This window comes from Quercus suber, unplaced genomic scaffold, assembly GCF_002906115.3.
Source record: "Quercus suber isolate HL8 unplaced genomic scaffold, Cork oak 2.0 scaffold_25, whole genome shotgun sequence".
Lineage (NCBI taxonomy): Eukaryota > Viridiplantae > Streptophyta > Magnoliopsida > Fagales > Fagaceae > Quercus > Quercus suber.
Window position 1 is genome coordinate 1,227,317 of NW_027069490.1, and position 72,089 is coordinate 1,299,405.

At 34.9% G+C, this 72,089-nt stretch overlaps 3 protein-coding genes and 2 non-coding genes across 7 annotated transcripts in view; 1 reads left to right on the plus strand and 4 right to left on the minus strand.

The window, feature by feature from the left end:
• Window positions 1–33,097: 33,097 nt before the first annotated feature.
• LOC112026060 (protein WHAT'S THIS FACTOR 1 homolog, chloroplastic) lies at window positions 33,098–34,706 on the minus strand. Its single transcript, XM_024058738.2, has one exon. It carries the CDS (start codon window positions 34,610–34,612, stop codon window positions 33,392–33,394), a length of 1,221 nt encoding a protein of 406 aa, XP_023914506.1. The 5' UTR covers window positions 34,613–34,706; the 3' UTR covers window positions 33,098–33,391.
• A 32-nt stretch (window positions 34,707–34,738) lies between these two features.
• TRNAY-GUA (transfer RNA tyrosine (anticodon GUA)) lies at window positions 34,739–34,832 on the minus strand. The gene is made up of 2 exons: window positions 34,796–34,832; window positions 34,739–34,774 (listed from the first exon to the last, which is right to left on the minus strand). It is a non-coding gene; the product is annotated as a tRNA-Tyr (tRNA).
• Window positions 34,833–36,626: 1,794 nt separating this feature from the next.
• Window positions 36,627–43,733, minus strand: LOC112026061 (probable pectin methyltransferase QUA2). Of its 3 annotated transcripts, none has more exons than XM_024058739.2 (9): window positions 43,473–43,733; window positions 42,063–42,777; window positions 41,837–41,969; window positions 40,847–41,087; window positions 39,877–40,105; window positions 39,542–39,717; window positions 39,106–39,409; window positions 38,154–38,292; window positions 36,627–37,174 (listed from the first exon to the last, which is right to left on the minus strand). In XM_024058739.2, the coding sequence occupies exons 2-9, from the start codon at window positions 42,767–42,769 to the stop codon at window positions 37,016–37,018; spliced, it is 2,088 nt and encodes a 695-aa protein (XP_023914507.1). In that variant the 5' UTR covers window positions 42,770–42,777; window positions 43,473–43,733; the 3' UTR covers window positions 36,627–37,015. The 3 variants fall into 3 exon arrangements, with proteins under 3 accessions (XP_023914507.1, XP_023914508.1, XP_065623187.1); XM_024058740.2 differs by having other exon boundaries at window positions 42,063–42,817; XM_065767115.1 differs by lacking the exon at window positions 43,473–43,733 and adding an exon at window positions 43,170–43,450.
• Window positions 43,734–64,427: 20,694 nt separating this feature from the next.
• TRNAM-CAU (transfer RNA methionine (anticodon CAU)) lies at window positions 64,428–64,511 on the minus strand. The gene is given in 2 exon segments: window positions 64,428–64,463; window positions 64,474–64,511. It is a non-coding gene; the product is annotated as a tRNA-Met (tRNA).
• Window positions 64,512–71,299: 6,788 nt separating this feature from the next.
• Window positions 71,300–72,089, plus strand: part of LOC112026094 (probable RNA-binding protein ARP1) — a 5,932-nt gene continuing 5,142 nt past the window's right edge. Inside the window, exons 1-2 of the mRNA XM_065767502.1 lie at window positions 71,300–71,946; window positions 72,044–72,089. The exon at window positions 72,044–72,089 is cut by the window's right edge and continues 78 nt beyond it. Of these exons, the coding sequence (XP_065623574.1) occupies window positions 71,710–71,946; window positions 72,044–72,089 (283 nt within the window). The 5' untranslated portion in view covers window positions 71,300–71,709. The remainder of the gene's footprint in view (window positions 71,947–72,043) is intronic.

Here is a 72,089-nt window from a genome sequence, read left to right on the forward strand (position 1 = left end):
GAAAATAAAACTGTTTGTAACTCCAAGCAATTACACTCTAAAGATATAATATACTGATTTTAAGGGAAATAAGGTGTGGCTTCATTTTATGAAATCATAATTGCCTGTGTTTTTATAAACTTTATCATCCTTACTTTTATTTTTATTATTTGTCCTCATTTTTTATTTTTGGTAGGACTATTGTTGAATACATGTTAGGGTAAGACTAAAAAAAACATATTCTTATTTTTGTCACTCCTAATGTTAGATGCTAAACTAAAAGTGTAAAAATATTCTTTAACATGCAGAAAAAATTAGTAATTTTTAATTCTGATAGTGAATATTAATAAAACACCATTAATTAAAGTCTTATATATATATATACACACACATTAATAATATTAGCTTCAAGTCACTTTTATCAATATTACAACATTCAACAACTTTCTATGGGATTTTTATTTTTTTAACAAATCCACCATTAAATTATATAATCATCTTATACTTTAGATGCATACAAAATATTAATAAATGTGTTATTATAATTATAAAATGTTTNTTTTTTTTTTTTAAAAAAAAAAAAAAAAAAAAAAAAAAAAAAAAAAAAAAAAGAGCTTTATGTTAAAGTTTTACAACTAAAGTTAAATTTTTTTTCTGTTGCAATATCTAATAGACATATTAATGCTTTTTCTTTTTCTTTTTTTAATTCGATAAATACAATATAGGAGAGGGGAAACCTAATTGAACATTGAATGTCTTTGTTGGAAACATTAGGAAAGGTCAATAGAATTATAAAGCTTTTTAACACTTTTATTGGTTGTCAAGAACATGTGATGTGGCCCTTTTTTCCCTTTGTATTTTTTCCTTTTCTTGATTAAATTGTTTGATCAGAAACTAAATGAAAGAGTAGGTTTTAGTAATTAGTTCAATTGGAAAATTCTTTTGTTGTTGAATAGAAGATCTAAATCTTGTTCGAACTATTTTTACATTAAGAACTAATTAGTGTTTTTGCTCTAATGATAAAGAGCAATCAGCAGATCATCATGGAAAGGACCCTATAGGTTGAAATTTTATTTTGAGTGTGTGTTGGTGCTTGATAAAGCTTACAAGGATACACCTCAAATCCACTTCAAAAGTAATTGACCAAGGAAAAGCTGAATACAATGTGGAAAATATGAACAAGTACGTAGAAGTAAAAACATTCCCGGATCTAGAATATAAACTTTATTCAGATTCCACAAAGATAATGTAAACCAGTTGAATGTGTCAGAAAAGGAGGATGTACATGAATATATCCCGTTTGAAGAAATTGCGCAGCACTTGCTATAGAGGAGGAAACAGCAGCAATAACAAATGAAAAAGTGGCACGAATGAAGTGGAGCACCATAAAATTATTTTATAAGATTATGTTACTGATTTATTTATTTATTTTATAGATATGATCAAATTTTAACATATAACGTTCATTCCTGATAATTGTTTTTTATCATTAGACTAAGATTTAAATTCTAAATCTCTTATTCAACAAAAAAAAAAAAAAAAAAAATAGTTGAGCTAACGGAAACTCAATAGATCAGTGAAAAAATATTACATACAGATTTCACTTTTCACTCACATTGTCAACATCAATATGGAAGTAGTTGTTTATTATTCATTTCCATTTCCACTATCTCTTTGAAAATTCATCCCATCACCGTGGCCATATCATGTGATGCCACCAGCCCACTACCGAGACACACTATCAGCACTAGCAGCGTGGCCACTCGTTGCCAACAATCGTGCCATCAATATTTCCATCTCTCCCCCCACCACTGCAATCTCAATCCAACACTTCAAATTTGCTTTCTTGTCATTGATAACTATGATATAAAATTTCTAATAGTAGAATAATAATTATCTTATGTAATGGATATACATGTCTTTTCTCTATCACCATACGAATATATCAAATATTATTAGTCTCTTTATATACACTTCACACGTTTTAAAAAAAGTCTTTTATAGAACAACATTGAAAGGATAGAAATTGTCAACCTCTTCAAATTTTCTTTCTTCACATTTGAAAAATATGATCCCTCTAATAATAATTTATATTATGTATTGGATGCATGTCTTTTCTCTCTCACCATGCAGTTCTATCAAATATTATTCGTCTTCTCATGTACACTTCACATACTTTTGAAAGGTCTTTTTGAGAACAACATTGAAAGGATGACAATCGTCCACATATTCAGATTTGCTGTCTTCTCATTTGAAAAATACGACCCCTTTAATAGAATGATAATTATCTTATATATTAAATACATGTAATCTGGACAAAATTGGGAAATGCCCCGTTTGGGTAAAAATAGCAGCATAATACCCTTTTCTCCAAACTATATAGGGAAATGCCCATTTTTTGTAACTTGATTTTCTCAAAATCGAGTTAGGCCCTATAGCGGCGTTTTTTAGGAGCCTATAGTGACGTTTTTAGGACCTATAGTGGTGTTTTTTAACTCGATTTATAAGAAATCAAGTTATAGGTAAAAAAAGTTAAAAAAATTGCCTACAACTCAATTTTATGGAAATCGAGTTACAAAACGTCACTATAGATCCTGAAAATGTCACTATAGGTCCTTAAAAACGCCGCTATAGGGCTCCAGAATTTTTTTTTTTTTAATAACTCGATTTTGAGAAAATCGAGTTACAAAAGAGGGACATTTCCCTATATAGTTTGGAGAAAAGGGCATTATGCTGCTATTTTTACCCAAATGGGGCATTTCCCAATTTTGTCCCATGTAATCTTCCTCTGACCACACAATATTATCACACGTATAATTAATCTCTTCAAATATGCTTCATACGTTTTCAAAAAGTCTTTTCTAGAACATTAAAAGGAAGGCAATATAAATTTTTTATGGAATATAATGCAATAATTTGATTAACATAGTCAAAAGATACGAGTGAAAACCAATTGATTTCAGCTTTTGTAGCTTCTTTTGAAACAATATATCCTTATGGAGCCCATCATGAAAGGATTGAAATAACATCATCATAAAATTCTTTAAATCTTTTTTTATTTAAATTATTCGATAGTTACAATGAGGTTGGAGATTTGAACCCTACATGTCTCCATTGACTCTCAGCAAAATCCTTAAAATCTTAATGATCTTATTATTAAATTAAAATTTTATATTTTAGGCTAAAATATATCGTTGGTTCCTGAAGTTTGGCTCATGAGTAATTTTAGTTCCTAACTTTTAAAGTAATTGATTTTAATTTAGTCCCTAACAAGCTTAAAGTGGCTGTTTTTAATTAATCCAATAATAATAATAATAATAATAAATGTCCCTATGAAACTTAAGAGAAATGATACACCCACAATAATTTCACAATTAATATTAGGAGGTAAGTTATTAATATTTGTTATTGATGGGCAAAAAAATAATTTCAATAATAGACTTAAGTTAGAACCTATAGTAACAACTTATTACTAAAGATTTGTTGTAAAAATGTTGTTGACATAACATTACATTAAACTTAAAGTGATTTTTTCTAGTTTTTATGAAGTGATGACATGTCACTTTTAAAATTGGTCACTTCATGTCTTCATCTAAAGAACTAAAAGCAATCACTTTAAACATTAAGGCCCCTCTTGGTTAGGGTGGTTTTGGGAGGGATGGAAAAGGAGGAGAGAAATGTGGAAAGAAAATCATATTTTGAAGTGTTTGGTTTGAGGAGAAAATGTGAGAGAAAATTGGTGGTGAAAGGGAGAAAATACACGCTAGGATGCCTTTTGTGGTTGAACGGGCCGTATATTGTCCACAGACGTCAGGATGGGCGAGCCCGTCATTTGCACGGGCCTACAGTGGACGGATCTCGTGTAGACGGACCGGATACAGACGAAGAGAAGGAAGGTGGGCTGGTTAGCCATGGGCCTGTTGGACCCCTTAGTGGGGATATCTTGGCCCACTCTCATAAGGCCCTAAACAGAGTCCTTATGCTAGTTGGACTTCGGAAATCTTATGTATTTGGTAAAGATCTTCCCTATAAGGAGGAGATCTGTCCATAACGTTTAGGATTCTACAAGAAGAGTCCTATAAGGAAAAGACTTCCGCACCAAGAAAGAGATGTCAACCCTCTACTACTATAAAAGCCCCAATACCCTCACAAACCAAGGTACGCATTATTTTACCCTCTCTAGCACTCTAGAGTTGTGAGAATACTTTCTGACTTGACCTTCGGAGGGTATTTGGCCGGCACCACACCGGCGCCCTTTGATAGGTTTTCTCCTTTGCTTTGTGCAGGTTAACATATAAATGAAAAGGGCATTGTGCGACTCATTGGTGAACTTCTCAGCTTCATCAGTTGGCGCCGTCTGTGGGGAAACTCGTAAGAAGAAAGCAGTCAGACGTTGCTTCATCCCTGAGACAGAAGAGTTGCATGGTGCTCACTCGTTCGATGGCAACAACTAACGACATCCAAGGAGAGGGACTACCCACGACCGCACTCGAAAGACAGATTCAGACCCTCACTACGGCCGTGGAGCTCCTCACCAAACAAAATCATGACCTAGAAGAACAGTTGCGTCAAAGAAACACAGCACCCCACAACCAGAGGGAGGATCAGGAAGGTACTAGCGCCATGCAAAGAGAGCGAGAAGGGCCTGAAGGGAGTAACGCCCCAAGCAGGCTAGAACGACAAAACATGAGCCTCCCATCCCTCACGGATGCGACGACCCCGCCTATGTTTGTAGAGATGCAGGTGATGAAAGAACAGATGAAAGTCATGATGAACGCCCTAAAGGGACGAGTGTCCAGCGATCTGGACGACCTAGTGAACCGGACTGACTCTCCATTCACCGGACCCGTCAATTCCTTCCCCCTACCACACAAGTTCCGGATGCCACAAATAGAGAGCTATGATGGGGTCAAGGATCCCCTAGACCACTTGGAGACATTCAAGACCTTGATGCATTTACAAGGGGTACCGGACGAAATCATGTGTAGGGCCTTCCCAACCACACTGAAGGGTCTCGCGAGGATTTGGTTCAGTCGGCTGACATCGAACTCCATCAGCACTTTCAAAGAATTAAGCGCTCAGTTCACCTCACACTTCATAAGGGACACAGGTACAAGAAGTCCACAGCGTGCTTAATGAGCATCAGGCAGAGAGAAGACGAGATGCTAAGATCCTACATAACCCGTTTCAATAAGGAAGCACTCTCAATTGATAAAGCCGACGACAAGATACTGGTGGCAGCTTTCACGAACGGATTGCGGAAGGGCAAGTTTTTGTTCTCACTATACAAAAATGACCCCAAAACCATGTCAGAAGTACTCTACAGGGCCACCAAGTACATGAACGCGGAAGACGCACTACTTGCACGGGAGGAAAGGCCCAGGAAAAGGGAACGCCAGGTGGACGTGCGTCAGGATCAAGGGCAGAAAAGACCAAGGACAGGAGACAGAAGGGACGAAAGGTGCCCTAAGCCCCTGGGCGGGAGGTTCACAAGTTTCACCCCCCTGAACGCCCCGATTGACCAAGTTTTGATGCAAATCAAAGACGAGGAGACATTAACATTCCCAGGAAAACTAAAGAGCGACCCAAGCAAACGGCCGCGAGACAAATATTGTCGTTTCCACCGAGATCATGGCCACGATACAGTCGATTGTTACGACCTAAAGTAGCAGATTGAAGCCCTCATTAGATAAGGAAAGTTGCAAAAGTTCGTCAACAAAGAGAAAGCGGATCATAATCGCCAGGAGCCGGCCCCCCGACGGGATAACGAGCGTCCTAGACCCCCCATCGCAGACATAAGGATGATAGTGGGAGGGACCGCGTCTACTAGTTCTTCCAAAAAAGCTCGAAAAACGTACCTCAGATTGATCCTGAACATCCATCTAACAGGCTCGAGGCCTAATACCACACGGGTGGAGAGCCCTATCATTGGGTTCACCGAAGAAGACGCAAGGAGACTCCATCATCCGCATGACGATGCGCTGGTCGTCAGCATACATGTGGGGGACTACAAGGTCCATCGAGTACTAATTGACAACGGCAGCTCAGCAGACATTCTATACTATCCAGCATTCCAGCAAATGGGGATAGACAGAGCACGATTAACGCCGGCGAGTGCCCCACTCGTCGGCTTCGGAGGGACCAGGGTATTCCCAATAGGCTCTATCACACTCCCTGTAACGGTGGGCAATTACCCGCAAGAACTCACTAGGAATGTAATGTTCCTCGTGGTGGATTGCTTCTCCGCTTACAATGGTATTCTCAGACGACCCACACTTAACTCATGGAAAGCAACAACATCGACATACCACCTAATGATCAAGTTCCCAACGGACTATGGGATTGGGGAATTACGAGGAAATTAGGCAACCGCCCGAGAATGCTACATTGCCATGCTGGAAATGGAAGATCATTATCAGGCAATGTGCATAGAAGAGCAGCGGACGGTCGCAGAACCTATCGAAGAGCTAGAGGAGATAACGCTCAACGAATCCAAACCAGAACGGATGACCAGAATAGGAACATTGGCCTGCCAACCTGTACGCCAGGCCTTCATAACATTCCTTAGGAGGAACCAAGATGTTTTCGCATGAAACCATGAAGACATGCCCGGGATCGATCCCTCTGTCATAGTACACAAGCTGAACGTGAACTCTTCAACCCCACCAGTCCGGCAGAAAAAGCGAGTGTTCGCTCCCGAACGGGACAGAGCAATAGCGCAAGAGGTCGAAAAACTACTCGAGGCGGGCTTCATTAGGGAAGTATATTACCCAGAGTGGTTGGCGAACGTGGTCATGGTCAAGAAGGCTAGTGGAAAGTGGCGAATGTGCGTCGACTTCACGGACCTTAACAAAGCATGTCTAAAGGATAGCTACCCCCTCCTGCGGATAGATGCACTGGTCGACTCCACGGCCAGACATCAGCTCCTAAGTTTTATGGATGCCTTCTCGGGCTATAACCAGATCAAGATGAAGGAATCTGATCAGGAGAAAACGTCTTTCGTCACCAGCCAAGGCCTCTTTTGCTATAAGGTGATGCCATTCGGACTCAAGAACGCTGGGGCGACGTACCAAAGGCTAATGGACAAAAGGTTCGCGCACCAGATAGGGAGGAACGTACAGGTCTACGTTGATGACATGGTAGTCAAGAGCCCATTTGAAAAAGATCACCTGAACGGCCTCTAGGAGACGTTCATACAACATGAAACTGAATCCGGGCAAGTGCGTATTCGGGGTAACAGTAGGAAAATTCTTGGGTTTTATGGTGTCCCAAAGAGGAATAGAGGTCAATCCAGATAAAATACAGGCCATCATGGAGCTTGCACCGCCGAGGATAGCAAAGGACGTACAGAGCCTGAATGGCAAAGTTGTCGCTTTAAACAGGTTCGTCTCAAAAGCAACGGACATGTGTCTACCGTTCTTCCGCGTCCTAAAGAAATCATTCGAATGGACGGAGGAGTGCCAGAAGGCATTTGAAGATCTGAAGAAATACCTTGCCTCGCCACCCTTGCTCAGCCCCTCCAAACTAGGAGAAGACCTCTACTTATACCTAGCAGCTTCGCAAGTGGCAGTAAGCGCGGCCCTAGTAAGAGAAGAAGAAGGGACCCAGCGACCCGTCTATTTCATAAGCAGGGGGTTCCGGGGAGCTAAAGAAAGGTACCCCCACATGGAAAAGCTCGCCTTCGCACTGATAACCGCAGCCCGAAAACTGAAACCATACTTCCAAGCCCACAGCATCATCGTCCTGACAAATCAGCCCCTAAAAAGGGCAATGAGCAGCTCCGAAGCAGCTGGACGAATGGCCCTGTGGGCGATAGAGCTTAGCGAGTTTGACATCCACTACTGACCACGAACTGCAATAAAGGGCCAAGCAGTGGCTGACTTCATCGCCGAATACACGCAAACGGAGCAGCAAGAGCCCCAAGCCCTCAGACAATGGAACATCCACACGGATGGATCATCAAACAGGCAAGTCGGAGGCGTTAGGGTAGTAATTCAAACCCCTGACGGGGATAAAATTAAGTGTATGATCCGATTGGACTTCCCGAAGACCAATAATGAGGCCGAATATGAGGCATTGTTGGCAGGATTAGACCTGGCGAAGGCAGCAAGCGCCGAAGCCATGGTTGTACATTGCGATTCGCAGGTAATAGTCAGTCAGATTAGTGGCGCCTACGAGTGTAGGGGGAAAAAATGAAGAAATACTTGGAAGAAGTCAAGAGAAGGATCGACCCCCTCCAGGTCACATTCATCCAAATCCCAAGGGAGGAGAACGAATGTGCTGACCGGCTCGCGAAAGCCACCTCCGCAGAGGTCATGATGGCCCCCGACAAGGTGCTATCGTTCATACAGGATTCCTCAATCATTGACAGTAGGGCAGAAGTGCATGAAGTAAACCTAGAATACGACTGGACTACGCCACTAACAACCTACCTGAAGGAGGGCATGCTCCCAGACAACAAAGACGCAGCCAGAAAACTGAAAGTCCGGGCTTCGCAGTTCATAATAATCAATGATGTCTTATACAAAAGGGGATTCTCACGACCATACCTAAGGTGTTTGGATCACGAGGAAGCGAACTATGTAATGAGGGAGGTCCATGAAGGTATCTGCGGAAACCATTCGGGGGCGTGGTCTTTAGTACACAAACTGATCCAGGCAGGATACTATTGGCCTACAATACAGAAGGACGCACAAGCCTACGTCAAGACTTGCGACAAATGTCAAAGGTTTGGTAACCTAATTAGGCAACCAACCGAAGAACTGAAACCCATGACGGCCCCCTGGCCGTTCGCCCAATGGGGGCTAGACATCATATACCCTCTCCCGACGGTCGCGCGATAGCTGAAATTCTTGGTGGTAGGGATTGACTACTTCACTAAGTGGGTCGAGGCAGAAGCTCTGGCAACTATCACGGAGAAAAACATCAGAAGTTTCGTATGGAGAAATATCATATGCAGATTCGGGATACCATGGGTCCTCATCTCTGATAATGGGAAACAGTTTGACAACAAGGCATTCCAAGATTTCTGCTCGGAGTTAGGCATCAGAAATCACTATTCATCACCTGCACATCCGCAGGCGAATGGGCAAGTTGAAGTCACGAACCGGTCCCTGCTCAAAATCATCAAGACCCGGCTCGAGGGGGCAAAAGGCATCTGGCCCGATGAGTTACCAAGTATCTTGTGGGCATATCGCACAACGGCAAGAACACCCACGGGAGAGACACCATTCAGGCTGGCATACGGGAGCGAGGCTATCATTCCAGCAGAGATAGGTCTTACAACTTATCGAGTAGAGAGCTACAATGAAGACAAGAATGACGGGGCTTTGCGGCTACAGCTAGACCTAGTCGACGAAGTCTGGGCTACAGCTGAACAAAGGATGGCCCGATACCAAAACCTCATGGCAAAATACTACAACTCCAAAGTCAGACGCAGAGACTTCCAGATCGGGGACCTTGTGCTACGGAAGGTAATGAGAGCAGCTAAAGATCCTTCACAAGGAAAACTTGGCCCAAACTGGGAAGGACCTTACAAGATCTCATCTTGGCAGAGAAAAGGGACCTACCACCTCGAAACCATGGACGGGCGGAAACTGCAACACCCTTGGAACACAGAGCACCTACGGAGATACTACCAATAAAGACGACATGAAGGGGCATCAACCCCCCCCCCCAAGCATTCCAGCTTATTTCTAAAGTTTTCAGTAGTTTTTGTTTTGAACAACTATTTCTATTTGTTTTTCTATGCTTTTACTTTGAACAAATCTCTCTACCAGTGCGTTTTTAAGCCTAAGGGGGCAGACATCCTTTTCCTATAAAGACTTCTTTCAGACTCTACTAAATTTTTTCTTGCTTAATCTAGTTAATTCAATATCATACGGTTAAAAAGACCGTCCACAAGATGGACGGATCATCCCGAGAGGATGAAAACCTAAGTCCAGATAATGGACGAACTTGTAATGTTGTCCACAAGATGGACGAATCATCCCAAGAGGATGAAAACCTAAATCCAGATGATGGACGGACCAATAAGGCTGTCCACAAGATGGACGGATCATCCCAAAAGGATGAAAACCTAAGTCCAGATAATGGACGGACCGATAAGGCTGTCCACAAGATGGATGGATCATCCCAAGAGGATGAAAACCAAGTCCAGATAATGGACGGACCTGTAATGTTGTCCACAAGATGGACAGATCATCCCAAGAGGACGAAAACCTAAATCCAGATGATGGACGGACCAATAAGGCTGTCCACAAGATGGACGGATCATCCCAAGAGGATGAAAACCTAAGTCCAGATAATGGACGGACCGATAAGGCTGTCCACAAGATGGACGGATCATCCCAAGAGGATGAAAACCAAGTCCAGATAATGGACGAGTTATCCTTAAATGTCTAATCAATTCTTATTCTTCAATGCATTTTGAGGAAAATCAGTGTATAAGACAACTTTCCATCCACTATTGTTGACCTAAAACATCAAAGGGTCTTTCTACGTTTTTCCTTTTATTAATTATTAATTATTTTTCCTTTTATTTGATTATTAATTACTAAATTAGGTTAGAGTAAATTGATCGCATTAAATGAATTTTCACCTTTCTCTTTTTATTCCTCCCCTAAACCTACTCAATGTTAGTGATGGGCGACGTACAGTTTGCCAACTGCCATCGAAGCCTAAAGTTAAACAAAGATATAAAGAAGCTACCAGTTGGTAGTAAAGTGACTTTATGGGTAGCATGTTCTTTAGCGAGAAGAAGAAGCTAACGCATGTGTAGGGGACGATGAGTTTTATAAAGTTTGAGATAGGGCCATAGTCATAATAAGTAAAGCTCCAGATAAAATGGATGAAAGAACACCATTATTACAATAATTAGCCAAGAGTTGCTCTGTCATTTTCTTGTCTTCTTTGGTGGATCGAATCGATAAACATGGAGACCACTATGGCATAGTATCATTTTGTTAGTTCTATAATAAAAATAAATAAAAACTACTGACAAATGGCACCTTGTGGATGCAACAAGTGCAACAAAAGACTACAAAGATGACAAAATATCACATGATTAACACATGATGAATGAGGTGGCAATCTCTTATTAAAGGTGTTAATAGAGAATAAAATAGTGGACAAGTGTCATATAAACAGTGTTGAGGTCTAAAAAGTTACAATGTTACACCAAGGCCCAAAATGGCACAATAAGTTGAACTCCATAGAAAAAAATAAAAGGCTTGAGCTCACAATAAAGAAAAAAAGATTTAAAGCCCAAGACCCATGAATGGATAGGCCTTAGGGCCCATGAAACGAAAGGAAGAAAGAAGAAAACTCAGTTCGCCAAGATCAGAAAATTAATAGGGAATCCAGTGATAAGAACTAGGCCAGGATACCCAGGGATTGACAAGAGCTCGGGGTCCTCGAGACGTGTAGCAATGATAAGATGAGATTAACATAGCTCAAAAGGAGTGCCAAGAAACACAAGAAATGAAGGACAAATACGTCCTTATCAGCCACCCAATGATGCAAAAAGGAATCAAAAAGCTTGGAGACTAACAATTCATGAACAAAGAGCTGGTACCTCGGGGAACCTAGAAAGAAGAACCATGAAGGGAAGTAGCTAGGAGAACTTTCAAACTGACAGGGATAGAATCGGCTCACTTTGGAAAAATGACAAAAAGAAAGGTAGCCAAAAAGCTGAGTCTAAAAAGGTGAGAAAACCTTGAAGGAAGAGAGATTAGAGGTTAGCTTTCTAGGAATGCCCTAGAATGGAAAGTCAGTAAGAGGCTTTTCGGGGAGAAAGCACCAAAAGAAGAAAATTATGAGAAACAAGGAAAGGGCCAGCCACCAAAGTTGCTAGCATAACATTGGCTCTGGTACTCAGGGGAGCAAAAAAGGGGAATCAATGGTACCCCGGAACCCTAAGATGACACTATAAAATGAGAAGCATCCAACAATGAAGGGGCATTCAAAAACAGTGAATCAAAATAGAATCATTGAGAAAACTCTATCAAAAACTCAAAGAAAGTAATAAAAGAAAGTAAAATATCACCCGGTATCCTCAAAACAACCACTATAGAATATACTTGAATTCAAAAGGATTCAAACTTTGCAAGTCTTAGGGGCTTAGAGAGCCAGACTCTATAATTTTTGAGCTTATTTGAACCTTGTAACATGTCTTAGTGAGCACAATGTAATACACAACTAAGAAAAGTAATGAAATATCTCACATTGTTTTAAGGATCCTTAACAATTATTCTGTCTTTTGTTTACACATTATTTATTTACTATTTCTTGTTGTTCTATGCATATATTTCTTACTTGTTAGTATGTATGCATTGTAGGATTCTTGCTTTGTGCACCACTTGGTTCATAATCAGTCCATTTAGTTGCGGTGAACCAAGCCCAGTCCCTTAAAACAACAACTAAAAGGCCCAAGATCCATGTTTCTACTTGGGCCTAGACTTTGTCTAAAAAAGGACCCTTACATTTTGGCGATTTCACTGGGGACTGGGTAAAGGAGAGGGAAGAAGCAGTCCCTTTGCAAAGTATGGCTCAAAGACCAAGGAACAGCGAAGGTATCAATGCGCCACCTGCAACCTCTAAACTCGTAGGAGAAAATGAAGTCGCCTCCAGACAGAGGAATGAGACACCTTTGGTAGAATAAGAGGTTGTATAAGGACAGAGGCGCGCAAGACAAAAGCCAAACCCTGTGGCTCGAATGGCAGAAATGCTGAAAGATTTGCAGCAAGAAATTCGCCTCCTCAAAGAGGGCAAGACCCAAGAAATCAAGGATAACGTCCCCCCTGTGGTCAGACAGGACAGAGGCCAACTAGAAGGAGGGTCAGTAATGGGAAGGGGAGCCAACTCCTAGTATCTAATGCTAGCAGATGTCAACGCCCTTTTGGAGCAGGAAAGGGAAAAGTTCTCGGGGATCCCCAAGCAATTTTCTCGGGATCCCCCATTCTCACTAAAGCTCCTTGGCAAGCCATATCCCAAAGGATATGAACCCCCGAAGTTCCATCCTTTTGATGAAAGAAATGAAAGTGCTGTGAAACACGTAAGTAGGTTTATTCACACTATGGGCCCTTACGTAAGAGACAGGGAGCTGTGTCTAAGGGAGTTTGCTAAGTCTTTAGTGGACAGAGCTTATACAGTTCAAAAAGGGGGGAAGAGCCAAGAAAGAAAAGGTAAAGTAAGGAAAAAAAAAGGACATCTTCCTGTAGTGGGGCTTCCTCCTCTTGCTCTTCTGATTTCTTGGTGGACTTTGTGAAAGAACACGTAGCACGTTGAAGAAAGGGTGAGGAAACCTTAGCAAAATGGCTAAAGGAAGAAAAGGATACTAGGGGCTTCGCCATAGGAAGAAAAGGCAAGGAAAAAGCACAGAAAGGGGAAGGTGGAGGAAGCACAATAAAAGGAGAACAACATGCACCTTTAAAACCCTTTGATTCTAAAGAAGAAGTGGCCTCAGGGGTAGATCGAGCACTGGTTTAACCTAAAAGGGGAAGAGAAAAAGGGAAATCTCAAAAAAAAAAAAAAAAAAAAAGGATAAAGACGAGATTAAGCATTTTCATAAGAGAAGAATGGGGGCTCACCTGCTTGTATAGATGGAGACGTGCCCCTTAAGGTTTCTTTGCTTAACATAGGATCAGGTGACACAATTCTGATGGGACTGAAAGTCTGCCTAGGCTGGGGATCTTGGAAAATAGGGGGTTGAGAAGCTTCAGGATCCTGAGTAATTAGGGGAATAACAGATGGAGTGGATTGGACACCCTGCATTGGCTGCCCAGTTTCCTCAGTTATACCACCACCAGGGGCTTCCTATTCCATGCCGGGGAAACCAGCAGAAGAAGCAATAACCACTTCTTCCTCTAAAGTCCTGCCAGTTGTGGGAGGAGGTACCTCCACCTGCAAAAAATACATAAGTACATAGTACTAAGAAGGGGTGAGAACAAATAGGGAGAGGCACGAAGAAGGCCATACCACATCATCACCAGACGATTGATTCCTGCCCTTCTTGGGGTTTGACTTGGGCTTGGACTGCAAAGAAGAAATCGTCACTCATCAGTTAAAAGAGAAAAAGAAAGACATTGCAACAATAGTAATAAGCTATTGTAAAATAAAAAAGAGAAGAAGGAAAGAGGCCTTGCCCTTCTTTCTCTCTCTCTCTCTACAAAGTTTCCAATGGTCTTTCGTTTATTACGGGTACACCCAGAGAGTCCCAGGGGAGACTGGGGTACAAGATCAAAGGATCCTAAAGAACCTTGGGCTAAAGAACTCACAAGAACTTGAGAGAGAGAAGACTCTACCTTAGTCTTAACTCGAGTTTTTGGAATTAAAGGATGACCAACTTCCTTTCCCACTGTAGGACAGCTCACTCTCTCGGGTTCCTCAAAAATTACTAACTACTTTCGAGATTTTGTAGTCTTTCTCTTCTTCGTCTCAAGGCTAGCCTCGATACCCTCAACATCCTCTTCAGGCTTAGATTGTTTAACCTTTAATCCTCTTCTCTTTACCTTTGCCAACAGGAGTGGTAACACCAATAGCCTCTACTGCCCCTCTTTTAATGGGCACACCAGAAAAAGTGCCAACAATGAGGTCACATCCTGACCAAGTTTCTGAAAAATCCTAGGCATAACACACCCAACCACCCTTAGAGGCATGCCACTCCGCGAACCCTGTCTTGCTGCTTATGGTAGCAAATACGATACCAGCAGTGGGAAGGGATAGGTGCCTGTTAACAGTAGGGGCAAAAAGAATATTGGGATTGGGAACTCTCTCAATCTTGCCAGGGCCAACATAATCAACAAAAGATTTTTGTACTCTTCTCCAATAGCCAGCAAAACCATTAGAAGCAAAGACTCCCCTCTGGGAGTTTGGAACTACAAATTGAGGACTTCTCCGCGACTAGTAGAAGAAGGCCTAAAGCCTAAGGAATGGGTCTAGCGAAGGGAGATAAGGCACTACATCCTTGAATACTGGAGGGATGTCTTGATTGAAACCAAATTGTCGGAGTACCCGGTGTGCTGAGTAGTATGTATATCTGGGACCATTTGAAGAGGGCACCAGAAGCTAGAAAGGACTAACATAAGCTAAGTAGGCCAAGCTGCCTTCATCACCATGGCGCAAATCAAATGTATTCCCTGGAGAAGTGAGGAAAAATGCTAACATAGAGTCACAAGCAAACCTGGGGTTGAACTCCCAGGGAGAACACCATTTTAAGTGACCTGCCTGGTCAAAAAGCTCACTCAGATTAAGACTACCACCTTTCAGACTGGCCCAATGAAAAATAATTGGATGGCTATCAGTCGAACTACCACATAGACCTTTAATTACATCAGGGGATCCCTAGAACTTATCCTTCACAAACCTCAAATTTCTACACTTCGCTAAAGTAACCGAAGAATGATCCCACATGAATACTTGAAGAATGGCACAGTGGAGGGATGAAGTGATCGTGTAGCAAGAATCGCCTTCAACTTCGTCTCCATGAAGTTGATCCAGTTGAGAATAAACATGATCCAAGAACATGGGGGCTAAAGGATACTGAGCACCCTGGGCCAACCTAATTGCCAACGGGAAGAAGACGGACTTAACCCTTTATCCGGGGAATTTACTAAATAAGAATTTACTAAGCCAAAGCGCTAGGAACTCATCTCACCTGACTTCCTTGTCTTTCTCTCGCGAAAGATTTATAACCTATCTACCCATCCTAGCTGGTTTCCCACTAGGAGAAGTGGTATGCCCACCAAAATGGCTAAATAATTTATCTTCCACCTTGAGATCCTCATCGAAAAGACTGATATCAAAAGGGTTCTCATCTCTGAACACCAGGAGGAGAAAGTTGTTCACCACATCCTCCAAGGTAATTGTAAGCTCTCTAACAGAAAAGAAGAAAGTATGAATAAGATCCTCATCGAAAAGATTGATATCAAAAGGGTTCTCATCTCTGAACACCAGGAGGAGAAAATTGTTCACCACATCCTCCAAGGTAATTGTAAGCTCTCTAACAGAAAAGAAGAAAGTATGAATAGAAGGGCACCAACGGTGTACCAGATGCCTGAGGCCCTTAGCATCCCGAAAACCTTCAAGGTTCCTAGAAATCGCCACTACCTTCAAGATCTCGACGTGCTTAAGGTGACCCACAAACTCCTTATCAGAAAGTTCTCTATCCACCCAAATGGGCCAACCTTGAATCCTCATAGGGATGAAATCAAAAAAGATAAGGACTGCCTTTCGAGATCCCCGCCTAATCTAGAGATCTAAAATCTCTCTGGGGTCTGAGACCTAAGTAGAACTAGCAAAACCTGCCTAACCGGAGAGTACCCAGGCGTAAGGGGATGGAGGAGCCTCGTCGTGAGACACTTGAGGGAAAAATAGACTAGGAGTGTACTAGGGGTCCCGTAAAGGGAAGGTAGGGCGCTTTACAACCCTATGTGACTCGCCCTACGTGGAACCAAAGGAACCCTTGCCCTCAGAGGGGCTGGGAGAACGCTCCCTCCTTTTGCGTGAGGAAGAGGAAGCCATCAGGGTGGTAAGTGTTGGGAAATAGGCAAATCAAGGGAATAAGGAACACAGAGAAGGAAAGCAAAGAACGCAGATTGATTGTAAGGGAGAAGATAAGCTTAGAATTAAAGGCTTAGGGAAGTAAAAAGAGAATATGAATTGATTGTGATAATGGCGCAAAGTGCAGTTAGAGAAGACGATGTATGGAAAGGCGTGCCAGTTGCAAAATTTTAATTTTTTTTAAAGAAAGTTATTGGCCGTTATTAATGAGAGTTACGGGGAACGTGGAAAGTGGGTGGGGGAAGTTTTTACTCCAAAATTAACTACCACGTCCCGTGCAAAGGGGGAAGTTACAAAAGAAAGAAGCACAACAGGCAAAGAAAACCGAGATACCCAATGACAATAGGAAGCCAGGATCCTGAAGGAAGAAAAAGGGACCTCGAGAAAAAATAAAAATAGTGAAGAAAAAAGTCTTACAGAAACTAAAACTCTAAATTACTCACGTGTGGGCTGCAGGCAACCCACGAGTTCGGGGGGTTAAATGTTGAGGTTCAAAAAATCATAACACAAGACCCAAAGAAATAGCACATTAGACCAACCCATGGAAAGTAAAATTGGAAAAAAGGTTGAGCTCACAAAAGAAAAGGATGGTAGCCCCAAAGATTTGAAGCCCAAGATCCATGAATGGGCAGGTTTTAGAGCCCATGAAACAAAGGGAAGAAAGAAAAAAAGGCCCAGATCAGAAGACCAAAGCGAGTCCAGTAGAAGAACAGGGCCTAGGATCCTTGGGACGTGCAGCATAACCAGAGTAGGATTGAGACAGCTCAAAAGGGGAATAAAAAAAGCACAAGAAACGAAGGACATATATGTCCTTCTCAAGCGCTTAGTGATGCAGCAAAGAACCAGAGGGTTTGGAAAGCAACAACTCACAAACAAAAGACTGGTGCTTTGGGGAACCAAGAAAGATGAACCATAAGGGGAAGTAGTTGGGAAAACCTTCGACTTGGCAGGGAAGGATCTGGCTCACTTGAAAAAAATGAAAAAAAGGAAGGGCAGCCAAAGTTAAGTCTGAAAAGGTAAAGGCATGGAAGCATTGAAGGAAAAGAGATTAAAGGTCAACTCTCCAAGGACACCCCAGAATGGAAAGTCAGCAAGAGGCTTTTGGGGAAACAGCACCAAAAGAAAGAAACTATGAGAAAACAAGGAAAGAATCAGCCATTAGAAGGGATTAAACAACAGGGGCTTTGGTACCCAGGGAGCCTAGGGAGGGATCAGTGCTACCCTGGAACCCTAAAGTGACACTATAAAAGGAAGAAGTAGTCAACATTGAAGAGGGCATTCGGCAGTAGTGAATTATAACAGAATCATTGAGAAAACTCTGTAAAAACTTAGAAAGAGCAGTAAAAAGAAAGAGAAATACTCTCCAGTATCCCAACACAGCCACTATAAAAGATACTCGGATTTAAAGAGATTCAAACTTTGCAAGTTTTGGAGTCTTGAATAGCCATCTAAGTCTGTAATTTTTAAGTTTATTTAGACCTTGTAATACGTGTTAGGTTCTAAAAATCTAGGAATTTTATGTATTTAGAACTCTAATTTGTATTGTTGGCAAACTATGATCAAAACAGGTTATTTAGTCTTGTTTAGACGTGCTCAAAGTTGTAATATTTATGTAAAGTTGGAACAAGCTGATATAGGATTTAATAATGCTTCTCGGCCTGGTTTGATCGATCGAAGCTTAGGCTCGATCAATCGAAAATCGGGTCAAATGCTTTTTTACTGCATAATTCCAACTCAGCCCTAACTTCTAAAACGTTTAGGGTTTTATGTTTTTGCCCTAGGGATATAAGGCAAACCCTAGCCACATTTTAGATGTTGTTCATATGCTGTTTTGTGTAAATCTCTTGTGAGATCTAGAAGAGTTTTCCTTTACACAAAGTTTAGGGTTTTCAAGGAGGAGATGTTATCTACACCTTGATGGTCAACTCAATTGCTGCCATTGAAGCTTAAAGAAAAACAAGCGTGGGTGCTTGTACTTGCTGGAGAATCTAAGAAAGAAGGAGTCCGTGGTCTCGAAATTTGCACGTGGTCGTGTCAGTAAGTTCTACTAGTGGGTAGCAATAAGAAGTTGAGCATGGGGGCTTGTAAGTCTTATTGTATGAATTTCGATTCTTTCAAGATAGTGGATTCAAGTTTATCTTGAGGATAGTTAGGTCAAATTCTCCCCAGATTTTTACCGTGTGATTTCCTAGGTCATCATATCATTGTGTTATTTAATTTTTCCCTGCTTTATATACTTGATATGATTGTTTGATTGTGATAACCTAGATTTGCATAATTTGACTAAGTTAATCACTTGGCTAATTAACTAAGTTAATCTAGTTAGGTTAAGGGGTCTAAAAACCGTTCAACATGTCTTAGTGAGCACATTGTAATCCATAATTAAGAAAATAGTCAAATGTTTCATATTGATTTGAGGATCCCTAATAGTCATTTTGTGATGTTCCTTATTACATTTTTTTCCTTTTGCTGTTTTTCTTGCTATTCAATTCATATATTCTTGCTTGCTAGTGTATACGTGTTGTAGGATCTTTGCTCTGTGCACCACCTAGTTCGTAAATAGCTCATTTAGCTGCGGTGAACCAAATCCAGTTCCTTTAAACTACAATAAGAGGGCTCGGGGTCCTTGCTCAAGCTTGGGCTTGGATATTGTCCAAAAAATGACCCTCATAATAGGTAAATGATGAAAATGCCCATGTGTACTTGCACATGGGCTTGTCCGGTGTGTTACTTCTTCTTTTTTTTGGGGGGGGGGGGGGGGGGGGTTATTTTTTTTTTTTTTTTTTTTTTTTTAATTGGGCATCATTTTTTAACAATGGTATATGAGTAAATTTATACAAACACACTTTTTCTATCCCTCCACTTTTTCGACTCCCAACCAAACAAAAATGAGGGAAATTAAAATCTTTTATATTCTCCCACTTTTCTATCCTCTCACCATTTTCTATTTTCCCACTTTTCTACTCCTCAACTAAACAGAAAAAGTGTAACGTGGCACATTTTTTCCTTTGTCTTTTTTTCTTTTCTTGACTAAATTGTTTATTCAGAAACTAAATAAAAGAGTAGGTTCTAGTTAGTTTAATTGGAAAAGTCTTCTGTTGTTTAATAAAAAATTTAAAGTTCGTTCAAACTACTTTTATACCAAAAACTAATTAATATATTTACTTTAATGATAAAGAGCAATCAGAAAATCAAAAGCAATTAGTAAATCATCGTATCATCATGAAAATGATACTATATGTTGAAATTTTATTTTGAAGGTGTGTTGGTGCTTGATAAAGCTTACAAGGATACACCTCAAATCCATTTCGAAAGTAAATGACCAAGGAAAAGCTGAATACAATTTGTAAAATAGGAACACGTACGTAGAAGTAAAAACATTCCCGGATCTAGAATATAATTTATTCAGATTCCACAAAAGTGAGTGATTAGGATTTCTTTTGTGGTATTAGAATCCTAACCATTTAAAATAGATCCATTTGATAATTTAGATTTAAAAAAAAAAAACATTTGATAATTTAGATTAAATATTACAAATCAAAAAGTATATAAATATTCAAACATAAGAAAAAAAAATCAAATCATTCCGAAAATAAAACTGTTTGTAACTCCTCCAATCAATTACACTCTAAAGATATCATGTACTGATTTTAAGGGAAATAAGGTGTGGCTGCATTTTATGAAATCATAATTGCCTGTGTTTTTATAAACTTTGTTATCCTTACTTTTATTTTTATTATTTGTCCTCATTTTTTATTTTTCGTAGGACTATTGTTGAATACATGTTAGGGTAAGAGTAAAAAATACATATTCTTATTTTTTTTCACTCCTAATGTTAGATGCTAAACTAAAAGTGTAAAAATATTCTTTAACATGCAGAAAAAATTAAAAATTTTTAATTCTGATAGTGAATATTAATAAAATTTCTTAAAACACCATTAATTAAAGTATTTTATATATATATACACACACATTAATAATATTGGCTTCAAGTCACTTTTATCAATATTACAACACTCAACAACTTTCTATGAGATTTTGATTTTTTTAACAAATCCACCATTAAATTATATAATCATCTTACACTTTAGATGCATGCAAAATATTAAGACAATCCAATATTAATAAATGTGTTATTATAATTATAAAATGTTTAAATTTTGAGTTTTTTGAGCTTTAAAATTATATATTCAAAAATATGACTTATGGTTCAGAAAGTAAATAAAACCCAATTGACAAGAAGTTTGGTATATGTTAAAACATACAAAACACGTAATCTAAGAAATTTATAAAATATTAATTTAATAAAATTAATTAGGTTGTATACCCTATAATTAATAATAATTTATAAAATATAAATTTATGCGTATCAATTGAGCAAAGTTTTTCAGACCAAGAACTAAAAAGAGCTTTATGCAAAAGTTCTATAACTAAAGAGCTTTTAGAGCTAAAAAGCTCTTTTAAGAATAAATGCTAGTGTTGATAATCCACCAAAAAGAGCTTTATGTTAAAGTTCTACAACTAAAGTTAATTTTTTTTTTTTTTTTCTGTTGCAATATCTACTAGACATATTAATGCTTTTTTTTTTCTTTTTTTAATTTGATAAATACAATATAGGAGAGGGGAAACCTAATTGAACATTGAATGTCTTTGTTGGAAACATTAGGAAATGTCAATAGAATTATAAAGCTTTTTACCACTTTTATTGGTTGTCAAAAGTGTGTGATGTGGCCCATTTTTTCCTTTGTATTTTTCCTTTTCTTGATTAAATTGTTTGATCATAAACTAAATGAAAGAGTAAGTTCTAGTTAGTTCAATTGGAAAATTCTTTTGTTGTTGAATAGAAGATCTAAATCTCGTTTGAACTACTTTTACATCAAAAACTAATTAGTATCTTTGTTCTAATGATAAAGAGCAATCAACAGACCATTATGTCATTATGAAAAGGACACTATAGGTTGAAATTTTATCTTGAATGTGTTGGTGCTTGATAAAGCTTACAAGGATACACCTCAAATCCACTTCAAAAGTAATTGACCAAGGAAAAGCTGAATACAACGTGGAAAATATGAACACCTACGTAGAAGTAAAAACATTCCCGGATCTAGAATATAAACTTTATTCAGATTCCCCAAAGATAATGTAAACCAGTTGAATGTGTCAGAAAAGGAGGATGAACATGAATATATCCTGTTTGAAGAAATTGCGCAGCACTTGCTATAGAGGAGGAAACAGCAGCAATAACAAATAAAAAAGTGGCACGAATGAAGTGGAGCACCATAAAATTATTTTATAAAGATTTTATAAGATTATGTTAACGATTTATTTATTTATTTTATAGATATGATTGAATTTGAATCTATAGCGTTCATTCCTGATAATTGGTTTTTATCATTAAACTGAGATTTAGACTCTAAATATCTTATTCGACCCAAAAAAAAAAAAAAAAAATCAATTGAGCCAACGGAAACTCAATAAATCAATGAAAATTCAGTTGAGCTAATGGAAGTAGTTGTTTATGATTCATTTCCATTTCCACTATCACTTTGAAAATTCATCCCATCACCGTGGCCATATCATGTGATGCGAGCCCACTACCGAGACACACTATCAGCACTAGCAGCGTGGCCACTCGTTGCCACCAATTGTGCCATCAATATTTCCATCTCTCCTCCCCACCACTGCAATCTCAATCCAACACTTCAAATTTGCTTTCTTGTCATTGATAACTATGATATGAAATTTCTAATAGTAGAATAATAATTATCTTATGTATTGGATATGCATGTCTTTCTCTGTCACCATACAAATATATCAAATATTATTAGTCTCTTTATATACACTTCACACGTTTTTAAAAAAGTCTTATATAGAACAACATTGAAAGGATAGAAATCGTCAACCTCTTCAAATTTTCTTTCTTCACATTTGAAAAATATGATCCCTCTAATAATAATTTATCTTATGTATTGGATGCATGTCTTTTCTCTCTCACCATGCAGTTATATCAAATATTATTCATCTTCTCATATACACTTCACATACTTTTGAAAGGTCTTTTGGAGAACAACATTGAAAGGATGACAATCGTCCACCTATTCCGATTTGCTTTCTTCTCATTTGAAAAATACGATCCCTTTAATAGAATGATAATTATCTTATGTATTGAATACATGTAATCTTCCTCTGACCACACAATATTATCACATGTATAATTAATCTCTTCAAATATGCTTCACACGTTTTCAAAAAGTCTTTTCTAGAACATTAAAAGGAAGGCAACATACATTTTTTATGGAATATAATGCAATAATTTGATTAACATAGTCAAAAGATACGAGTGAAAACCAATTGATTTCAACTTTTGTAGCTTCTTTTGAAACAATATATCCTTATGGAGCCCATCATGAAAGGATTGAAATAACATCATCATAAAATTCTTTAAATATTTTTTTATTTAAATTATTCGATAGTTACAATGAGGTTGGAGATTTGAACCCTACATGTCTCCATTGACTCTCAGCAAAATCCTTAAAATCTTAATGATTTTATTATTAAATTAAAGTTTTATATTTTAGGCTAAAATATATCGTTGGTTCTTGAAGTTTGGCTCATGAGTAATTGTAGTTCCTAACTTTTAAAGTAATTGATTTTAATTTAGTCCCTAACAAACTTAAAGTGGCCGTTTTTAATTAATCCAATAATAATAATAATAATAATAATAATAATAAATGTCCCTATGAAACTTAAGAGAAATGATACACCCACAATAATTTCACAATTAATATTAGGAGGTAAGTTATTAATATTTGTTATTGATGGGCAAAAAAATAATTTCAGTGATAGACTTAAATTAGAACCTGTAGTAACAACTTATTACTAAAGATTTGTTGTAAAACTGTTGTTGACATAACATTACATTAAACTTAAAGTGATTTTTTTTTAGTTTTTATGAAGTGATGACATGTCACTTTTAAAATTGGTCACTTCATCTAAAGAACTAAAAGCAATCACTTTAAACATTAAGGCCCCTCTTGGTTAGGGTGGTTTTGGGAGGGATGGAAAAGGAGGAGAGAAACGTGGAAAGAAAATCATATTTTGAAGTGTTTGGTTCGAGGAGAATATGTGAGAGAAAATTGGTGGGGTTCGAATACTTTCTCTCCAGACCCACCAAAATGCAATCTCTCCAAAATGGGGAGAAAATTGGGGAGAGAACGAGGGACAATAAGTCCAACCATTTTGGACAAAATTTTCCCCCTAAGCAACATTTTTTTTTCTTTTGGCTTTTGTCGTTTCTTTTGTTGTTTTTTCTTCTTCTATTACTTCTCTTTTAGTTTTTTCCTTTGTATGATTTTTTGTTTAATGAAGTGTTCATCCATACACAATTTTTTTAATAAAAAAATAATGTTTTTTTTTTTAAAAAAAAAATCTAATAGGGGCATGAGGGTAAATTTATACAAACTTTGTTTTCCACCTTCTCAATCAAATAAAAGAGTTTTTCATCCCCCCACTTTTCACCACCAACCAAATACCATGAAGAAAAACTAAAATATCTTTTATCATTTCACTTCTCCATCTCTCCCTAATTTCTATCCCTCTACTTTTTTACTCTCTCAACCAAACAAAGCTTATAAATTAGAATCATTTATAGGAATTTAAAGATCAATAATATATTGTTTAAATATCAATAATGTAACAAAATATATGCTTGAATATATTTTGTTACATTATTGATTTTTAAACAAATATTAATTAATACCAAACTATCTCTTTAAGTTATTACTAATTAATGTGAAAAGTGTAAGCTCCTCATTTAAGAATCTATTAAAATAGGTATAGTAGGAGGAGAAATAAACGAAGAAGAAGAAGAAAATTGAAGGAAATTTCACTCTTCATGATGGAGAAGCATTTACTTAGATTGAACGGTATTATTTTTCAATATTTTCTTAAAATTTGTGATTTTACATCCGATTGACATATATGAACTTGGTATACTTATTTTTCCCCAGAAGACTAAGCACTAATAAAGATAAAACGATATTTTTAAAGTTATTCGTGTACCGTTCAAAAATAGCTATTAGGGGGCATAATGGGGTGTCAATATAAAAAATGCTAGAGTTAAAAACTTTTTTTAATAATTTTTTTTAAAACTACTGATGTGATGAGTAGTTATTGATAAGTAAAAAAATGATATAAGTAATAGGTCCATATAAAAATTAGTAAAAATTTGTCACCTCAATAGTTTGTAAAAAGGTTTGTGGTTATAACATTATTCATGTCGACATATGTCAAACATCCTCACTGACCATACTACTTGTTATCAACTTTTTTGCACCATTGGCTGGGTTGCACCGACCCCTATTTTAGAGTGTGACTCTTAAGTCTAATAAATTTTCCTCTTCGGAACATGTGACCATTAATTATCCTTGTTTGAAATTACAATGAATGCATTGTAATTTCAAACAAGGAGAATTAATTGTCCTCTGTTTGGACCATCCCCACTTAAATCCCAAATGTCCTCATAGGATTTACATCTTATTATAGTGGCTCTGTGCCACATGACATTACTACTTATTAGGTTGACTCTAATATCATTTCTAAAGAATCATGGATACGCTAATCACACCTACGTTATAAGAGTCCATATTATCCCAAAATGACTAGTCAAGTTGCAAATAGAGCTCCTAATAAAATCTTATATATCCTAGATTATCCTAGTAAATACCCAGTTGAAAACTCAACACATACCTTGCATAACATCTTCACAATCCAAATCCACACAAAAATCCAAAAAATTCAAGGTATTACAATATCTTCACAATATCTCATCTTACGTGGAACCTAATAAACACCTTATGTGGAACTCAACACCTTGCATAACATCTTCACAATATCTCATCTTATCCTTAACCTTCATATACTCGAACCTCTTAAAACCTTTTTTTAGTAAAAATGATAAATTTATATATATATATTTATTTTATTCGATCATATTATTAATTATTAAGGTATCACGGTTCAACTTCTAATCGAACTTTGATCCGATTTTAAAAGTTAAAACCTATTAACCTCTCATTTTTTTTCCCAATTCTTCTAACCATCCGATTTTTAAAACATTGGCCTTTAGACTATATAAAGCTCTCATATACAATTATTTAAATAATAAATATCTAAACTTTTCTTTTCATTTATGTTTATTTTAAACACCCAATTGACAACAACATTTTTAAAGTGAACAAACTTTAATTTAATAAAATAAAATAAAAAAAGGAAAACCTGCAAATAAAGGAGTGATCATATAATCTTGTACATGAAGTCTAAAATAAAATAATAATAAAAAAAAGTCTTCCACCCTTTATTCTTACGCGCTTCCCTCTTTAGACCGCAAAGCTTTAACTTTAACCCCGCTATCCAGCGGGTACCACGACACAAGCATTTATTCCTAACGCGGTTGCCGATTAAGGACGCAAAGCAGCCCAACGGTCCCAACGCGCTTGCTTCATTGCAGCGCAACGGTTAAAGTCAATAGGCTCCCTTTATCCGGGTAGAGTTGGACCATTATTTACTCAAACAAAAATACTAGCTAGGACCACAATATTCGACACAACTCGCACCGCATGGATAAGTTGCGACAAAGTTTGGCCCTAGTATTATTCTTTACCTAGATGGGAAGATGAGTTGGGCTTTATCATTTCAATGAAAAGGATCGGTAAGTGAACGTTTTTGGATATGTAAATATTTATATACATCTATTTGGAGTAGTTTGGTTTGTATCCAGTATTTTAGCGCAATGGACGCAATATAGATATGTGTCTAAAACTTATTAGTTGTCATTCTCGTGTTTGGTTTAGTACATTAGAGCATTGGACAAAAGTCACGGATCAATTTGGTTGGATTTGAGGGTTTTTTTATTTTTTTTTATTTTTTAACATGACACTACTTGTTTTTAGAATCAAAATTCTTTAAGCTAAAACCTAACTATGATAGCTCTATGTATCAACTCAACCCAACCCACCCCAACCCAACATGTTGGAATTTGGTTGAGATTATTTTGTTAGGCCTAATAAAAAAATAGCAATAAGTCTAGTGACATGAAAGATTTTAGAACTGTTGAGGTTTCATACTTTCATGTGACTGGTGTTTAATAAAAGCAGTGTCACTAATGGGCTAATATGAAAGTTGTTGTACCAATCACAACTTATCATCTCAGAAGTTGTGAAATTTTTTTATGTTCATAAAATCGTTAAAAAAATGGTTTTCATTCAACTATTTAAGTTCATTATTGGATAATTTATTGCAAATTACATGATTGGTATAATATTTCAATGTCATCAAAATTAAGCCTCAAAATACCAACAAAAAGAAAAATCAAATTGGTAAATTTAAACCAAACCCCAAAATCCAAACTAACAAATTTAAAATACATACATATATATATATATGTATTTTTTTTTTTAAAACTATTAAGAGTGCGAGTTAGGTTGGGATACTTTGTTTGAAAATTTTATCAACATAAACTTGACCTAATCCAAGATTAAAAAAAAAAAAAAAAAAAAAATCTAGAAACCAACGTAACCCACCAACCTAAGACATCAAGTCAAATTGGATCATGGGTTGATGGGTTCAAAGCAAATCTCTAACTTTATGAGATCGACTATAGCTAAAGGTCAATTTATTATTGCTAATATTATTTTGATTTTAATCTGAGCATTATTATAGTATTATTATTATTTTAAGTCCATAAATCCATTAGCTTTAAAAATTTTATTTGTTTTCCTCTGGGGCCTAAAGGATGAATTATTCTTTTTTCTATTTTAATCAAACCATTGAAAATCTCTTAAGAGTTTTGTAACTCAGTTACATTCTCTGCTTTTCTTTATGATGTGAATTAGAGTTCAAATCTCATTTCCCCATTATTATTACTATTAAAATATTAAACAAAATTTAAAACCTACAATTCTTTGTGTTAGACTTTGTAAAGCTTAGTTGTGTTTGATCCAGATTATGATCCAACCCAAAATAAAATTGCTATGGTTTTTAATGAGATATTTTCTGAGGCTTTGTCCATGGAGTGGAGTGCTCACGGAAAAGCTTCCTTGGGGGTCTGGGGGCAACACCCTCGGGAAAATTTTTTAGCCCATTTTGTAGCCTATTGTGAATCCTATGTGCAGAATAAAAAACTGTTGTTTTGGAGATTAGAGTTTTGTATGTTGTTTTTTATATTACTTCTCATAGATTTTTCTCTATTATTGCTTCTCATAGATTTAGAAATTTCAAGTGTATTCCCTTCGCTAAGAATCTCACATATTCAATGAATTGAACTCCAAGATATCTATAAACAAAAAAGTCATTAGTAATATCTGGCGCAGATTAAGGTTAACTTTAAGAGAAAATCTAACAAAAAGTTATTGGGACAATAACATTCTTGTTACCAAAAAAAGAAGAAAAAGAAGAAGAAGAGAGAATTCAACTTTCTACTAATTTTAACAGATTGGTTGTTGACTTAGACGGATTTTCTATATATATAAAAAATAGAGGATTGGTCGTGAGTTGTGACATTCGAATACTTGTCCCGATGGCCAATTAAATTTATTAACAATGCTGAAAAGTCCTCCAAAAGATATGGCCAAATATAATGTCTAATAATTTCTTTAAAAAAAGTGTAATCAATTTTCCATCCATACTGATAATGCGAGACTGTTCGCTTGATCTTGATGGATGTGTGAGTAGTTTCAACAAATTTCTATGATTTTTTGTAACCTTTTCTTAATTTCAAATTAATTACCAAAAGAAATAAAATTTTTGTGCTAACAAGCCACAAGCTGTAAACCAATGGGCTGCCCTCAACTAGAGTTGGGTGGCCCAAACTAGAGGCCCAAAGGGGGCTATTCTTGCCCTCAAGTGTGGCACGTGGCCCTCCTCTAATCATTTTTAAAATAATTAGTCGCTAATCCATGCAATACACTAAGTAGTTAGCAAATATTAAATATCTTCACTTTGTTCAATGCTATAGTGAGTAACCTTTTGAGATGGCTTAGCGGTTCCTAAAACCACATGATATCTATGAGGTTTTGGATTACTTCTTGCCAATATCTTGGGGTCACCCCAATGGATTATTTTTTGTAAAAACCTAGTATGTCTAAGATTGAGGGACTGCATATACCCGAGGGCATAGTCAAATACTTGAAGAGGTCTGGTACCCTTGTTTGTAAAAAATTAAAAAAAAAAAAATTACTACAATGAATTAAAAAACAAATTAATAGTTAATAATTAGAGTTCAAAATAAAGGACTTTTTATTAGATGAAACAAATGCACACTACTTATGTTTCTACCATGCTATTTATTTCCATAAAAACAATTGATAATTTATGTGGGGCCTAAAAATCTAGCAACCCCAGCCCATTTTATATCAAGCCAGAACGATCTTGTCCTCGGCCATCCAAGACCATAGAAAGGAAGGGTAGCACGCCACCAAAGGCGGCCTTCCTAAGCACCCCAAGAAAAATACAAGTATGATGGGTCATCCATGAAAGCATGGTGGAGGAGCAATTCAAGGAAAAATTGTCACCTCCACATTAAATGTGCACAACTAACGTTCTGGTTGCATTAATGGAGAAATGACCTCTGAACAGTGCTGCCTTGGTTGTTGTAACTCACAGGAGGCTTGGTAAGGTGGCTGATGGGACAAATAGTCAGGTATAGGCTTGGATGATCAACAAATGGAAGGAAAAGATTGTTGAGAGAGGACTATATAATAGGAAAAACAGATCCTAAAAGGGGGAGGGAGAAAAATTCATGTAACCATCCTCATTCAATAATTATTATTACAAAACTCCTCGGATTGTGTCGAGGACAAACTTTCTTGGATAATCTCAGTTCATCTATGTTTGATAGTATCACGTAGAAAAATAACTTTTGGGAGAATAAACCCATAAACATACCTAAGCAATGATACTCATAGAATGGCTCAGTGGGTTAGGCTATATATCTTTGGGGCAATTTTATCTTTGCTCTTGCTTTTTTTTTTTTTTTTTTTTTTGAATAAAGGTATAAGAGTTACCTTGGGTTCTTGACGTCAACCATCTCGTTTGGGCCTAGGATCATCGACCCACAGTAACACGATGACATTTTTTGCGAAATCATGTCAAGGTGATTTAACCTGGCCTTCAAATTTTGTGTACTCATCCCTTTGGGTTGGAAGACACTGCAAGACTGCTTTGTCACGGGTAGATCTGCTTCTATCAGAGGATCTTTACACCATATTCCATCTAGTTGACCGAGACTAACTACGGTATCATGGTTTCATATCTTTCGAATGAACTAAGTGACCCTTTGTCATGAGAAGAGAACAATGACTTTGGTACACACCTTATAAAGTGTTGGTCTACAAAATTCATGGTAGTACCTACTGCTTTACAAGTAATGCAACATTTTAAATCATTTATCTTGCTTGAAGGATCATATGTAGACTGGTCTTTTATGCAGGTAAATTATGTAGCAGCAGTGCACAAGCTAGGATATTCATTTAATTCTCCATTGCTTTGGACATCTGATGTAGAAGGTAAGGGTTGTGAGGTCGCTCCTTAATTTCTATTGATTGGCATTTCTGATGACTTTCATTTTTGCCAAAGAAAGTACTTGACATGTTTTGCAACAAAATCCTATTGGCTTATGTTTTTTCCATAAATCTATTAGCTTATGTTTTGGAGTTACCTTTCACTATTTGGCTGTTCATAGACTAGTTTCTCCTTCATGCCTTTTTCTTCTTTTTTGAAGTTCATTTTTATCCTCGTACAAGTTTTCTTTTCTCAATCAGAGACTAGCTAAAATATGGTGCTTGCAAACTGCTCTCTTTTTAGATTTCATTACAATAATGGAGGAATCTATGACTGGGTTCACATTGAAATGAATGATATATTATTATTATGATAGAAAAGAATTGAAGTAAAATATCATTTCGTTAGGTTATAAACTCTATGACTTCTAGTCCAATATGGTTTACGCTCTCATATCATGTCCTGGTCAAATTCATAAATGGCTTATAGTAGAACCAGAATTTTCATGCTCTACTAGAATCATTAGTTACCTTGAATTCTCAAACAAAGTTTTATTAAGTCAAATTAACATGGACGAGACTGCATATGCTAGTTCACAACTATCCAATTTAATGTGAAACATAATACTCTGTCCAAATTGGATGCTCATGATGAATCAGACTAAACCAAAACGTAAAGATCTCAACACTGCATTCCAATTACATTGCATTTGCATTTTTATGAAACTCTCATCAAACAACCAAAGACAGAAGATGCCTAGCCTGCAAACTGTCTTCCAAGAGAAAGAAACACAAGAAAGAAAAACTGAAATACGGAAATAGATTTTGGGAGAATGGGACACAATCTAATGGGATGTAGAAGCCTCTGCAGCTGGTGCTTTCGTTAGGGACATTTGCCGATGAGCTTGGCTTTTTGATCTGTTCTTGCTTTTCTGCACAACACTCGTGCTGCTCTTATGCCCAGAGGCAGAAAATGATCTGGATTGGCTCATTCTCTTCCCTGCTTTTTTACGAGAGCTCCTGTTCCCAAGTGCTGCTTTGGCAACACTATCTGTCAGTAGCTCCCTTGCCCGCTGAGGTTTAATTGGCTGTTTGTTCAGGTACGCTAGCTTTGGAAGAAGATCACAAACTGCTTTGCGAAGCTGGTCATCACTGATATTGCTCTGGATTGGATTCCCTAACAGATTAAGAGCCTGCAGAGTGTGGTAGTTGGCTACAAGCTGGCCCAGTGCTTTTGTTGTTGTTATTTTGTTGAAGCTCAGGTCCAGGACTGTTAACTTCAATAGCCTATGTAGTCCCTCAACATCACTAATCTTGTTCCCAGCAACATACAGCTCCTTTATTAGTGTACAGTTGGACAACCCTATTACAATCGAGAGCAAAAATTTAGATTTATATGAATTAAGAGAGAAACCAACTAAGCTATCTTAACTTCAAAATAAGCACAAGGAAAGAGCAATAGACCAGTCCCCAAGTTCCAGTTTTTTTTTTTTTTAGAAGAAAAAAAAATCTGTTTACATTGAGGTCAAAGTAGAGAGGAGAAAATATGACACAGGAAATTTTACACAGTTTGGCAATATGCGTAGTCCACAGGTGGCAACAGAATAAAGTTTCACTATGATTTTGGAGATTACAACAATAGCTTCAAGGCACTCTCACAAAGCCAAACCCCAAATACACCCTTGGGTCTCTCTCAAATAAATAAAGAACACTCTATTGTATTTAGACAAGAATTGCAAAACACTCTAGCTTCCTATCTCTGGTGTGCACACACAGAAGAAGCTATCTCACTTAGTTGCTACGCCTATCTCTCTTGCTCCACCTCTATTTATATCTAGAGGTTCAGCCAGAGTTGAAACAGGTTCATCACATGAAAATAATGGCAAGACTTCTATTGCCAATAGAAGTAAACAATTTCGGCCAAGAAGCCATTCAACAACGCTACAACGTTTAATGCAAGTGTGATGTAGGTGTATAATATTTCTTCACTCATGCTCGTTGTTGGATTGCCAACTTAGGCTTGGTTGAATATCAAGCCACCGAATTTTGATAATTCAAACCATTCTAACAAAGTTCAAATAGAGGAGGATTAAGGGGTTAATCTTTTGGTCCATGTTTTGTCAAGATTGCCACAACTAAATTTTCATATGAAAGAAGAAACTATTCCTCCCCTTATTATTAACACATTTTCTAACCTTATGCTTTAAAAAAAGTATTAACTCAATTTGAGAGGTATGAAGGCATTTCATGCAAGTTCTAGTCATCTACTAGTGCACCATAAAAAATTTTCTTTCAGAATGCACTGGCTGTTACAGAACATATGACTGGTACATATTCTTTCGCATTAAAGACCAGTTCTCTAGTACTAACTTATCGCTAAAGGTTTAAACTTTAAAAGTTGTCAAACAAACTCAAAGATTAAAATCAAAGGACAATGGACCATGAATGAAGGATTTTCATAATCAATGAAAGGTTTGAGTAAAACAAATGAACTATAAAACCACAGTGCTAGAAAAACAAACCATACACGTGTAGTCCTCGTAGGGTGAATGCCTAGCCTGTAAACACCTTCGCTGACACTGTGTCATTGCCCATACATGGATCCTACTTCCTAGTAGATCTTTTCATTTGCTATAGTTTAATTCTGTCAACTGTTGTGTGTTAACTGTCAATCATCAATAAAAAAACTTGATTGATCAATGCTATATGAATTTTTCTTTGGAACTTGGGGGTGATTTTCAAGCACGAATAGTCAAGGGCATTACAAGTTTACAGCCATAGGTTCATCCTAATTGCCATAAAATGCCATAATGACATAAGACATTACTGGCACTAAAACAACATTGAACTATACATGATTTAGTAGAAGATACAGAGTTAAAAATTATACATAAACTGTTTCCAGCCATAATGTGATGCCCCAACTCAAAACCAACAAAATGGAACTCAAATTTGAGAAAGCCTTTAAAATAGAGAATAAAAAAGTTTCACATCAGGAAAAGGAGAATTAAACTCAGCTGCAAGCAACAATAAGTTACTGCATTCCATTAATTGATATAAGTATATAACTAAGAAATGACATAAATTTTCCAGAAGATTGATACAAAAAAACAGGAAACAAAAATTTTCAAGGACCAATCCTTTATACCTTACATTTCTACAACACTAAAATGCATTGAGTTTCCTTGGTCTGCTCTACTTTATTAGTAAAAGCAAAGCACCTAAGAATGAACCTTCTCAATCCCAACATTGACTGATTGATACAAAATCCAAGTACACTCGTATAGCTTAAACTCTTATCTATAATTCATTTCTTCTAGAGGCAAAAAACCTGGCTCCATTTCCTGCATTTCAGCTAATCTACACAGCTTCTCATTGAAAACCACCTGGGGATCCTTGTTGATCAAAACCCCATTTTCATCATAAGCATCTTTCAAGAAAACAACCCAGTTCATCTCGGTCCCCGCCAAATAAAACGTTCTGGGCTGCTTCAAAAGCATCTGATAAGTATGCCTAGTCAAACTAAACTCCTCCTTAAACTCCACAATGTGATGTATAGACGCCCTCTTCTCCAATGTCAAGCTCAAGAACTCGTGCAAAACCCCCACCCTATACTTCTCCGCCTCCAATGTCCAAACATCCAGCTTCGAACCATCCCCCGAATAAGGCGAAACCAACGGAAGCGTGTTCAACAAGTTAAGCTTCCGGGAATCGTCGAAATCCAAATCCAAATCCTTCCCATGCTTCACTGGAAACTTAAATGCCCTCTTAGCCTTATCCTCGTCAACCATAAACTCCATCTCCAATGCACTCACAGCTAAAGAAGGATCCCAATTCACCAATTCAAGCACTCTCCTCCCATCTCCCTCAACCACAACCCGAAAAAAATCCGGGTACTTCAAAACCCGGTCACGAAAATCTTCAGGAATCCCGAAAATCTGCCTACAATGGTGAATTTTGCTCAAAGCAATGCGCTTGTTAACAGACATCATGAGCAATTTCCGAACCGTGGCGACGCGCTGGGACTCCATGGAATTGAAAATGGCTTGCTCTTCTAGGAGCAGGTCTTCCATTAAGTCGGTGAACCCGAACCACATCTTGGAGTCGGTGTGGCGGTAGGTTTGGAAGAGCAGAGGGTGGCGGAGGATGGAGCGGGCGACCTTGCGGCCGCGAGGGAAGCCGAGCTCGCGGTGGAGCTTGCCGGCGTCGTCGAGGCGGAGGACGTGTTCGGGTTGGGAGGAGAGGAAGGTCTTGGATTTGGTGGCGAATCGGAAGTAGGAGTCGCGCTCGACGATGCGCTCGAAGTGGGGGATTAGGTTTGGGTTGGATTGGACGCGTTTTGTGCGTGGGGATTCTTTGTTTCGCTTGTGTTTTTTCTTGAACTTTTTGGGGGTTTTGGTGACGAGAAAGGAAGTGGAGAACGGGGAGGTGAAGAAGAGTGAGAGGAATGGGTTTGAGTTGGGGTTTAGAGTTTGGGTTTTGGTGTTGGTTCTGGTCAGGACCAGGCGCCAAGCCATTGAATTTTGGATTCGACTGAGAGAGTGTTAGAGAGAGGCTTTCATATTATGTGTTTTGTTTTAGCGAAAAGGCACAGGTGGGATTGAGATTTGGCAAAAAACTTAAAACTGAAACTTTTAAAAAAATCCGACCTACCGGATTCGAACCAGTGACCTAAGGATACCAGTCGGGTTTTGGTCCCACTACAGTCCTCCGCTCTACCAACTGAGCTAAGGTCGGATTATTGGGATTGATCTAGCAAGGGTTTATATATAATGCTAGTGAATTAGCTCTTAAAACATAATTCTAATATAATATTGCTCTAAATTAAATTATATTTAGATAATCAAAATTTGTAGCTGGTAAAATTGAGAAGAAAAACTATACAACATTTTTTTTTTAATGAAAAGAATTTACAATAAGGAACTTAAATAAATTTCCCTATTTATGATAAAGATAATTCTCTCCCTCTTCTGAAAATTCTCTACAAGACTACAGTCTCTCTCTTCCCTTTCCTTGTATACTCAGGCCCTAGCTCTTTAACTCCTATTTCACCACTCCCCTTCTTGAGGCTTGTTCTACCTTTTTCTTTTTCACTATCTCCCTTTCGTTGAGGTATGGGGTGAGTATTTATACAAGCTTCCTATTAATGGATGATGGGGGTAATGGGATGTTGTCCCACCACCTCCTTTTGCCCATGTTAAGGGGAAGTACTGAAGTGGTAGGCCTATAATAGACTACTCTATTATTCAAATGGGTCATTCAACATTTAATGCTGAGTGGGTGCTGGTAGATGAGGATAATTAATGCGGAGGTGACTATTGTTTCTTTCATAGGTGTTTCTTCCTTGCCTAACCGAGCTTTTCTTCTCAATTACTTCCCTCCTTCCTCAGTTAGTGACCTCGGTTTGATCCTAAATGGATTTTTCCTCAACTATTACAATTAGACCTCTATAGAACGGTAATCAACAAGTGCAAGATAAAGATTATAAGTAATCAATAGCCATTATTGTTATATTTTTTGTATTATTTTACTACAAAGACATTTGTTTATAAATTGTATCATCGGTGGATGATCACTTTGTAAACAATGACATGTTAAACTTCATTCTTATCTTTTTATTTTGTCTTCTTATAAGACAACTTTCGTTATAAATAATTATACACTCAATATGTATATACTTGATTTTAAAATACAAAAAGTAACAGTTATGCGTGGTGGACTAACTCTTCTAATTAATAAGTGATAACTTGCCCTTTCATAAAAAATGTATATTGAAAATTACACGCGACCAAATTACAAAATGATCCACTATATTATAAATACGCTACAAATTCAATCAAACATTGTCTATAGTCTCACGAACATGCCTTTACCTACATGGATAATTGAACGAAAGCAGTAGTAGTCACGTCAAAAAGCATCTCCGATTTAGAGCTCAATTTCTTGTCTCAGCAAGGTTAGAGGAGGAGAGACCTAATTAAATCCGTAAGGCTGTGTGTGATTGTTGTTTTTAGTAACGACGAGGAGTTACGATGGAGAGACATAAATTGCTGGAAGCAGATTGGAAGTAGGTGCAGTAGTAACTGCGTGAAACTAGGAAGGTTTAAATTTGTGTATTGGTGCAAGTGTTCGCTCGGTTTTGCTGGTAAATCCATCTACCACTCATCCTCATCACAGTTGAATTATAAATCCACATTGTCTGCTCCATTGTATTAGAGGTAAGGCACGTGAGCTTTTGGACATTCTTACATTCTTCAAATCAAACTATATTATAAAGCTCGTGGCATCGACTTTGAACACTTACTGACGCGATCAAAGAACACAGTTTTGCTTCAACTTGAAGTTTTTCTTTCTTATCCAATCCAACTACAGAGTGAGGGAACCGCATTTAATCGCCAGTCAAGACAAGTATACTTCTGAAGTAGAAAGCATCATGAAGACAGGCTAAGAAGGTGAAGTATAATAGAATGGCATGAATTAGTATGTCAATGAACGTAATTGATCTTTGCTAAAGAAGAAAAAGACACAACATGAAAAACTAATTCCTTCACAAAAATAATACACTGCCAAGTAGCTTATATACTACAGCAAACATCTGCTTATTCTGTAATTATCTTCACAATCTTAATCATGGGGTTGTATAGTTATAATGAAACATCAAATCAAAAATTAAATCTCATCCTATATTTCTGACTTGCTCTGCACCTCAATTGCGTAATTACATGGCCCTATGCAAGCCTTACGGCTCCATAGGAGTTGTGGTTAATTCCACCAAGACTCTTCTCTTTCTCTCTCTGTTTTCTGTTCAAAAATTCTCAATCCACCTTTTATGGCGGAGCTTTATGATGATTAATTAACGTCCAGAAAATGAATATGGATTCTATGATCTAATTTCTTGGGCTCCCATTGATATCTCATAATTACTTAGCTTGTCTCTTAAAGAAAGGTTTCTGGCAGATAAGAAGTCTCTCATCACTATTACTTTCAACTTCTACAACCCGTGCATCCCACTTCAGCCGTGTTATTGTAGTTCTTGCTGATTCAATGAGGGGAGCAGTGTCGCGGATTATCACCCAACCCTGCAGCAACCATTATATCAGCATATTTAACATGATAGAGCAAATGAAAAGAAATTTAACACAGCAACCATTACGTGCATATTGTCTTTTTGTGGCATTTATAATAATTATAACCAATCCTTTCAAACCATCTGGGGTTTCTTTTACTCTGGACAATCATTTATTAACCATATTTCAGGGTTTTGATTTTCTCTAGCTGCATTACTCTAGAATTGAGGGGGGGGTTTTTGTTTTTTTGTTTTTAAGTTAAAACAAATTGAATAATTCGATTTCATGAGGTTTTCAAACACAGCCTTTAAAAAAGCTAGATATTGAATTTGTCTAGGATCTCCTTTTTTTCCATGCTAGACCCCAATATAGATTTGTGAGACTTTAGGAATCATATAACTCATGACTGATTATAAACAAACAGATATTTGCTAATCAAGTATGAACATGTAAAATTGCTATTCATATGTTTGTACCTTTTTTTTTAAAGCTGTTTGTTATATAATTAAGTGCATTTATTGAAAAAAAAAAAAAAAAAAAATCTTTACTGCAACAAGCAGCCAGCATATATGTCCGTTTCTGATCAGTCAGTATGATGTATCTTTCCTATTAGTGGTCAGCCTACCTCTTATTCTTACCATAAGTAACATGTAAAGTTGCAGAAGATGTAATATGAAATAAGACAACAGAGACTCAAGTCCATGTATATCACACCATTCAAATGATTTTGACACATTTCATAGAAGAGGTTAATAAAATGACATCAAAGTGCAAATTGAATAAATTTAGGCACACGAAAAATGGTGTTGTAGATTTATGGGGGGCTCCATGAGGAAAAAATTGTTTTTATTATGCAATCTCTCATATATCTATGGACACTAATGATTTTTCTGCGCCGCCCTCGGCCATTAAAGGTTTATTTCAAGAATAAGGCAATCGATGCATAATGATTATATATAGAACTAAAAGAGAGAATTATATGGTTTGGTACCTCTGGACGAAGTATTCGATCAATCTCAGTGAACAGATCAAGTGTGGTGCAACGGCGCTGCTGGACACTTTCAAGGGATAGCAGTCCGGCTGCATGCACCAAGTCATAAGTTCTAGGATATGTTGGAAAGGCTTCACACCTGAAAGGAAAATAGAATTATTATATATACAAGGTCAAAGCATAAATTATTTACAATAACCAGATAAAAGTACAATACAGTGGCTAACTTCTTTGTGAAGCAAATGATACCAAGTTAGCTCCTTATAATTCTATATTACTCAAAAAGATCATTCTGCAACAGTGCTGAGTTTTCAAGGGATCCTTGAATCGTATTCTGTTATTATAGTATATCCTTAGAATGCATAACTTCTTTCAGAGTTACTTTATAATTTTCGGTAACATGGTTCGCCAAAACTCCCAACTAACTCCAAGCTCCAAATTATTTGAATGCTAAAAATCAAATCCCCTATACTGATACTATTACTAAGTACCCTTAAAATTCTCACCAAACATATCTGAATTATAGAATTGGCAGGTAACCACCTACAAATTAAAGTAACTGTAAATTTTTTTCCCAATCAACACTTTCACTAGTAGACATGTAATGCCAGCCAAGTTCAACAGAAGGATTGGAAAGACAAGCCCCCTTCAAAAAGGTTAGTACTTATCCATTCTGTTTAAGATGACCCACCTAATAAATTTTTAAATAAAAGTTCCTGGAACAAGACAGCCAATTGAAAAGATATCTGGAAGGGGACAGCAAACACGTAACTTGGATCAATTTATCTCCAGGGTTCACTGACTAAACTAACTAACCTGATATACTATCCTTGCATGTATATGAAGGACTGGAGCAATAGAATAACATTTAGTTGAGATTCCAGGTCAAGCAAGAATACCAAGATCTATCATTTATACTGAAAGAAAAATGGTAGGAAGAAGGTTACATTACCAATCATGCAATACACCAACAAAACCCCTGTCCATGATCAAGGGAAGGTAGTTCGGTCCATTTGTAGGGACCACATTCATGACCCACACAGACTTCTTGGCTCTCAATAATGCAGCATTGAAACCACCAAAATTAGCATTCATGTCTAGTACATTTCTAAGCATGTTATAAGGTGGTGAAGGATCCTCATCACCAGGTCTCTTTGGATGGTCAGAGAATATCAATGGTGACAGAAGAGACCAATAATTACGGACCATCACTTGCCAGTTGTCAGTATCCTCGGCAAATTCTTCGGGGTGCAAACCTGACCAAACATTTAAATATTAACATATAATACAACAAAGAATATTACAGACAATTTTTTTTTTATCCTACATGGTTTTTATTTTGCCATTTGCATGCTGTTCCAAACTGTGTGCAAGAATATAAAAAATACCAAATAATGCAAGTTCATTCTTGTTCAAGTTGGTCCTTGATGGCCAGGTTGTCCTCTCTTCAATAGGAATCCATCGGCGGCTTTGTGTCCCCCCAATGCAGGCTTGGAGTGGTCGATAATATGGAGTTTCAACATCCTGGCTTTTGCTACATATCAAAGGGCCCGATGAGGACTTCCTATAAAAACAAGCAGGTAATACTATGACTCAGGACTATTCTAACTTATGCACAAAACCACCCATACTCTATGATATATAAATCTCATTATATCTATATTCACCTACATACAGATCTAATACATATATAGAGGTGTGTGTCTTATGTTGGCAGCCATACCGTGAACTATAACAATTCTTTTTACTTGTCTTTTTCCAAATAATAGTTCCTTCTTGCGTTGATAACATCTTCCAGCAAAGATTCTCTGCAAAACTATGGACTAAATTTGCCGTAATTTTTTGTTTCTCTTTGGTACGAGTTACTCTTTGAACTTTGTTCTCCTGTGATGTCCAGACAAAGTATCCGCCAGGCTTTAATAATCTATCAACTTCAATCAAGTAAATACCATCTGTACCACATCAAATGAATATGCAGTTAATAAGACCAACTTAAGACCCAACAGTTTACCCAAGTGAATAGAGAACTAGAGTACTAGTCATCATTCGAAGATTAATTCAAATTAGTTTTTGGCATATCAAAATGACTGGTTTTCAAAAGTAATACTTAAATAAGCCTTAATGCAAAAATGTTAAAACATCTCAAATCTGTAAAGTCTTTACTACATGATATTCAAAACAGACAGATAGTAGTATTGTATGGAATACAAATTATTCACAAATCTTTCATTATGTTAGGCATTTGATGATTTAATCATTTGGGAATTCTAAGCTTTATGTCATGCCTTAGTATGTTCACCACTTCAATAACATAAAAAACAAAAAAAATCCACCTGGCATGCCTTAAATCACCTACTAATTACTCGCAGAAAAGAATATGAAGGCAGATATTACATAATATATTTTATTCAAAAGGTGAAACAATAAAAAAGATCTCTTTCTTTTTCAAATTAATTTCATAGTAACTTGGGCACTAGTAATCTAGAATCCTATTTGGAACAGACTGAAATATACAGAAGGAAAAGACACAGGTGAAAACAAAAGGCAAAATATGGAAGAAGCATGTTTGCCTTTGTGGATAAAGTTAAACATATTTACTCCATTTTTTGTAGAATATATATATATATATATGTTTGCTCAATTATGTCCTTAATTTAACATCACTTTGACATTTAATTTTTAAGTACCGATACCTTTTTGGGCCCAATCAATGCCGCACCATGCACAATGCAACATATCAAAAGAGAGAGACGGATATGGCAACTGTTTTGAAGTAAAGGAACCAATCATTGCAGGAAGACCCCTTTCACTAGTCAGTTGAACTTGACTGCGCGAAGCCTCATAGTTTGCAACACACATAGTTAAGAGCTGACTGGAAGAGAGATGTGCTCCAAAGCTACCATATCCACATCCTATATCCAGGATGGTTCTAACCTGCAAAATTTAGGAGCTCATCATGTTCTGTCACCATTTCAGACAGGGAAGGCAACGTACAAGTCAAGTCTCAGAAAATTGGTGTAGGTTGAATCAGACCACAAGCGCACATCAGAATTCAGAAGGATAATAACAAATGAATTGCATATATATGTAATATTCATCAAGATGTCGAAAATGTAATGCTTCAATAAATATACTGGAGAAAGATCTTTATGTAACTCTATGAAGCTAGCTTCTGTGTCAAAATTGTAATAAAGCAACCCTAAGATGATTTGACAGACATAATAAATCAAACAATAGACAACAACCTGGATAAAAAGCTTCATAACACCAAAGAAACTGATAAAAGCAGTCAATGATGTCATGCAATTGCTACAGAATTTCTAATCGTGTTGGGATTGGGTACCATGAAGTTATAATACGCTTGAAACATTTCAGACTCCACATCTCCTGAGTTGCATTTTCAGGACAGAGGCGAAATTTGATACATGCCTAAACAAGCTGCACTATTTGATTGTAAGAGGGGTTCTTTCTTCTTCTTTTTTCCAAAGGTCTATCCTAACATCCAGGGTGGCAGTTTGGCTTGGACCTCACCAGTTTATTATAATTACATACATGATGAGGCTAAAGGGATATAGTTGAAATGATATGAACACTCACCAGATGATGGAGATGGACAACCAAAATAATTAAACAAAAAACAAGTTTAACGTGTAGATTCTAACAAAAAGTAAATGACCACCTACCCCAATATGTATAAAGCTAGATTCATTTCTCAGCCCAATCATTTCTGCAATTTGATGCGAGTAGTCTTCAATTCCATCAAACGTGGGAGAGTCTGAACGGAATGCGATCTGCTCTTCCTCCAGCATCATCATCCTGCATATACATGAAATGGATAAATTAGATAAAGATCAAGGAGAATTTAAAGCTCATATTAAAAGAGAGTTGCTAATAACAGACTCTTCTTACCTCCTGGTCACTGTTGAGGACATTATCTCCTGTGGATTGTATTTAACATTTGCAAACCAGATGACATCTTTTCCAGTAGGCCACCTGAGAGGAATTTTGTATTTCACAGGTGGAAGAACCAAACAGTTTTCCCTCGATCCATGCCCACAAAATCGGTCATATTCATTGCCATCCGTATAACCCAAAGCGATATTCTCAGAGACATTGAAGCAAGGGACATGATGCTCAAACTCCTCAGCACAGAATTCCAACTCTTTCAACCTTGAGGAACCAAGAGAAAGCTCCCCAATATCCCACAAATCTATAACAAGTTGCTCTTGGAGTCGCCTATAACCGTGGAATATGTGACCCCTCGACGATGCAGAAATAGAAATCGTCCACCAAAAAGATCCAGTGAGAGCAAGAATTACAATCGATATTAGACTGAACTTCAAAAGCAGCATTGCTAATTTGTGCCGACCTCTCGGAGTTCCACTGATCAATGAATCAGATGCAAAACCATTCTCGTAGATACCATTTTTGGGAGTAGAATTATCTGAGAGATGTAGATGATAAGGAGACTTCGCAGATAGGATACTTTGATCAGAACCCCTTCTATCTAAGTCTTCCTTTTCTGTTCTATCTTTCATTTGAGAGTCCCACAAATCATTGTTGCTCCCAGAGAGTCGTACTCCTCCAGATACACCTCTATGCAGAGGCCTGGACATCCTCTGACCTGAAAACCCCACCACAATAAAATTGCAACAAAATAAAACCTGTGAAGAAAACAAAATCCAGAAAAGTCTTTCACTCAAACACAGTTCACAGAATGAAAAGAAACAGAGAAGCCCACACTCAAAATTAATGAAAAACCAGTTAAACCTATGAAACAAAGATGCCCAGATATGTTTTTTTTTTCACTCAAACGAGTTAAATCCTAAAAAGCATGCAAACCCAGAACTGGTTTCTAATCAACTGAGGTAAAACTCAAAAAGTCTAAAACATAGAATTTAAGGAAAATTTTAGTCTTGGATAAAGCCCTGTCCATCCAATTTACAATACTAAACCCACAAACCCGAATCAAAAAACAAGAAGAAAACTTTCCTAATAATAAAGTAAAAGACTCACAGAACCCAAAAATGGTAACAAAAGCGTAATTGGGATTCAGAGAAAACGAAGGGAAAGTAAAGCAGATACATTTCCATTCAACAAAACACCAAAATAAGCTCAGTGAGTTCTGTAACCCCAAGTGACCACTAAAGGCCAACTCAACTCCACTTTTATTTTTCTTCCAAAAAAAAAAATTTAATTTTGGTTCACTATTCATAAACGAACAAAATCCCATTTAGATCAATTCAATGGGTATCACAAACTAGCAATGCATCTTTTGAAAATCAAATCAAGCAAAGTTTTTTGAAAAGCGAACACTACCTTGTTGAATGAGTGGCAAAGCTGTGATAGAGCAAAGAAAAGCCCTTTAAAAACCAGTGTGAAAATTGCTGAACGATAAAAAAAAACACACACACACACACACTTCTGTAGATTTCTTTTCTTTTATTTAGCTATCAGTCCTAATCCAACTGCTTCTCTATATTCTCTCACTCTCTCTTCCACTGTACTCAATGCTTAGCAGTTAGCAAAGAGAGAGAGCGAACACAGTGTGAGAGCAAAGAGATTTTGTACTGATCCAATCACGACAGGGCTCGTGAACACTGGAAACTTTTTTTTTTAATTTTTTTTATGATTATCTAATATCTAATATTTTATTTTATTTTTTTAATTATGATAACTATTAAAATTGCGTATCACAGTATAACAAATGTGAAAGATCGAAATAATTGCACTTTTCTAGTGCAGTAGTGGTGTAATTTATAACCATTACGTTAATTACTAATGTACACTCTACCAGTCTCTTATTAAACACGCGATCTCTCTCACCAGTTGTGTTCTCGAGTTCTAACCCAACTGTAAATTCTCTCTTTATTTATGAGTTATGACACTCAGACCCAAATCTCATTTCCTAGAGAGAGAGAGAGAGATAGAAAAGGAAGGCCCAACGAAATAGACCCCGACCCATTTTTCGTTAGGCACGTCTCTTTCTCTTAGAACAATTTAATTCTGATAAATGTTTAAAAATAACAACTGAATACTCAGAATTTATTACGAACTTATTATAAAAATATTGTAATAGTAACATTTTTATTTGATTGCGAGACTTATTATTGACCGTGTTTTGGGATTAGGTACGGCTTTCTCTTATATAAAAAGACAACCAAAGTGACCGACCTGTTTGCTGTTTCTATAGGGAAAAAAACGATGGGAATTATTTTTCCTTGCTGGCTAGCTAGCGTGATGGACGTTTGTATGTATGTGAGTGATAGTGTTAAAATGGTAGATCTGAATTGAGAGAGAGAGAGAGAGAGAGACTTATTAATAAAATCATATAATAGTGAAAGACTTTAAAAGATTGGTATTTGGATCACATTTGACTTGCGCCTAATTTGACGGATTGTGACCCTGTTTCTTTATTTATTTTGGTGTATTAAATATTCTATTTACAGTTAGTTCTCTTTCCACATTTCACACACTCCTTGTCCATTACTCATTACGCATTAACTAGCTCGCGGTGGGTCATTTAATACTTCCACGGCACTCGCACATTGGTGGTAACAAAATAACAAATAATTGATAAATACTAAGAATTTTCACAATTATTTTGCCGTATTTATTGATGTAGTTCATATAACTATATACTGCTGTAATATTAACTTAACATCTTGAACTTATAAAAAAAAAATCTATGAAATTTTGTGTCTTATCGTTACTCAATTAAAAAACTCAAATTTTTCTTTGTATCTTTTTCTTTTTTTTTAAAGGTAACTCTTTGTCTTTAATTAGCCCAAAATCTGTGTGTAGCAACCAATTTATAAAAGTAAAACACTTTTATATGATTTTCTCTGTCGGTGGTGTGTGGTCTCGTGGAGACGAAATGTTGTGGCTTTTGGATTCAAAAGGGCAGAGGATCTACGAGTAAGACAGATTTTCAACCTTAATTACTGCGCGGTAATCATGCCAATTGCCAAGGCCTGGATCACAAATCGTCCTACTAGGCGCAACACAAAAGCCAACCCCTACTCTCTCTTTTTTCCCACTTTAGATACTCCCATGTTACTTGTGTTTTTTTTTTTTTTTTTTTTTAATAAAAATATTCAATAGTTTATGGAGGGAGATTTGAACTATTATAAGATTTTATAAAATTTTATTGGAGTTTGAAAATAATAGCAAAATATTAGTTGAGCTATCACACTCTTGGCTTGATTGTATTATTAATCAATTTTAATCTAATAAAATGTATTATTAGTCTTTTGTATGTACTATGTTGAAAGTTCAAAACTTTTTTTTTTTTTGAGAAACCCGAAAGTTCAAAACTAATAGTCAATAGTGTAGTAGGATAAAGTTTCATAAATAAATATATATATATATATATTTAAGGATCAAATCAGCAAGGTTTTATTCACAACTACAAAATCAAAAACAAAAATACTATGAATGTCTAAGGAAATGGATTCTGTAGGGTTAGGATTTGTGGACCAAGCCCAGAACAATGAATTTGTAAAGAATGAGTGAAAGAGTTAAGTTGATTATGGAATTGACAACAATTAATCATAATCGATAGGTATAAACCAACATGAAGTTACTCATAAAAAAGGGAATGACTTGGTTTCCGAAGAGGCATATCATTGATCATATAGCGGTTACAATTCTTAGAGCTAAAGTAAAGTTTTCTTTTTCTTCACTCTTCCTTTTTTTTTCCTCCTTCTTTTTCAGGAGCCTCCTTCCTTTATATATCCTCCCTTCTCCTCATCTCCATCGTCCATTTGTACCTCATCCGTGAGCCTACTTGAGTATATGTCACGTCAAGCATCTCCTTTAACTCTGTGTGAGTAGCGGTAGGTGAGGTTACACTGTTCAGGACTCTTCTCCACATAAATGCGACTAGAAAAGTTGCTGCATAGCCTTAAATACGGTGGTAGCAGCTTTCTCTTTAGATATTTCTTCATCCTTATCGTCTCCAAGTATACTCAGAGCTTATCTTGATTAGGAGTAGTCCTCGGAAGATCATTTTGACCTTTTATACGTTCAATTGATCCGTACTATTCACGTCAGAGGAATAACATCTCTTCGACAGAAGGCGACCTCTTCGGATTGTAATCACTTTTCTTTTTAGGGGTCCCTCTTCCAAATGGGCCTTGCCCTTACCTCTCCTTCTCTTCGGACGCACAGCAATTCTCACATGGGGCTCTAGGCTCACTACGTTAGACTGGGCCTTTTTCCCCCACAGATTCCATACAAAATGGCAAAAGAAAAAAAAATCTAGTTCGCTTTTTGCTAAGGCATGAACTAATCACTGTCTTGCCTCCTAGTACGAGAGATGAATGATTTTAAATATAACTAACAATAGACTTAGCGTCATTTACAAAGCAACTGATAGAAGTCGGATAAATATTTGCATTTGATACACATTTAATTAAAATAGGAGTAATTGAGATTTAAAAAATAAGAGTAACAAATAAATTAAATAAATTATTTATTAAAAATAACATATTTAATTTATTATAATTTGTTCACATATAATCAAAATTTGATTAATTTTTATTTCCTTTATCGAAAAAGGAGATAAGTTTTAATCAATTTAAGCTAATATAGTCTTTTTTTTTTTATAAGATTAAACCTAATCTAACATATTTTAATTAATTTTATTCGTAACTCTAAAAACCAAATTGAAAAAAAATATATGTTTATATATATATATATATATTGTAAGGACCGGATTTAGGCTCCTAACCCACTATGTTGATGGACTTAGGTCCAAAAAGCCCAAAATAATAAATTTATAGAGAATGGGTTGGAAAACTGGGTTTTAGTTAATCAAACGAACACAATAATGGGTTCAAATGATAAGATAATGAAAAGAAAAATGTTTGTATTATAGAAAAATCATCCTCGGCGAGATCCGAGGAGGTCTGTTCTTATGTATTATTCTCAAGTTTGGTTAATGAATGCTACAGTATTTTACTCTTGAATTCCGATCCTTGTTCTTGTTGCCACCTTATTCTTTTATATTGTCTTTCATTTCATTCCCACCTTACACATTCATGCTAGAGGGTTGGTGTTGATACTTGTCCCATCAACCCCTTTCCTAAGTCACCATGTAGTAGCTGTAAGGCTAAAACAACACTGTTCAGGTATCACCTTTACATTAATGCGGCCAAAGAGTTAGCTGCAGTGCATTTAATGCAGAGATAGTAGCTTTCCTCTTAGATATTTTAGGGCACCTTCCTATCTGATATCTCCACGATACTTATCAACTCCAACAAGACTTCTTGGAATATCACCCTGAGCAATAGACTACTCCTTCGGACCTTGGCATCAATCAGCCGAGGATATATTTATCCTCACCCACCCTCTTGGGCCATTATGGTCAAAGCTAACTTCTATTTACTAACAGTCTTTTCTAATAAATTTTTCTTCTTCTCGAACTACCCATTGTCCTCGGATTGGGCTACAGACTCATAACACAAACAAATGATGGACTTTCGAGCCCAATAACCCTACATATATATAGTTGGGTTCAGTGTAACTTTAAATAATGTTACATCACTCAATATTTTTTAATTGAATGCAAGTTTTAACAAATTCACCGTTAGATCACATTGTCTTCGTATGTTCTTCATACTTGCAAAATTTTGAGATGATTAAATATCAATAATCATGTCATCAATCAATTGTTTAAATTCAAATTTTTGTAGTTTAAAATAATGAATAAAATATGAGTTTATGGATTAAATAATAACTGATTGACATGAATATTAGTATGCATGTTAAGAAAAAAAAAAACATATAATCTAATGGTGTAATTTTTAAAATATGAATTCATTAATAAGGTATTGGGTAGTATAACATTACTTAGAGTTACGCTATATATATATAGATTGAGAGAGAGAGAGAGAGATTGGTTCAAATGACATTTGGTGTAACTTGAAATAATGTTATACCACTCAATATTTTTTAATTATATGTGAATTTTGACAAAAATTACATTAGATTACATTATCTTCATATATTTTCCATGCTTGCAAATTTTTAAGGTGGTCAAAGATTAATAGTCATGTTATCAATCAATTGTTTAAATTCAAGTTTTTGTAATTTAAAATAATGCACAAAATGTGAGCTTATGGATCGAATGGTAAATAATATCTAATTAATATGAAAATTGGCACGAATAGTAAGAACATATAGAACATATAATTTAACGATAGAATTTTTAAAATATAAATTTTATAACAAGTTATTAGACAGTGTAAGGTATAACTCAAACCAACCTCTATATATATATATAGACACAAATTATTAGAATTAGATATTAAAAATGTAAGTTTTTAGAAGCTTTTTTTTTTTGCTCAAAATAGTGCCATTCCTTTCTTCTTTCCGTTGTTACTTATGATATTGAATAAACAAAATTACTATCGCCTTTTTTTTTTTTTTTTAAGTGAACAAAAATTCAATTATTATTTTATATTATTATATAAATACAGATGTTCTAAATATTATACTTTTCGAGCATTAAATCATAAATAAACACAATTTTTTTTCAACTTTTTATTTACTTTATTTAAAGTTAAGATTCTCTATGTCCCAATTTAATGCTAGGTTTGGTTGAAAGTCAAAAATGCCTTAAATGTTATTAACTTTATTTTTTATAGGTAAATAAAAATAATGTGGAGTTCAAACCTAAACATGAGTACAGGTATTCTTATTCTCAATCTTGTTTACTTGTGATGTGCTAAAATCTTTAGTAAGTTATAGGCTCCAAGTCGCTCCAATGGATACTTGTAAATAAGAACAAAGGGATTAAACAAAAGGCACTGATATGGTACGGCCAAAAACCTCCAAATGTCAAGTTAGTGAATGAGAAATTTATGTGAACTCTTTAGTTAGAGACATAGGGATTTTCTACGTACTTGAGAACAGTGGAGGCCTGGTATTTATATAGTGGTGAATGGCAAATCGAAATTCCTTCAAAGTAGGGATCTTTCCTTACAGGAGGGTCTAGCACTTAGAGTTTCCAAGATTTTAAGGCGTTTTTCTATATAAGAGAGATAAATTGATTGATGTCTTGATCTGATGATAAAAACTTATTATTATGAGCGGACGCTATATGTTGAAACTTTCTAAAATAATAATAATAATAATAAGTACCATGAAAGGGTATTGGTACCACTAGTCTAACGCATGAACTATAATATCATTTACGAGTACTTAAAGGTGGTATGACTTTAATATTAAAAAAAAAACATTTTTGTTTCTTGGGGAAAAAATTGGAATATAGAAAATTGAAGTTCAACTTCTAAAAAAATTCATTTAGGATCAACTCAAAAAGAAAGGTATATCACTTAAAGGAAGATAATATGTTAAACGGTATTAATTGAAAAAAAAAAAGAAAGAAGCAGATTAAGATCAACCCAGAGAGAAGAGTATATCACTTAAAAGGAAGATAATGATCAAACTCAGAGAAAAAAGTATATCACTTAATGGAAGATAATATGTTAAACGATATTAATTGAAAAAAAAAAATTCAGCAGGTTAATAATGTAGGAGTAAATAGATTAAAGAATTTTATAGAAACTCGCTAAGAATAGGAAAACCTTCTGTTCTACCTACCTGAGATGAACAAATGCTTCAAAATAAATTACCAAGTTGGTTAAAAATAAATAATAATAAAATACAATTAAAAAAATGGTTACGGAATGATAAAACCTTATTTTAGTGAAAGATTTGAAGAATACAAAGTGTAGAGATTTATATAATGCGTTGGACTGTTGAGTGATGGGAAATCGCATGCGACGATGATGGAAAATCAATTTGGCACATACTGTAAAATATAAAAATAATATAATATTGTTTAACGAGGATGAGACCAAAGTGGGGCCCGGACAGCCGCGTTAGTCTGTCGGTCAGTGAAATTAGTGACGTGTCGACCAAAAAGGATCCGGTAAGAGATGTGTGCGTGTCACAGAGTGGTTGTTCTTTGGTCACTCTTATGGAATTTGTTCGCTTCTGGTTGTGGCTGTGGATAATAATAAACGCGGAATTGTAAATCCTTGAAGTTCACGGGATTTGTAATTTCCATTTTCTAGTGGGCAGAGGGAATTGGAATTCTTGAATTTGGTCACGGGGTATTATCCTGGGTCCTACCCTCCTACTACTCCTACGACTAAACAGACCAGCTTCAGCTTTCTTGGTTTTTTCACTTTTCAGGCTGATGGGATTTTTGTTTCAAATCATGCAAATTGCAAAGCCAATATGAAATTAGTATGATCTGGGTTTTGTAACTAAATTGTATCTTTTGGAGTTTCAAATGTATGCACTTTTAATCTCTCAACTACTGAATCAAAAAATATAAGTAATTCTCATAAAAGAAAAAAAGAAAAAAGAAAGCTAAATAAGTAAGTAAGTATTGGTCATTTTAGTCGGCAATGATTTCATTTTGATATATCTTTTTAGAGATAATTTTAACTTATGACAACCTCTCTTGATGATTACTTTTTATTATTAGACTAAAACATCAATTGGTTTTTGTGTAGGTAAAGATCGAATATCAAATTTCTTATTCAATTATAAAATATATTACTAATTTTTTTTTTTGAGAAAGAAATATATTACTAATTGAGTTAATTAAAATCCACTTATTTTGATATTGAATTCTTTTTTTGCACCAAAATAAATTCAAATGTTGTCTATTAAGTTTGAATTATTTTAGAGTGATAATGATAGCATTGAAATCATTAACACCTCTCACCTTTTTGCTCACTTTTATTGTTAACAACAAACATCATGGTGAACCCAATTTACGGCCTTGAAAGTGATCATTATAATACTCTAGAGTATGTCTCTAGGCACACTTTATGGGAAGGAATACCATTATTCCATTAATATGCTCAACTATATATCGCAAAATTCATTAATTTTTAGGATGCTTCATTTATTTTATTTTATTTTTGTGGGGGGAACACTACAATTTTTTGTAACAAGGTGGTGGTAAAGACTACAATTTAGAAACAAGGTTTTGAATTGATTTCAATTTATCAATATGTAATTTAAAAAATTACACCTTATTGTAATTAGGTTGCTGGTATTTATTTGGATTTTCATTTCAATACACATAATTTACACTAGTAGTTTTTAACAATTTGGTATGTAACTTGTAAAAATATTAATTTAATTTCAAGAAGGTAAAATGCAAATGTCTAACAAGCATTTTTAATTCAAATTATATGACTTTCTAAAAAGGAATTGACAAATAGAAAATGTTCCAAAATATTCATTTTCCCCGCTATTTTAAGATGATATCATTTATTGCTTTATCTGAGATACGATAGGGATTGAAAGGAGTTTTAAGTTTTAACTATAGGTTTCTATCATTGAAAAAGGCAAGGGAAAAAATGCGTAACAATCAATTTGACATAAAAATAGTGATTGTTAACCAAATGCTTCCATTTTGGGCTTTTACTAAAATTTTTAGAATTAACATATGTGTTTGGCGTGGTTCATTATCTAGCTTATTTGACTTTTTTTTTGTGAAGGAACTAGCTTATTTGACTTAGTTGAGTTGGGTACAGTTTTTTTATTATTTTAAATCTAAATATAATTTATTTGTTTAAGTTAAATAAATCAATAAATTTAAACTATCCCAGATGAACACTAAAATAAAATGTTAGAATTAGACATCAACGTCGGCTATAAGCCTCCAGGCTACAACCATGTGATATGTATGTGTATTCGTGTCATCATGTGTACGGAAGCTCGTGTACTAATTTAGGGAACGCATAGAAAACAAAAGAAGCGGTCTAAACTCTATATTCGATGGCCCAGTTATTCCCTGTATTATTATTAACTTTTATTGTGATTTGAGATTTCCTTGCCTGCAGAGACTTCAACCTTAGGTTCAACCCCATTTTACTAAGTACTAACTACTGAGAGCTACATGTTTGACAATTGACAACCATTGATTTCATAATTTAATGGTCTAATTAATGATCAACTTCCTAATCTCAGCGTATTGATCAACTTCCTAATCTTAGGTTCAACCCCATTTTACTAACTACTGAGAGCTACATGTTTGACAATTGACAACCATTGATTTCATAATATAATGGTCTAATTAGTGATCCACTTCCTAATCTTGGCGAATCCCATTTTATCATTTTAGGCTGGCTAGTTGTCTAGTTAAAAAAAAGAAGGATTTATTTATGGAACTCTTACATGCAATTAGCAATGCCTTTCAATTAATGTGTGGACATTTGTTTCAGCTTTTACTATTTATCCTCACATGCAAGATGACTCTTTTTTCCCCCCTAGTAATTTTGGAATGGATTATATGTATCATGCTTTCCATGCACAATAGGCCTACATTTCCAGTTCATTCCTGGAATGACCCCACTCTGGAACTGATCATGTCATGTGACCCACTTTTCTCAAAACCAAATTCATTACGGAAAATATATATATATATATATGTATATTAATTACCGAAAAAATTTTGGGGAAAATTTTTTGGTCAGAATTGAGGTTAGATGTAATAGTTAGAGGTATCGCACTATACAACAGAAAATCAATGGGTGAAATTCAAATTTTCAAGAGTCTTTTTTAATTTCGGCAATTTAAACCTATATATTTTTATTATTTTAATTTTACACTTTTTTTTTCTCTTACAAATAAGGGGTTAATGGCACGGTGCTAGGTGTTGCACCGCATCTCCGTCCCCAAATGAAGCCTTCCTAGGTTGTTTTTTGCAGTCCAAAATGCCTCCGTACAGAAATATTGTGGCCCACAATGTGTTCAACATGATTAGAATCCAATCCGCATGATTCGTTGTATCCAAAGTAATCTTACAAATGCTGTATTTTGGTGGGGTAACTTTCCTGCCGTTATATCATTTTATGTTTTTTTGCCCGCTTGAAGTAGCAGTTAATTGTTCATCAAAAAAAAAGAAAAAAAGTAGCAGTTATTTATTATTATTTTTTTAAAATTTAAAAGAAAAAAAAAGTCAAAATTAACATGCGGTTGGAATTGGGTTGACTTATTTTACTTACAGTATTTATTTGCTAGTTTGTATCTAAAATTAAGTGAAAGTATCAAGTATGGTTATATTATATACATAAAAATAATATATGAAAATAAATTAATAAGTTCAACAAAAACATTGCCCTCATTCTTAACATTGATTTGTGAATTTTCTGCGAATTAAGTTAAATTATATGTTAAAGTTTCAAAATGAATCACTAAACTAATCATTGCATGTTTATTACAAAATGGGAGGATATAAATGTATAATTAAGGTTTTATTTGGTTGAGAGTATAAAAAATTGAAGGATAAAAAAAGTGAGAGATAGAAAAAATTTGTATTTTTTATTATATGTACTTGATTGAGAAGATGGAAAAGTAAAAAGATCAAGAGTAAATTACTAGTATATCTTTATTATTAAAAGTAGAATGATAGAAAAAGTATGGATAATTTTGTTTTTGTTTTTATTTATTTATTCTTATTACCATTTTTTTCTCACATTTTCTCTCTAATTTGAGAGGAAAATAAATGATGGGCTCACTGAAAACTTCATCTATACTAATTGTAATCCTCTGACTTTTTACTACAATAAACAATGAAAAATTATATTTTTTCTTTCCCATCGTCTTCCATCATCTCCATTATCACTGCAATCAAATTAAGGGTAAGTATATATATTTTTTCTTTTTATGGAAATATGGGGTAAGTATTTAACTTTGAACTCACATTATATCATTGTAGTCATTTGCAGGGTAACTCATAAACCACTATTAAAATAAAGCAAGTGTAACTATTTTATGCTCTAATATCAATAATCCCCACAGTCCTCAAATCTGAAATTACCAAATACTAAGTGGATCTTGACCCTAGGTTTGACTTAACATATTTTTTGTTATCATAATCATAATTTACCAAGATCAATAAGCATCGGTGAAGCAATAACTGAAATTTGAAGGATCTTAGGGAGGGAGGCCACAGTAGTCAAAACATTTCATGTGATTTAGGTGTGCTTCCATCTTAGCAAATGCATCAATGATTTGACTTAAAGCATTGGATCTACCCCAACTCGAAGCCTAATAAATATGCATAATATTGAAAAAAAATATATAGGTTCTATGGTCCACGCATAATGCGCATAATTTACGCCTAAAAACAACTAGCAAAGGTCATAATCGATACAAACCATTTTGTCTAGTAGTGACCACCATGGTCTTAAGGATCTATCTGTATTTTTTGGGTCCATATGGACCATATCTTTACAGCAAAAGCCAATGAATTAAAGTTAATTACTGTGTTTTTCTCATCTTATTATTAATTTCCCCTAGATTCTCAAAAAATTATTATTAATTTCCCCTAAGATTTTCTCAAAAAAAAATTCTCCTAAGAAAAGATGGGAAAAGAAAAAGAAATGTTGTGTAGACTTCAAGAGGGTAAAAAATGATGATGGAATAAGAATCAATTGAAAATGCTTTTAACGCGCTTTTGTGACATTTCAAGTCAAGTTTGTAGTTGGAAAAATATTGTGTCAAAATATTAGTGTCTTCCACTTTGGAGGCTTTTTGCCTTTTTGGGTCTTTAAAAATCTGTCAATCTGTAAAGCATTTAGGATTTTTAAGCCACCGGCATCCTCTCATTGCTTATTGTATGCCAGGACACAGCTTATGCTTAGGTGACGGTGAATCCAAACATGTTTACAATTCTTCATTTCGTTGATCATGGATTCATGTTTGGTAATTGGTTCATTATTTTGGCCGACAATTGTATTGAAAGCGAGAGTGGTGCATCCTTGTATGTTTGGTTAGTTTGGGAGCTATAAAAATTGATGAATAACCCTCAAAGGATATTTGGGTGGTGGTGGTGGGGGCTGATTAGTTTAGGACGTAATGTAAATCTGGAAGTTTCAAATTCAATTATTTACATTATCAGTTTATGAAGTTTTTGAGTTGTTTCATGGGCAAAAGTTGAAGTAGTATGACTAAAGGTTGGACCATTATTTCCTTATATAAAAAAATTTAAGGAATAAAATAATTTTAGACAAAAAAGTTGGCTTATTTACATAAAGCCTCTTTCTATTTCATATATAAACAAATTAGTCAGCAAAATTCCAATAAAAAAATAGTCAGCAAAATATTTGTGGGCAAAATAAAAAATGTAAAAAATTGGCTAATCAAGAATCAACTCCTTGGACATATTGCTTGGGGCTTATTTTTAAAATCTACTCTCTTTTTTTCCTTCCAAATGATTAAAATACATTTGATGCTATTTATCTCATGTATATCTATAAATTTGCATTTACCATGAAGGATAAGGAAAAAAAAAAAAACTATGATTAAAATAGATTTTTGTACACAAACCTTATGCTAATGATATGATACCAATTGGACTTGACAAATTGTAATCCGAAAAATAAATAAGTATGGATAGAGGGATTTGGGAAAATGGGTTAACCCAAAACCTGATTCATGAAAAATGGGCCAAGTACGAGTTTGACCGATTGGCACAAAGATCCGAACCCAAACTTGTCAAAAATCATTTGGCAATTTTTTTGTTTTGTTTTTGTGAATATTTTCTTTCGTTATCTCAAAAAAAAAAAAAAAATATATATATATATATATATTGTTGTAATTTGTTTAAATGATATGATTTGAATGGTTGTAAGTTGTATTAATCTGGTGATAGATATGAGTTCCAATTAGCTTAATTGATAAAGTCTCTGATGGTTGTATAAGAGACCTGAGGTTCAATTCCCACCTACACCAAAACTGATTGGTGTTTTGGTCTGATAATAAAAAGTTATAATCAGGAGTAGACGCCATAGGTTGAAATTTTCTCTAAAAAAAAAAAAAATCTGGTGATAGACCATTTCCTAATAATTATATTTATTTGTGCACAATCATTAGCATCATATAACACACTATATGTATTATACAATATATATGGAATTGAAAGGAAAAAAATCGATATCTTATATGTGTATCAAAGATTGCATATATTGTACGATCCATATGTATATATCGTATGAATTGTATTGTATCATTATATTGGTGTGTAGTCCAGTTTTATTTTTAAAAAATATAATTATTTTAGGCCATTGTAAATTTATAAGATCCACAAGGATTTTGTTGAGCTTAATCACTAAAATATTTAATTATTTCTTTCCCAAAAAAAAATATATATATATATATATATAATTATTTAATCAGTGTTTTTAGGAAAAATAGCTAAAAATATGTACACATTTTTAAAAAATGAAATTAAATAAATAGTCCATTTGTCTCATTTCTCGTCATCTGTTTTGTTTTGTTTGAATATATTTTTTGTCATCTCCTTTTGTGATCAGGGTTTTTATTCTTGAGATTCAAGAGACCGCAACATCGCAATCAAGTCATAACTTTTTAGCTTGATCAATTTGATTGTAAATAGTAAATACTATAGATAAATTTTAATTAAAATATTTAGTTTGATTTATTAAATATTATTGTATAAGTGATGATAAAAATAAATTATTAATTGAAGATGTTAGGGTTATATTTTCGTATTGACTTATCATTTGACAAAACGCATTTTACTTGTAATTGGGTAGATCTAACTTGAATTTAATATATTAAGAAGCATGTAAAATTTACATTCTAAGTGGTATCGTTAAAGACATGAAAATTGATTCAAGAAATAAGTAAATAAAAACAATTTTAGTATTTCTCAACACTAGTTTTAACATTAGCATCTTTTGAGATTTAATGGAGAAGCTCGACACAAGCTCAATTTATCGAAATTTACGTTTTGAGAATTCTCAGATCTAAATTTCGACTCATGATGACTTGGATTGCTAGGGTTTCGTCCTCCATAACCCTAGACCATATAAAAGGCTTATTTTAAAAGTCATCAAAGACACAGAGACTTAATTAGAGAACTCATACACTCTGTGAGAAGTTATTGCGTTTTGTGTATCTTAGGCTTTTATAACCAAGTGCTTCCAGATCTTCAATATGCTTTGAAGTGAAGAACTTTGCAACTAACAACAATCATTCAGTTGTTTGGAGTTAGTCATGTACTGGGATCCGTATATACAAAGAAGTCTTCCACAAGATTAAGTCCATTTGGGTATTGGGATAGTCTAAGGTAGTGGTAAGATTCCTTATACTTGTAACTGCTTGTTCTTGATTAGTGGATTCTTGGGAGTGGTGATTTGAAATTCATCTGATGAGATTTTTGCCTTGCGAGAGGCTTTCCCCATTTGTCAACAAATCATCGTGTTATTTAATTTTTGCTTCATATTAGTTTATTTGGTGATTTTTTGGTGCCTCCATGATTTGCTTGTAATTTAACCTAATTAATCAATTTGGGTAATTGAATTAATTAACTGGGATCAATCTATACCCTAAATATTCATATATTTTTAATAAATTTATTTAATGTCTATATATCTTATGATATACTAAAATAAAAAATCAATTCACGGTACAATTTACATTCTAACAATTATGTTTTTGTGCATTATAAGTACACTAGTGTGTAACTCTGTGCATATACACAGATACAATTAAAAACAATTATAATTATACTATTCAAAAAAAAAATTATTTAGAAAATATTGAAATTATACATGGTTAGCTCACAATTTTTTAAAACAATGATTTCAAAAATATATAATGGTTTCTCATTATATATATATGATTTAGAATTTAATTAAATTTAGACTTTTCAGTTTCACCCAATAATATACTTGTCACAAAAATTAAGAAGTTAGATGGATACATGATGCAAAATTGGACTTCAATTGAAATATAATTTAGAATCTAATTTGATTTGGACTCTTCAATTTTTATATTTAATAATTCACTTGGCATAAAAATTAAAAATTAAATGGGATACATGACGCACAATTGGATTCCAATTAAAATTTAATTTGGATTATAATTTGATTTTTTATGAGCTTGAATTTTAATATATATATATATAATTAACTTGGTACAAAAATTAAAAATTAGATAGAACACATGGCATAAAATTGAGAATCCAATTGAAATCTAATTGAATTTTCTTTTAGTAATATATATATATATATATGTATGTATGTATTACTCTCATTCTGATTGTAATTGTGGGGGGTAAAAACCCATGAATAATCTTCATAACAATCCCAATGATAAAAATAAGATCTGGGTGGATCCGGAGATGATTAGAACTAAAAAATATCTAAAGGAAAAGCTGCTACCACCGTATTTAATGCACTGCAACAGCTTTTCTGGCCGCATTTATGTGGAGAAGACCCTTGAACAGTGTAACCTCGGCTACCGCCACTTACAAAGAACTAAAGTAGACACATGACATGATATGCACTTGAGTAGATACGCAGATGAAGAACAGGTGGACGATGGAGATGATAGGAGAGGATGCTATATAAAGAAGAATGGTCCCTGATAATAGGGGACAGAGGGGAAAGAGAAAAAGGAAGAGAAAAGTTTTACTGTAACTCTGAATGTTGTAATCACTGTTCACTTAATAAAACATCTTTTCAGATATACATTCATGGAGTCGTTCAAGCATTAGTTTATGTTATCATCACTGCAAGTAACTTAGCCAACCATTGTTTACTTCATAACTAGCCTAGCTCTTTCGCCCACTCTCTACAAATTTATTGTCCTGGGTTCGCTGGGCCTTCAACCCATATCTTTTGGGCTTGGGTTACAAAAACTGACCCTACAGTAATTTTTAAAAATTATTTGATTTAAATGGTCCTAGGTTGTATTAATCTTGTGAGTGGATATATGAGTTGATGCTAAAATAAACGGTCCTAAGTTTTGACGCAAACTTGATTATAACCCGAATCCAATTCATTGCTAGGTAGTAGGGAGTATCTTATATCATTATATGAATACCTTTTTTTTATTATGAAATTATATGAATACCTTTTAGTGAATATTTCTCGCAGTTGGATCATTTGATTGTCCTATGTATCAATAGACCTTTAACCAAAACTATTGCAAATACGCAATTGGTCATCAACATAACTTATCATAATAAAAATACCAAAATATTCTCTATTAATAAAGTATAGGAATTGGGTTTAACTTTCAAGACTTATTAGGGAACTGCCAAAGACTAGTGACCTTTGCTGCGTTCTAATAGTTTCATACCGATTTTTTTGATGAAATAGTTTCATACTGATTTGGTTGTGCGTGTCATATACATTTTTATGTCAATTGTCTAACTTACAAAATGAAAATAATGGGACTGATTTGTATATGTGAAAATATCCAAGTGTGACAATTATGACAACTGAAAAAGTTGACAAATTTCTGGCAGAATATGACATTTTTGTTGGTGAGTCTACACATCTTGTGAAATTTTCATGAAAGACTCATTTTAAGGTGAGTTCAGAATTATATCTAATGATTAATGAACTTCATCTACATCCCTCATTTTTCAAATTACAACTTAATTACTAAATGTTTAATTGTGGAAAATACTATGAAAAAATTTGTATCTAAAATTACTCAAACAGTAAAGCTATAATAGCCAGAGCAAGCTGTTTGGATGTTGGGTAGAACATTATCGGGATAAGATAATTTTGCATTAAATTCTCAAATTCCCTCCAATTTTGTATTTAAATATATAACATTTGATTTTTAAAATTCAAATACATGTCATGTATCACACATCTAACTAAGAATGGAAGGAAATTGGAGAAGATCCTTTACCAAACTCTACTCCTTTCAAACTGACATGTACTAATTTGTTAGAAAATTGAGAATGCCCCATGCAAATAGATACCAAGTGTAAAATGATTTATGCTCCTCTCTCTTGTCCTTGAATTACCTGATTAATCGTTTATTTTATTTTATATACATCATTAGTTGGGTGTAGGGGTATTTGAACTCAAGATATCGCGGTTGAAAACACAAAAATATGCGTTCATAATTTTTAGGTAAAGGATAAATTAAATAATTTAAGGGTAAAATAAATTTTTCATAGACAAGTCAAGGACAAATTGGGAATGTTATCACTTGATCAAAAAGATTAGTGAGTAAAATTAGTATAACTAGAATAAAAATGTAAAATGAGAATTTTAATATATTTGTTATGTTTAATTGTTTATCACAGAGTTTGAGTTGGAGACTTTCTTTCTAAAAAATTTTGGCATGATTGTTGTAACAAAGGACAGTGTGTACGTATCAAAAAAAGAAAAGAAAAAAGGACACTGTGTAATTTCCCAAAAAGGACAGGAGGTCAGGGGTGGGCGAATAGCAGACGCGTACTTCTGGTTCCCAAGTTACCTGAGGTCCCCTGTTTACCAAATGTGAACAAAGCATTGCAGTGTTTTTATTTAAGCAACTAGCCAAGTAAGCTGACGATAAAAATAAGGAAAATACTAACGAATATGTTAATTTATTTAAAGAAATTAAAAAAAAAATTGTTGATACTGATGGTTCACCATTAATTTCATACTATTGTACTTTGTAGGACTCAATTTACAATGTTGATGGAAGTGTATAGTGTATATGATATGATGTATGACTATGAAAATATAAATATCTTACATAAATCAATCAATCTTTAAAAGAAGAAAATTAAATCAATCAATCTTTTTTTTTTTTTTTTTGAAAAACAAATCAATCAATCTTTAAAAGAAGAAAATTAAGTCAACTACTTGTAATACAGTGACAGCTCTTAGAAACCCACAAATTCTTTCTCTTTATCAATGAGGAATTTAATTTTTAAACCTAAAAGAGTTTGAAGATTTTATTATTATTAGGAAAATGTTAATGAATGCTCCAAATGTATTGACTTAGAAATTATTTTTAAAATATTTTATGAGAAAATGATAAATCAATTAATTTTTTTTAACAATTTTTAATATTTCTTTAAGGATACCGGTTAACATGACTCTTAGTATTAATATTATTATTATTGTTGCTGTTGTTGAAAAAAGAGAGAATACAGATCATTAAAAGGACTATTTAGCTAGCAAAAGACACCTATATATATATATATATATAATCCGATGAATTCTCTTCTTATTTTGAAAAGGAAAAAAAAAGAAAAAAAAACCTTCAAACCTGTGGACTAAACTAGTAAACTACTAAAGTCCCAAAATATGATTGTAATTAGTCCATGGAGATAAATGAAAAGCCGAATACGAATCCAATTCAAGTCAAATGACACGAAACTCAATTTTGATTGGGTAATAACATCAAGACAACCTTGGCATCGATCTACATATAATGGCCCGAGAATTATTTTCCATCAATTTTGACAGAAAAAGCCCACCCCAGAAAGTTTAAGCAATAAAGGAGCCCACCCTCCACAAACTTTGTGGAAATATAGTCACAATATGCTTGATGACCATGAGTCCATGACTATGATGTATTTGGTAGCAAAGCATTATCAAGCATCATTTCAACACTGATGGAATGATCTATCAAATTTTACTAACACGAAGTTGGAAAGTCTCACTTTCAGTGGAATAATAATTGCACAAATTGCGACTATAGCACGCGATTGTAAGCCCCACACCAATCCACAGGAGCCTAAGGACCACGCTTTGCATGTGATGTGTTCAAACTGAGAGTGCTTCTTTCCATTTTGGTGAAATTAGCAAATGGCTCTTGCTCATGCCTCATGCCCATGCCTCTTCAAATTGATTATCCAACAATGCATGTGATTTCTTTCTCATGGCTACACAGGTCTCATCAATCATTCTATAATTTGCAAAAACTTTAGCCTAAGATAAGTTATGAAAAATATCTAAGAAACAACCGCTTCTATGAATCAATTAGGGGAGAGTAACTATATAGCAATTATCATTTTCAATGAATGAATTAGAGTAACTATATAATAAGTGGAGGAATGAGAGAAATGTACTCGTAAATTCTCAAGTGTTTGACACAATTATTCTGTCATAGTAAGAAAGCAGCCAAAATAGCTGCAGTTCACTGCTGTGCTATATATAGATATGCACCAACCACATTCCATTTCATAAAACCCTGAAAAGGATATGAATGAAATATGCAAAAAAGGATTAAGATTCTGAACCCGGAAAAAGGATCTAGAATTTACATAATGATAAAAAATAATAATAATAATAATAACAATATTTCAAGAATCACAAGTATAATTGCCGGTTGGCTCAAGGCATGGGTTCAATCCATTACCATTGCTGGTCCCGTAGCATTGAAAGGCAGCAGTTAAAATCAGCCACAATATCCATAAGCAGAGAGTTTATTTCAGTACAATTATTGTTGCCATCAACATAGTGCAGAAGGCATTTCCTGTCAATTCTTTTAATGACTTAAGCACCAAGCATCTATTCTTGCCTAGTATGTCACTAGTAAGGTGATAATCATGATAAGACTGGTAGTGGCAGTGATGTTGTACAAGAATAGAGCCCCATACCCACATCTTATTAGTGAAGGAATTTCAGTGATTGAATGCAGATTCATTGATTCTGCTAGGCACTGTATGACCCAAAAGGTACTGGGAGTAAAGTTTGTAGCTAGTACTCTCTTGACATTAAACTTTCAATCTACCCCCAGATTAATTTAAGGCCTAAACAAGGGCACACATGCCACAAATTTGCCTTTGTAGGTGTATCCCCTCTGTAATTCCAAGCATTTATTATTGCTGCAAAGAATTCAGGTAAACATAAAATTTTCATTTCACCACATTTTCCTAAACATCTTGAAAAAAGAAAAAGAAAAAAAGGCATTGATGCTACTATATGAACTTTTCCTAGATTCCGCTAAGGTTTGATTTTGGGTTTTAGCCACTGAAAATCTTCTTAAATGGACTTTGAAATTAGTCTTGTGTTGAGGAGGTATGGTTTAGAAAAGAAAAAAAATAAAGCAACAATGAACCTGTTAGGATTAGCATTTGTTCCAGACATAGGAAGAATCAATGCAAATCAAATTCGAATCTGACCAAAAGAAAGAATTTGATGCATGTGAGTTCCAAAAGTTCAGTTGATTTAACAAGATTTATAAGTTATAACCCCATTAATTAAGCCTATTTCACAAATTTGGCTCATTAGCAGATGTTAGCTCACCTGTCTATTTCCTCAACGGTCCAGCCACAAGCCCACAACTTGATCCTCCACCTAGTATCATGTTCATTTTAGCTAAACCAGCGTTAAAAAGTTAGGATGCAGTAGTGTAAGTCTTTTAACACAGACCATTAATTCAAAATGGCGTGAAGCCATTGCTACTTAAATGCTGATTAAGTGTATCTTGATAGAATACTAGTTTTTTTTTAGAAGAAAAACTAAGAACTTAATTAATGAAAACTGGCTATGTCAGCCTCAAGTATATTAAAAAACTGAGGGAGAACCTCCTCCATCCACATAGCACAATTTGATAGAATAATTAATAGTTGAATGATTTAAATTCATCATTTTTTATTAGTTTAAGCTTTTATAACAAACTTTGAAACTTGAAACGGTGGAGTATTATAAATTTTATAATAATAATTAAATTTATTCTTTCCTACCGTATATATCTTAGACTCTTATCACAAGTGGTGAATATTAAGAATGGATAAGTTTCATCTACTCATTTTCTTCTATACTCTATATATAAGTATTTAACACACACATATATAAAAAGAATATATATATATATATATATATATATATATAAAGGGGCGCAGCTTCTGCTCAGTGTCTTCAGTGCACTGGACCCGCTATAATTATGACATGTGTCCATTTTTAGACGTATGTCATGATCACAGCGGGTCCAGTATCACAAGACACTGGACAGAAGCCACACCCAAAAAAAAGAATGCATTATCCAAATCAAAAAAAGAAAAGAAAAGATTATCCCGATAGAAATCATAACTGAAAAAGCAATAATAGTCAATAAATATTGCAGCACCAACCACATGGCACAGGCAACAATATGAATGTGAAAGAGTTATGATCTAAGAACACAAAAAAAAGAAAAAAAAAAAAAGAAAAAAAAGAGAGAGGAAGGTTTCGGGTTACTTGCTTTATGATCTGATAATCTTTATTGAAAGAACAAATCTGCAACTTTTCAATTCTGTGTACCACCCACCCCATCAGGCGAAAGGTGGCCTCTCACATCGGTTCCTGTTAATCTGTTAGTAGTTAAATTGTCACGATCTTAATTAATTAAGGCAGATTAATATGAAAAATAGAGAAAGGGAAAAGAATGTAACAATGGGAAAAGAAGGATGAAGAATAAACGAATGCAGTGTTGCAGCAACTCACCATGACACAAGTTGAGGTAAAAAAACAGTTTTATTAATGGGGTGAGAGAGGCTCGAACTCTCGACCTCAGGATAACTCGAAGCTATGAGACCTACGCGCTAGCCAACTGCGCCACCACCCCAGTTGAACTCCAAGAAACACATTGAATAAAATATTTCGTAAAATTTTGGGCTCTAAGACATCCAAAAAGGAACTCTTTCCTCTTTAGACTTCTTCGTCGTGGACTAGTCTAGAATCTAAGACTTTTGTTGGACCTCTTTTTGGATGGGCCAATGTTAAGGCCTGATAAGGTCTTGGTTTGGTACTTTATAAAGGTAGTTATCCGGTTCGGCCTACTCAATACTATAATAAGAGGGACCCTACATTTTGTGGCACTAATGAAATTTAGCCAGCTCATACTTCTTGAAAAAGTACAGATTTTGTAAAAAATAAACTTGCCCGTTTCGTTAGAGCACTTTGGATCGAAAACTCATGTTGTCAATTTCAAAACGTGCTTTTTTTTTTTGGGTGTTTGTAAAATTTCATAATCATGCTTATTGGCTTCATAATCGTTGATTTTGTGCGTTTTTGCACAGCCCCCTGAATAGTAATTCCAAAATCACAATAAAACTCAATAATATGAGCTGTGTTGCTAGTAACAGTAAGGTTAATCTATTTTGGTATTGTCAAACAATACTAAATTATGTGTTTTCATTTTTTTTTTTATTTATAAATTTTTATTGAGTGTCTTAAAATTGTTATTAAAGTTTAAGTTGAAGATACAAAGTCAGTTTAAGAAAGAAAAAAAAAAGGGGTGCATTTTTAGCATGTAGTTTGATAACTGGCTCGATACCTCTCGATCTATCGTAATTCCCGTTTCAGTAAAAATCAACAAGGCGAAAAAGTTTACAACTTGTCCGTTTGAAGCCTGATTTGAACCAGTATTTAGAAGATGTTATAAGTCATCTATTTGAAGGCTTTTTCAGAGAGAGAAATACCTCGTTTTGTGTGGCTGGAGCTTTTGTAACCAAGTTCTCTCAAATTCACCATACCGAAGAGTTTCCAAAGTAAATTTGAAGCTCATTTGGTGAAGAAGTTGAAGTTATAGCAACTACCACAGACTTGGTGCTGTGAAGAAAACCTTCAAGAAGTTCTTGGAGTCAGTTAGATGTTTAGGTTGTGATTATGGGTGTGTCATTTGTTAATGCGTTCATATATTGAAAAGTTTAGAGTTTTTGATGCGGTAGAAAATTTCTACTATAAGTTCGAGATTGTAAAGTTTAGGGACAAATATTTTATACTAGATCTTAAACTTATCTTTATTATAGTGGATTGTTTTTTGATAGATCTAATTAACAACTTGACTTTAAAAATTAAAACTTGTTAATTCTATCAACCGAAATCTAAATTTCCCAACAATAACAAACGAACTCACCTTGTTGGACTCGCCATGCCACCTTGTGCCTTGCCGAACTCGTTTTGATATCGCTACATCATGCCTTGTTGTACTCTCTAGTTGCAGCTCTCTTTCTCTCTCTTGTCTTCTTCCTTTTTTTTTTTGGTGATAGATCTTCCCTATAATTACTCAATGTGTATGAGACGGAAGAATTATATTCGCTTGGAGATTAATCAGGTGCTCTATGAATCCTAATTAAACGACACAGCAAAAATTTTCAATTCAATATTTTCAGTAAAAGTCAGCCTTCAATTTTTAATTTGAGTAAGTACGAAAATTTAGACCTACCCCCACTTCCATGAATCACACTGACACTGGAAACAATAATTGGGCCGAATCCAAAGCAGTTTTTTAGCATATATGAAGACCGCTATCTTCGAATCAGACTCATAGGCCGTCATCTTAGCCATCAACAATATCTCTCAAGAAAAGTTGAACTTCACATATGTGATTGAAGACAGTCTCTCTTATTTTGATGTCTGACCTTATTATTACCAACCAACAAAGTAACAAGAACTCAAACTCTTTAACCCACTTTGCAGTAGCTTGCTCTTGCTTTTGCTTTTGCCCAACAGCCCCCTCCCATGCCCCCTTATCCTTTTGTATGGGATGGATTGGCCCTTTTGGTTATTTTTAATTTTTAATTTTTAATTTTTTTAATTTCCCATATCAAAAGGAATGCATAATATAGTAGGTCATGTATTGGTCAAAGGAACGCATAATAACATATCATAGGTGGTTTTTGAAACCACTATTGACATTACTTTTTTTTTTTGTTTGGTTTGAAGTGTTACCACCTAATTTGCCATAGTTCATGTAGCTTGAATTTGATTGTATTCCTGCTTTGTCTTCAATAAAGAATGTCTTAACGGATTCTTAAAATAAAAAATAAAGTAAAATCCCACCATTTATTTAGAAAAAAGAAATTAGGTACAAATTTTAGAGCTTCTTGTCTCTTAACTTATAAGCTATATTGGGTCCGCTAAGGGCACATTCTTCTTCCAACAGATTTTACATATTCTCCTCCTAATAGGTCCAGCAATAGCTTTAAGCCCATAGGCCCAAAAGAAAAAACAGAAAGGCTAATAGGTACGTAAACCATCCACCCCCATTATGCTGGACCTGCTGGTGAATAGATATTCCGTATTCACTTTCAGTCATGTTCGTGAATAAGTTGCACTGTTCAAAAAAAAAAAAAAAATCATGTTAAATAGGAATTAAAAAAAAAGGCTCTTGCATTCCCTTTCAGTCATGTTCATAAGTAAGTCACAAATTAATTAAAAGGAATAAAAAAATTTCACAGTAAAAAAAAGTGTACCATTCTCAATTAACATTAATTATAGTGATTTGTATCAAATATATATATATATATATTTATAAGGATTTGTATCAAATGTTGAATTGCGATTAATTGGCTGACTCGTGTGACTCCATACTCAACAATATAGCTATAGTGATTACTCTTAGAATGAAAGATAGATAGCAATGGGCTTTAGAGCAATGTTTTCCATCAAGAATTTCCCATTAAAATTTTTCACAAGACTTTTTATTTATTTAAAATTTTAATTTTTTTTATAAATTCACAAGACTTTTTATTTATTTATTTATAATTCACAAGACATTTTATTAACTTATTAGTTTTGGAAAATTTGTGGTTAAGTTAGGCAAAAAGTAGATGGTAAAATTTAAGATGTTATTTATGTGTTGTGGAAATATGTGTTGGGTAAAAAAGTGTTGTGAAAATACGTGTTGTGTTGTTTAAATAACACAACCAAACAGGTCGTTAAGCATTCTCATTTGACTTTGCAAAATTCTCTATTTTAGACTATTAAAATGTTAATTAATCGTTAGGCGTTTAATTAATTGTTTTTTATAGTAATTTTTATCTTGTTATAACTTTTATTTTAAAATTTAGAATAATGTCTCGAATGTCATAGGACATCTTCTAGAGATCGTAAAATTTGATTTTGCAACTTTCTTAATTTTGCATTTTTTGGGGGCAATTTTTCCTATTTAATTTTGTGCTTAGTAAAAATTAGGGTTTTCTAGCTACTCTAAAAGTGTTTTAGAGTTTTTTAAGTGTTGCTTAGCAATTCTAAGACTTGTTTTCTATTTAAATGCATTGTAGTCTCTAAAGGCAAACAAAATTTTAAATAAATAAAATTTCAGAGAGTTTTCTCTATTATTTTTCTTGATGGATCTTGAAAGTTCACCGTACGGATTCAAGGGTTATTATCTTGAGGTAAACATGTCTACTTCTTGTGGCTTTACACGGTTACACCTGCGTTACTTCCAATTTTCCAGTGTCAACCAAAGGAGGGAAAATTGATGTTTTTCATCCAAATTTTGCATACTTCTTGTTTTCACTCTAAATAAACATAGGCTAAGAGACATAATCATGGGAAAAGGGAGCATAGATTCTATGAAAGGGAAAGATTTCAGCTTTGTGAATCATCTCATGGCCAGGGACTCAAAATCCGAAGCAAAAAAAAAAAAAAAAAACTACTTTTTGTGATACGATAGATGGAACATGACTACCATAACTCCATAAGTGGGGAGAGTTTGAGGAAGACTATTAGAGACTGCTTTATTTGGGGTTGGCAAAGAAATTGGTCTCCAAAGAAACTGTGAAGCTTTAAATAGCCATTTGATTGGTGGGTATTGGTTGATGGAGCCATGTATAAGTGGGTCGCCCTAAACTTGAAACTTGAAACTTGAAAGTAAAAAAAGAGAGAGAGAGAGAGAGAGAGAGTCCTAGGTGTAAAAGAAAGTAGATGGAAATCCAGCTCACAGTTCTCAAAGAGTCATAGGACCCCTCGTGGAAGGGACTGCCAGTTCACATAGTTGCAGGGTTTCATAAGCTACAGGTCCTAGCTGTCTCCTGGTCCCTATAGCGCTGGCAATAGGGGCCTTTTTTTTTTCGCTTCACATCGCATGTGCTTGTTCTTAACTTCTTATAGCCTCGTAAGGGTTGTTATTGCTTAGTCTCGGATTATGCTCCAATCCTTCTTACAGAAAGGTAGGTCTCATTTAACAGGGGGCTCGCTTCTTTGTAAGAGAGAGAGTATAGTTTGAGACTGTATAATAACTTTTCGTTTCACAAAATTACAAAACTAAAAACTTATTAAAAGAAAGCAACGTACGTGATCATTTAAACTAGGATTTTACATGGCAAATGACAATCATGTATATATGAATGTGGAGGAATGCTTTAAAGTCATAAGCTAGGCCTTGAGACTTTGTGGCCTCTCCCAATGTATGTACTGTCATGTGGTTAAGGACAAGTTAATGGTCTTCCATTAAGCATAAAAATGATTATAAATTTGGCTTCACATTATATGATTTTTTTTTAATGTGATTGACTAGGGATTGATTCGATGTAGTTAGATTTTTGTTTTTATCGTAGCCGCCCAAGGCCTCTTTCACATGATTTTCTATCACCACTTATTTGAGTTTTAAAATAGTCTTGATTTTGTTGTTGTTGTTATTATTATTATAATTCGTTGGGGTTGGAAGTTGGGTTTTTACAGCTTCTGCGAGAGGGTTATGAACGTGGGCTCATGTGGGGGAATTTGATCATGAAATGGGAAAGAAAAACAATAGTAATATGATAAAATTTAGGTACAAAATATCTTAGATTCTTTAATTATATTTAATACGTCACAAGATTTAATTCAATCATCATTAAAAAAGAAAACATTTTTTTTAACAATTAATGAATTCAGTTGGAGAATCTTAATTACAACACCTAAATAAATCTACCTAAATTTTGTCCAAAATATTAAATTTATAATTATTTTCTAACGGCCTACATAACAAGAAACGAGAAGTGTGCAGGGAACTTTGGAGCATTTAGACTAATGGAGCTGTTTTATTGAAATAGTTTTTATTTTTTTTCCAGAGCAGCAAAATGCATTAGTATAAGAAAACTACCATGAGAATCCATACGCAGAGAGCCAAAAATTGAAAATTTGTGGTCCATTGATTTAAAAAAAGAAAAGAAAAAAGACATCTTATTGAGCACCAAGCCAAATTGCTCCCGAGAATCATTAAAAGTGTGCCAACAATCACATCCATTATTATTTAAGACTTTAAGTGTCAATCTGACGATGATCGGAGTGCTAGTCTGGGGCATAAATGTGGGGGCACATCTTGTATATTCAGAAACCTTGTATTATATTTATATCACTAAAAGATAAAAATAGTATGCTATGGTACTGAAATAAATAGGTAAATATTTGTTCACTTCCTTTGCATACACAATATTTGATCCCACCTTACCAAAAAGTTTAAAATCGTAGTAGGATCGCAAAAATGGTAGGATCGTATGTAGGATCGTATAGGATTGTAGGATCGTATGGGATCCTACCGATCCTACCATTTTGCTTGATTTTATTTATTTATTTTTTTTTTTAAGTGAGATTTATTTGGGTAAGATAATCCACATAAACCCATAAGGCCAACGGGTTATCAGAAGCCCAATAATAAATTAAAGTCCCAAATTTACCCCTATGTCAACATAAAATCTCAAAAAAACCTATAGTATTTAAGTTTAATGTTTTCAAAAACAAAACCTAAAATATTTAGATGATGAAATGAGATATGACAATGACAATGATTAGATTAGAAGAACCTTAGAATGTGAATTCTCTTTTAGATTTCATATTTGTAATTAGCTAGTTTACCTTACATTGAGAATTCTCTTTTGGATTACATGTTGTAAATTTGTAGTTAATTAGTTTTTATATGCTAACTAGCCTAACTTATTTTGGATTTGGAACTTAGAATTTGGAAAACACTTTCCATATGTGTAGATAATATTGTGGTACTTAGTTGCTAATTAAACATGTACGAAACTTTTTAGATACATTATGTCAAAAGTTTAATATATTTTGTTTTGTTAGAATGACATAAGAACGATGAAGTGCGTGTAAATTACATTTTATGTTGCAATTTTTTTTTAATGGATGGATTTATATTTTAAGTGATTATATAACATACAAAGTCACTATCAATGAGTTTTTTACTTAAAATATGAAAATAGGTAGGATCTTACGATTTATGATCCGATCCTACGATTCACAATTCTACCTATCTCCCACGATCTTATGTAAGATCCCGATTTTGATAACCTTGTCTAGTACATATACTTTGACCATACACGTTTAAAATGTGGAAAAAAAATTATGTATATAAATAATATGAAATAAGTTGTGTGAGAGAATTACTATCCGATTGAAATTAACAACATAAAAGAAATTTAAAATGTGAAAAAAAAATTATGTATACAGATAATGTGCAATAAGTTACGTAAGAGAATTGTTAGCTGATTGCAATTGAGAAAGAGAGAGAGAGGCCAAGCCCAAAAGACAACAATGAAAAAAGAAAAAAAGAAAAAAAAAAAACCAAGAGAAAAGATGGGAGATGATTATTGATTGGAGGGTGGGAGGTTATATTAATGCAGAGACAGAGAGGACAGGCACCAAGTGCGTAGTCACGCAGCTGTCATTCATTTCTACAAAGCCCAACTCCTTCTTCCTCTTTAAGCCAGCAAATTAGCGTTTGCAGCTGTCGGATCTTTCTCTCTCTCCACATTTTTTTTTCTATCCTCTTATAATTGACCTAACCCCACTGTTCCAAACAACTCATCAAACATTTAATAGCAACAACAACAGCAACATCATAAACTATATCCACCTCTTTCTCTGTCTCTCTGGCCCTCTTTCAATGATTCTTCTGCTGTAAAAAAATACAGGGTGGGGATGGAGGTTGAGGCACATATAGAGCTCAAAGCAAAGAAGATGAGGAGGTGGAAGAAAAGATACAGCTTAGTACTCCACTCTTGTCAACCACACAAGTGATCGAGATATATACCAAAGACTTCATGCCCACACAAGATACCCTATATTTGACTGATAATATTCATGATTTTGATTCCATGGCTTACCCTCATTACCGTTCACAGTTCGGCGACACCACGTTTACCAAAGTGTTTGTTGGGGGACTAGCTTGGGAGACACATACAGAAGAAATGCGCAAATATTTCGAGCAGTTTGGAGAGATTCTTGAAGCTGTAATCATCACGGATAAGAATACAGGAAAATCTAAGGGATACGGATTTGTAAGTACTTCTCTAGCTAGCTCCCCACATTGTAATAATAATAATATTCTCATATGACCAAATAGCTATATAATGAGGTTATTTTTACATCTATTAGGTGACTTTTCGTGACCCTGAATCGGCAAGGAGGGCTTGCGATGAAG

Coding starts and splice junctions, on each gene's coding strand:
- LOC112026061 (XM_065767115.1), bottom strand. CDS start 43,386: ATGGGATTTTGTTCGTTTATGAATAGTGAACCAAAATTAAATTTTTTT. Junction 39,718..39,876: donor AAGAATTGTTATAGTTCACG/GTATGGCTGCCA, acceptor TTGTTTTTATAG/GAAGTCCTCATCGGGCCCTT. Junction 38,293..39,105: donor GTTGGTGTATTGCATGATTG/GTAATGTAACCT, acceptor TTTTCCTTTCAG/GTGTGAAGCCTTTCCAACAT.
- LOC112026060 (XM_024058738.2), bottom strand. CDS start 34,612: ATGGCTTGGCGCCTGGTCCTGACCAGAACCAACACCAAAACCCAAACT.